Source organism: Lampris incognitus, chromosome 14 (genome assembly GCF_029633865.1).
Source record: "Lampris incognitus isolate fLamInc1 chromosome 14, fLamInc1.hap2, whole genome shotgun sequence".
Classification (NCBI taxonomy): domain Eukaryota; kingdom Metazoa; phylum Chordata; class Actinopteri; order Lampriformes; family Lampridae; genus Lampris; species Lampris incognitus.
Genome location: NC_079224.1, coordinates 4,671,650 through 4,743,738, shown reverse-complemented (window position 1 = coordinate 4,743,738; position 72,089 = coordinate 4,671,650). Strand labels below are relative to the sequence as shown.

General features: G+C 44.3%; 1 protein-coding gene and 1 long non-coding RNA gene across 4 annotated transcripts; both read left to right on the top strand.

Moving 5' to 3' along the window:
• Positions 1–14,736: 14,736 nt before the first annotated feature.
• cnpy1 (canopy FGF signaling regulator 1) lies at positions 14,737–56,608 on the top strand. Of its 3 annotated transcripts, none has more exons than XM_056293096.1 (8): positions 14,737–14,949; positions 17,770–17,833; positions 18,029–18,082; positions 38,297–38,405; positions 39,544–39,659; positions 52,094–52,306; positions 55,293–55,389; positions 56,463–56,608. In XM_056293096.1, the coding sequence occupies exons 3-8, from the start codon at positions 18,080–18,082 to the stop codon at positions 56,501–56,503; spliced, it is 579 nt and encodes a 192-aa protein (XP_056149071.1). In that variant the 5' UTR covers positions 14,737–14,949; positions 17,770–17,833; positions 18,029–18,079; the 3' UTR covers positions 56,504–56,608. The 3 variants fall into 3 exon arrangements, with proteins under 3 accessions (XP_056149071.1, XP_056149070.1, XP_056149072.1); XM_056293095.1 differs by having other exon boundaries at positions 17,770–17,923; XM_056293097.1 differs by lacking the exons at positions 17,770–17,833; positions 18,029–18,082 and having other exon boundaries at positions 14,738–14,949.
• LOC130123803 (uncharacterized) lies at positions 24,169–29,173 on the top strand. Its single transcript, XR_008811347.1, has 5 exons — positions 24,169–24,232; positions 25,265–25,455; positions 27,793–27,943; positions 28,591–28,799; positions 28,924–29,173. It is a non-coding gene; the product is annotated as an uncharacterized LOC130123803 (long non-coding RNA).
• Positions 56,609–72,089: the final 15,481 nt, after the last annotated feature.

The following is a 72,089-nucleotide window of genomic DNA, read 5'->3' as shown; positions in this document are numbered from 1 at the left end:
TTATTGTTGCTACTTACATGTAGTTAGTTGTACTAGCTCTGAAGACCACCCAGTAAATCTGCTAAACAGTGTGACTTCTTGAAATGTTCCCAGAATGGAGAACTATTTGCATATTACACCAAGGATGAACCAACCATTGGTCTTCTTGCTGTGCTGATAATGGCGATTCCATATAGATTAGTTTTTTGGTATATTGTAGTTATTTGTTTTAGTATATTGAAGGTCTTTTGGGACATTTTAATTTTTTGGTATATTGTAGGGTTTTTTTCGTATATTTTACGGTTTTCTTTTAGTATATTGTAGGTTTTTGGTATACTGTAGTGTTTTTTAGTATACTGTAGGTTTTTCTTAGTATATTGTAGGTTTTTTTTTTTAGTATATTGTTGGGATTTTGTATATTGTAGTTTGTTTTATTATAGTGTAGGTTTGTCTTATTATATTGTAGGTTTGTTTTAATATATTTTAGGTTTGTTTTTTAGTATATTGTGGGGTTTTTGTACAGTGGGGAGAACAAGTATTTGATACACTGCCGATTTTGCAGGTCGTCCCACTTACAAAGCATGTAGAGGTCTGTAATTTTTGTCATACGTGCACTTCAACTGTGAGAGACGGAATCTAAAACAAAAATCCAGAAAATCACATTGTATGATTTTTAAGTAATCAATTTGCATTTTATTGCATGAAATAAGTATTTGATCACCTACCAACCAGTAAGAATTCCGGCTCTCACAGACCTGTTAGTTTTTCTTTGAGAAGCCCTCCTGTTCTCCACTCATTACCTGTATAAAAGACACCTGTCCAAACACTCAATCAATCAGACTCCAACCTCTCCACAATGGCCAAGTCCAGAGAGCTGTCTAAGGACATCAGGGACAAAATTGTAGACCTGCACAAGGCTGGGATGGGCTACAGGACAATAGGCAAGCAGCTTGGTGAGAAGGCAACAACTGTTGGCACAATTATTAGAAAATGGAAGAAGTTCAAGATGACGGTCAATCTCCCTCGGTCTGGGGCTCCATGCAAGATCTCACCTTGTGGGGCATCAATGATCATGAGAAAGGTGAGGGATCAGCCCAGAACTACACGGCAGGACCTGGTCAATGACCTGAAGAGAGCTGGGACCACAGTCTCAAAGAAAACCATTAGTAACACATGACGCCATCATGGATTAAAATCCTGCAGCGCATGCAAGGTCCCCTGCTCAAGCCAGCGCATGTCCAGGCCCGTCTGAAGTTTGCCATTGACCATCTGGATGATCCAGAGGAGGAATGGGAGAAGGTCATGTGGTCTGATGAGACCAAAATAGAGCTTTTTGGTATAAACTCCACTCGCCGTGTTTGGAGGAAGAAGAAGGATGAGTACAACCCCAAGAACACCATCCCGACCGTGAAGCATGGAGGTGGAAACATCATTCTTTGGGGATGCTTTTCTGCAAAGGGGACCGGGCGACTGCACCATATTGAGGGGAGGATGGATGGGGCCATGTATCGCGAGATCTTGGCCAACAACCTCCTTCCCTCAATAAGAGCATTGAAGATGGGTCGTAGCAGGGTCTTCCAGCATGACAACGACCCGAAACACACAGCCAGGGCAACTAAGGAGTGGCTCCGTAAGAAGCATCTCAAGATCCTGGAGTGGCCTAGCCAGTCTCCAGACCTGAACCCAATAGAAAATCTTTGGAGGGAGATGAAAGTCCGTGTTGCCCAGCATCAGTCCCGAAATCTGAAGGATCTGGAGAAGATCTGTGTGGAGGAGTGGGCCAAAATCCCTGCTGCAGTGTGTGCAAACCTGGTCAAGAACTACATGAAACGTCTGATCTCTGTAATTGCAAACAAAGGTTTCTTTACCAATTATTAAGTTGTTTTTCTGATGTATCAGATACTTATGTCATGCAATAAAAAGCAAATTAATTACTTAAAAATCATACAATGTGATTTTCTGGATTTTTGTTTTAGATTCCGTCTCTCACAGTTGAAGTGTACGTATGATAAAAATTACAGACCTCTACATGCTTTGTAAGTGGGAAAACCTGCAAAATCGGCAGTGTATCAAGTACTTGTTTTCCCCACTGTATATTGTAGTTTTTTAGTATATTGTATGTTTTTTTTAGTATATTGACGGTTTTTTGTATATAGTAGTTTGTTTAGTATAGTGTAGGTTTTTGGTATATTGTAGTTTGTTTAGTATAGTGTAGGTTTTTGGTATATTGTAGTTTGTTTAGTATAGTGTAGGTTTTTGGTATATTGTAGTTTGTTTAGAATAGTGTAGGTTTTTCTTAATATATTTTAGGTTTGTTTTAGTATATTTTAAGTTTTTTTATGTACATTATAGGTTTTTCTGGAGTGTACAGTCATTGATATGCATTACATGACAACATGGTATTTTGGGATCCTTTTCTTTTTTTAAACAGTCACGTAATCCCTGCTGCAGATACATCACACTATGTGTTCACCTTGATCTTACAGTGCAACCTTTACCTCCACATATACTACACTTACCATGCACACACCCACAAGCACACACAGTTAGATACACCTCACACTTCAAGCACTGCTGACACCTTGTGAAGAGGTGGGAAAGTTCAGCTAACCTCTTAGTTTGGACCTGGACTTTCAGCTAAAGGTCAGCATTGAGCTTTTTATCTGACATATTTGCTGTCCACGGCTGAATGGTCCACACTAGCTTACTGACTAGATCCTGAATGTTTCCTTCATCTGTTGGTAGCGAATAGTTGGATGCCCTGCAGCATCCAGAAGTGAAAAAATATCAATACTAAATAACAACTTCATCACACCATGAACACAACCCCCATGTTATTGTTGCTACTTACATGTAGTTAGTTGTACTAGCTCTGAAGACCACCCAGTAAATCTGCTAAACAGTGTGACTTCTTGAAATGTTCCCAGAATGGAGAACTATTTGCATATTACACCAAGGATGAACCAACCATTGGTCTTCTTGCTGTGCCGATATTGTCGATTCCATATACTAGATGAGTACCCAGACAGCGTGGTGTGGGCCACTTCAGGCAATGATGCGGCGCTGATGGTTTTCTTCTGGCCCTGACAAAATGGATGTGAGCCTGAAGTGGCCCGCATGTATAATAGCAAATATGGCCCAAATATGCCAAATCAAATGTGGGCCATTTCTGGCAAAGACGTGGCGCTCTGGGCAACATGTGATCTGGATGTGACCCTGAAGTGGCCCGTGTGGTAAATGGTGAATATGGCCCAAATATCACAAATCAAATATGGGCCACCTTTGGCAAATATGTGGCACATGCGGCATTGCTATGGCTTAGTTCTGGCCCAGATCTGGCAAACAGGAGCAGACCACCCAAGTGCCATCATTCCACGTGGTGTGTGGGCCGGATGAAAGTGTTGGTGTGAGACGGGTCCGGGCCACAGCAGTTTTGCTATCGGGGTAGTATGCAGCAGACTTTCAGGATTGTGCTTATTTGACACTGCTGACACGAGGATTCGTTGCACAATAGTTTCACACGGTGATCACCTTTAAGTTAGGCCAAGAACTGCCACACACGAGTCACGCTGTGAACCCGGTTATCTTCATGGGCACCGAAGGCCTTGATGTTATAGATGACATTCAAAACGTAGCGGAGGGAAAGCAGGTCAGATCTCCTGTGAAGGAACCATCTGCCAGTGGCTGGTGTGCACAATTACGCTGCGCACCAACACAGTCTGTGCACGGCAAGCATTGAAATGAACTGGCTGTGTTGCTTGTTGTACACTCATTTTCAAGACCCATAGCTCGACTCAAGGGGACACATTTACCCCGTGTGTAGTCCACATATTGTGTATACTGCCCTGGTCTTAAGGGTCATTAATGAGCACCTTCATTAAACCTCTAAATTAAGGCAACTTAATTTAATTTTAAACCCCAAATCTGTTTTGTACGAAGAAACAAGCTGTCATTCATCACAAACTGTGTGACTGTCTGGGTGCTGCCTTTTCACGGTGCAGAAAGACTGCATTTAACCACTGGACACCCCTCGTTCTTATAGGGTCACACATGACCCTGAGACCATCTTAGTACCCTAGTGGTGTACAGCTTCCATGGAAATATGAACACAAACACTGTTTCACTTGTTGTACGAAAAGTCACCACATTTCAGGTTGAAAAAAAATCATGTAGAGTCTTTCCTGTTATGCTCACGCACCAGAACCCGACCCGTGTGGCGAACCCAAGGCAGACAGACACAGGATGATAGTTCAAAATCCAAAAGGCGGTTTTATTGGAGGAGGGTGATAACAAATTAAGGGAGATAACAAATACTGACACTAAATAATAAATGGAATAGAGTGGGGGAAATGTATGGTGCAAAAACGTTCTGTTAGTGGGATGTGTGAATAAACTATGTGTGGTGTCCAGTGGTTTGCGTATATAGCCATGTGTGAGTGTCTTTAGCCTATGTGTGGTGCGGTATGTAAATGACCAGGAGGTGTTGAATAATGTGCGTGCACCTGGCAAGCAAGTCCAGTCCGTGATCCAAAAGGTGTTGTCCGAGGAAGTCCGGGTCCGAGATCCAGGAAGTTAAGTCCGAAAGGAGGGGTCCAGGTAGAGAGACATGGGGGGAGATCGCTGGAGAGGTCTGGGGGAAAGCGTGAAGGTCGCTGGGGACGAGGGAGATGCGGAAGTTGCGGAGGGAGAGTCTTGGGAGGAAAAAGAGAGATACGAATATAAGACACTGGGGAATAAATGATTTTGCAAGAGGGCAAGGACCGCTGGAGGGCTTGTCAGAGATTTACCGCAGGGTTCAGTACGTCGAAGCACGGAGTGGTGTTCTGGGGGACTTCTTGTAGAGGGCTGTCTGATTGCCGCAGGTGTGCCTGATGGATGATGGCAAACACCTGGTGCAGTGCAGCGCTCGGATGTTTCCGGCACGTCCGAGCTGGGGGAGTGGCTTGAACGTGCCGGGGAGGCAGCTCGGGGCGGTGTAACCACAACAGGACCCCCCCCCCTTCTACGGGAGACACCGGGCGACCGTCCGATGGCGTTGGGGTGGGCCTGATAGAACTCCTCCAGGAGTGCGGGGTCGGCCAGGTAGGACCGGGGAACCCAGCTGCGGTCCTCGGGCCCATAGCCATCCCAGTCCACCAGGTATTGGTACCCACGCCCCCGGCGGCGTACGGCGAGCAGCCGGTCGACATCCAAGACCATGTCACCACCGCCGAGGGCCCTGGGGGGTGGAGGAGCTTGGACAGGGGGAGACGGGGCTGGAGGCTACCAGTTTGAGGTGAGAGACATGTAAAACGGGATGGATCTTGAGTGAGGTAGAAAGATGGAGACGCACCGCCGAAGGGTTGACGATCCGGTCGATGGTGTAGGGACCGACATAGCGTGGAGCCAGCTTCCGGTTGAGGGTAGGGAGGGGCAGGTCCCGGGCCAGGAGCCATACCCTCTGGCCAGGTCGATAGGCTGGGGCTGGCACTCTCCGCTGGTTGGCGCTGCGCCGGGCCCACTCTGTAGCTCGCAACATAACGGCCCGGGCGGTCTTGCAAACGCGCCGACATCGGCGGAGATGGGCCCTCGTGGACGGGACCGCGACCTCCAACTCCTGACGGGGGAACAGAGGGGGTTGATAACCAAGAGAACACTCGAAGGGGGACAAACCGGTAGCCGAACTCCCCATGGAGTTGAGCGAGTACTCCACCCAGGACAGGTGCTTGCTCCAGGAGGCGGGGCTGGTGGTGGTAACGCAAAGCAAAGCCACCTCCAGGGCTTGATTGGCCCGCTCTGCCTGCCTATTGGTCTGGGGGTGATACCCGGAGGAGAGGCTGACCGTGGCCCCAATCCCCTTACAGAAGGCTGCCACACCTTAGAAGTGAACTGGGGACCACGGTCAGAGACAATGTCCAGGGGAATCCCATGGGGTCGGACGACATGGGAGACGAGAAGGTCCGCCGTCTCGGCTGCAGAGGGGAGTTTGGTGAGGGCAACAAAGTGGACGGCTTTGGAAAATTGGTCGACAATGGTCAGAATGGTGTCATTGCCTTGGGACACGGGGAGGCCAGTTACAAAGTCCAAGGCAATGTGGGACCAAGGTCGGCCGGGGGCAGGAAGCGGGCGCAGGAGACCTGCTGGAGGGCGATGGAGAGCCTTGCTGCGGGCGCAGGTGGTGCAGGCAGCCACGAACTCTCTGGTGTCTGCCTCCATGGTGGGCCACCAGAAACCCCTGCGGATGAAAGCCGCCGTTAGGTTGACACCGGGGTGGCAGGCAAAACGGCTGGAGTGGCCCCACTCCAGCACCTGGGGCCGGACAGAGGGAGGCACAAATAGCCGGTTCCGGGGTCCATTGCCTGGGCGCGCTGGGCCCTTCTCACCACTGATTCGATGGCCCAGGTAACGACACCCACCACCCGGGCCGGGGGAAGGATGGTGTCTGGGGCGTCAGGGGACCCCTTGGGAAACAGACGGGAGAGGGTGTCTGCCCTGACGTTCTTGGTGCCTGGGCGGTAGGTGAGGGTGAAGTCGAACCGGCTGAAGAAGAGAGCCCAGCGCGCCTGCCTGGGGTTGAGCCTCTTAACCGTCCGCACGTAGGTCAGGTTCTTGTGATCGGATCATACGATGAACGGCTGCCCTGCTCCCTCCAGCCAGTGTCTCCACTCCTCTAGGGCGGCGTGGACACCCAGCAACTCCCTGTTGCCAATGTTGTAGTTCTTCTCCGTAGGATTGACACGCTGGGAGAAGAAGGCGCACGGGTGGATCTTCTGGTCCTCGTCCGCCGCTGGGAGAGGACGGCTCCGATGCCCGCGTCCAGTGTGTCCACCTCCACGATGAACTGCCTGGACGGGTCCGGGTGGGCGAGCACCGGAGCCGTTTTGAACAGCCTCTTCAGGGCCGAGAAGGCGGCCTCCACCTCCGAGATCCAGGAGAAGGGGTGGAGGTGAGTGTAGTGAGGGGGGCAGCCACACGGCTGAACCCCCTGATGAAGCACTGGTAGAAATTTGCAAACCCCAGGAAGTGCTGGAGTTGTGTCCTGTTGGTGGGCTGTGCCCACTCCTCCACCACTCGGGTCTTCCTGGGGTCGGTGCGGACGAGCCCCTTCTCCACGATGTGGCCAAGGAACTCCACGGAGGCGGAGGGGAACACGCACTTCTCGGCCTTCACGAAGTGCCTGTTCTCCAGCAGCCGTTGAAGGACCAGGCGGACATGCTGGTGGTGTTCCTCCTCAGTCCTGGAGAACACGAGGATGTCATCCAGGTACACCACTGCGAACGTGTTCAGGATGTCCCGGAGCACGTCGTTGATCAACGTCTGGAAGATGGCCGGGGCATTGGTGAGGCCGAAGGGCATAACGAGATATTCGAAATGCCCTAGGTGGGTGTTGAAGGCCGTCTTCCATTCATCCCCTTCCCGGATGCGCACCAGGTGGTACGCGCTGCGCAGGTCCAGCTTGGTGAACACCGTGGCGTGAGTGAGTGGCTCGAACGTGGAACTCATAAGGGGGAGTGGATATTTATTTTTAACCATGATGTCATTTAACAGTCGATAATCTATGCAAGTCCTCAGGCTGCCCTCCTTCTTTGCCACAAAAAAGAAGCCCGCTGCCACCGGGGAAGACGAGGGCCTTATGATTCCTGAGGCCAGGGACTCTGTGATATAATTGCGCATAGACTCCTTCTCCGGGACGGAGAGGTTATACAACCGACCAGTGGGAAGGGCGGCCCCGGGAAGGAGATCTACGGTGCAATCATAGGGACGGTGAGGGGGAAGGGAAAGTGCACTGTCCTTACTAAATACAGGGGCTAAATCGTGATAAATGGGAGGAACACCAGTGAGATCCGTGGGAGGAGGCACGGGTCTGAGGCCGCTGGACGGGGAGTGGGCAGAGTGAAGGCAGTTGGTATGACACGCAACGCTCCAACCCAAAATCCGCCCAGTAGACCAAGAGATGTGGAGATCGTGCCGTTCCACCCACGGCCTCCCTAACACCAGGGGCGCTGTGGGGGCGTGCAAAACCAAAAAACGCATAGTTTCCACGTGATTACCCGAAAGAGTGAGGGTGAGGGAAGCAGTGCTGTGTGTGATCTTACCAAGTGAACGACCATCTAGGGCTTGGGCTGTGAGGGGTGTGTCTAGGGGGACGAGTGGAACGCCGGCCTGCCGGGCCAACGAGATGTCCATCAAACACCCGTCCGCCCCCGAATCCAGGAGTGCACCAATAGAGAGTGAGTCGTTACCCCAGGTGAGAGTGACAGGAAACAGCTGGTTGTGCTCCTTCTTGAGCTGGGACTGTGGCGGGGTCGTCAGGCTCACTAGGACACCCCTTGCTAGTGAGCCGGGTCTTGGGCGAGTCGGGCAGGCGCTGATGTAGTGGCCTTCTCCTCCCACAGTAGAGGCAGAGGCGGTCACGCATCCTCTGCTCCCTAACCTCCAGCGGGAGCCGTAACCGACCCAACTGCATGGGCTCCTCCTCCGGCCTGGATCCAGAAGCCACCCAGGGTTGCGAGGGGGAGTGTGAGGGTGGAGAGAGCCCGCGGGACGCTGATCCAGGGAAGGCACTGGTAGAACGGACGGGGGTTGGTCTATGGGAGGGGCCAGTGCGCGGGGCGCGTTCCCGGCGCCGCTCCCGCAGCCGTTCGTCCATCAGGAGGGCGAGGGTGACGAGCTCGTTGAAGGAGGCAGGGCGGTCCCGAACGATGAGGTCTTTGATGGACTCGCTCAGCCCCCTCCTGTACACGCTCTTGAGCGCAGAGTCCTCCCACCCACTGTCTGCCGCGAGTATCCTCACCTCCAAGGTATAATCTGCCACCGACCTGGCTCCCTGCTGGATGGAATGGAGGCGGCTGGCAGCGTCCTGCCCGTCAGCTGGGTGGTCGAACACTAGACGGAACTTGCGGTGGAAGGCACCATAGTCCGAGGCGAGCCGCTAGGTATGGCCAACCGCCGCTATGGCCCAGCTGAGGGCTTTGCCGGTGAGGAGGGACATAACAAGGGCCACCTTAGTCTCTCCTGTCCTATAGATGGCTGGCGTTTGAATAGGAGCTCACACTGACCAAGGAAACCCCTGCACAGCTCGAACTCCCCACCGAAGGCCTTGGGGCAGGGAAGGTTAGGCTCGAACTGGGGGTCCAGTGGGGGTTGACTCGGAGGAGGAGGAAGGTCGGGACCAGGAACGGGGAATCCTGAGGCCGAGCTGGGGGCAGGGACCGGGGCCAGAGCAGGGTCGTCGCTCATCCTGGAGACCGCTGTTGTGAGTGCAGCGATCTGCGCGGAGAGGGCGTCTAACGCGCTCGTCGCGGCCTGGGAGCCGGACTGAAGATCGCTGATCTCTCCGGTGACCTGGGTGAAGGCAGTACTAAGCTCTGAGTGGAGAGAGGCAAGTTGGCTGCTGTGACTTCTTACTACTGCTTCTAGGGGGACGGGGCTCTGGGGCTTAGGGGTCGGGGGTGTCACAGGGACCGTCTTCCCCTTGGGTTTGCCTGGGTCCATAATGGCTCCTACGTTCTGTTATGCTAACGCACCAGATCCCGACCCGTGTGGCGAAACCCAAGGCAGACAGACACAGGATGACAGTTCAAAATCCAAAAGGCGGTTTTATTGGGGGAGGGGAATAACAAGGAAGGGAGATAACAAATACTGACACTAAATAATAAATGGAATAGAGTGGGGGGAATGTACGGTGCAGAAACGTCCTGTTCGTGGGATGTGTGAATAAACTATGTGTGGTGTCCAGTGGTTTGCGTGTATAACTATGTGTGAGTGTTTTTAGCCTATGTGTGGTGCGGTATGTAAATGACAAGGAGGTGTTGAATAATGAGCGTGCACCTGGCAAGCAAGTCCAGTCCGTGATCCATAAGGGGTTGTCCGAGGAAGTCCGAGTCCGAGATCCAGGAAGTCAAGTCCGAAAGGAGGGGTCCAGGTAGAGAGACACGGGGGGAGATCGCTGGAGAGGTCCGGGGAAAAGCGTGAAGGTCGCTGGGGACGAGGGAGACGCGGGGAGCCGTGGACGTCGCGGAGGGAGAGTCTTGGGAGGAAACAGAGAGACACGAATATAAGACACTGGGGAATAAACGGAATAGCAAGAGGGCAAGGACCGCTGGAGGGCTTGTCAGAACTTTACCGCAGGGTTCAGTACGTCGAAGCACGGAGTGGTGTTCTGGGGGACTTCTTGTAGAGGGCTGCCTGATTGCCACAGGTGTGCCTGATGGATGATGGCAAATACCTGGTGCAGTGCAGCGCTCGTCTCCTCAGAGCGCGAGCCGAGCGCTCGGAGGTTTCCGGCACGTCCGAGCTGGGGGAGTGGCTTGAACGTGCCGGGGAGCGAATTTACGAATCCTACTATGGCCATGCCAAGACCCAGAAAAGACACGCCCGCCTCTATTTCTGATTGGTTCGTCACAACACGTCACCCCTATCTTTGATTCGACTGTCGCGCTTTTGAAATGTGTGTGATGGACTATCGCTTCGCTTGGAGGAGCTACGCGAAACAGGACATCTCTCAAGAGACTTGTACAAATTACACTGATGTAAGTTCGTAATGTTGTGATAATAAAGGAGTTAAAATGTACCTCGATGTCTGTTTTTTCTGTTATTCTATTAAGTCAGTAGGCTAGCTTGCAGGCTTGATATTAGCTGCTAATTTAGCTAGTAGCACTATAGCATTCGTTAAGACAACCAGCCTATGCTTTATGTTTTCCCCAGCCTAACCCTAATTTCTTGCCCCAGATACAGATTAGATCAAACGTCATTCACTTAGTATATTGTAGCGAATTCGGGGGGCAGTCCGAGATACCGTCGCCACAGCCGGGACGCGAACCCGTATCTCCTGCACCGCAAGCGACAACGTTAACCAGTTGACTAAAGGGTCCGACCTGTTAGTCAAGGACCAACGTGTCTGCTTATCCATGCACGTTACACTATGTCTGTGATCATGTAGCCTAACCATTTTCTTCTCGGTAGCTCACTCCTTTGGTATTGCTACTAGGCTTAGTGGGCTACATATTTTGTAAATGAACACCTTTTTGTGCCACTATTACACATGATAACTCAAACACCGCTCTGGTAAACATTACTAATTGCATTTACTTTGAATGTCTGAGAGTGAGAAACTAGGCTGTGTCATATTGTATGCAAACCAACTATTTCCCAGCAGGTCAGCGTCCAGTTTGATTCCCTCTCCCTGACTTCGTCTACAACTGCAGGGAATCTGGGTGTGATGACTGGTGATGGACTGACTTTTACTGAGCATATTGCTGCAGCTACCAAATCTCGATAGTTTAGAGTCTTTCAATAGGAGACTGAAGACACATCAGTTCACCTTATATTTACCTAGCTAAATGTCCTGCTCGTCATATGTGGTGAGATTTGTTGGTATTGTTGGTATCTTTAAGTATTGTTGGGAGCTTATCATTCCGTTGGGTTTTCCTTTGTTCTCTTGCTGATGGATCATGGCGGCAGGCCACAGCAGTGAAGAGGACCAACCAAAGATCTGGTTTGTATGAGTGATGTTTGTTGCAAAATAGATTTTAAAACCTACAACATCAAGGAGGGTTACCAGTGTTAGCACCTGTTCCTCTTCCCTGGGATTGTTGAGCTTTTTTCTTGTCTTATAATTCACATAATAATTTAGATTACAATTTGATTTAATTTGATGTTAATTTAGATTGTTGTATTTTTGTATGTCGCTTTGGACAAAAGCGTCTGCTAAATGCCTAAACATAAACATAAACATAAAACCACTCATGAAGAATGTGGTCAAAAGGGTAGCCTATAGGCTGCATAACCTTACAGTTATAAAAAAAACAACAGCAAGGCCATGAACAAATAATTCGGCAACTTCCATGGCCAGATATACCTAAATGAATGGTTCATTGCGTCCTGTCAACGTGGAAGCAAAAACGTGTCTTTAGCAGCCAAACGAAACGTCTCCACAAAGTCAAATACAGCGCTGAAGCAGCGTGGAAGCTCTTCTGTGACGCTCTCGAACGCTCACAGCGAGGCTACGGTAGAGCTCTAAAGCGTCCAGTTGAGTTGCATGCAACCCAGCCAATCACAGACAGAGTAGGGCGGGTCTTGGCGTGGCCATAGTAGGATAGTAAATTCGCTGCCGGGGAGGCAGCTGCAGTTCGGGGCGGTGTAACCACAGCATCCTCTGCTGTTCAACCCTGTTTTGACCCGTAAGACAACAGTTAATATGTCTTATAATCAAAGTCATGATTCATATTGCGAGGATGAGTTGGTCAAACATACATGTTACTCTAACCTGAGCTTGTTTTCCAAATGGCGGACCTACTCGTCACGTTCTCCTCCTATCCGTTCTGGCTGGTGTTGAGGCGCACCGTGGAGCCTGCGGGCTGTCCGGCTGGCTGCCCGAGATGGGCTGTGCTGCCCCCGAGCTCGTGCGCTCCAGTGAGGTTCCTCTCTATACCAACATGTGTGTTACACCAACATGTGTGTTACACCAACACGTGTGTTACACCAACATGTGTTACGCCAACATGTGTGTTACATCAACATATGTGTGTTACACCAACATGTGTGTTACACCAACATGTGTCACACCAACATATGTGTTACATCAACATATGTGTGTTACACCAACATGTGTGTTACACCAACATGTGTGTGTTACACAACATGTGTGTTACACAACATGTGTGTTACACCAACGTGTGTTACACCAACATGTGTGTTACACCAACATGTATGTTACACCAACATGTATGTTACACCACCATGTGTGTTACACAACATGTGTGTTGCGCCAACATGTGTTACACCAACATGTGTTACACCAACACGTGTTACACCAACATGTGTGTTACATCAACATATATGTGTTACATCAACATATGTGTGTTACACCAACATGTGTGTTACACCAACATGTGTGTGTTACACCAACATGTGTGTTACACCAACATGTGTGTTACACCAACACGTGTTACACCAACACGTGTTACACCAACATGTGTGTTACATCAACATATATGTGTTACATCAACATATGTGTGTTACACCAACATGTGTGTTACACCAACATGTGTGTGTTACACAACATGTGTGTTACACCAACATGTGTGTTAAACCAACGTGTGTTACACCAACATGCGTGTTACACCAACATGTATGTTTCACAACATGTGTGTTGCGCCAACATGTGTTACACCAAAGTGTGTGTTACACCAACATGTGTTATACCAAAGTGTGTGTTATACCAACATGTGTGTTACACCAACGTGTGTGTTACACCAACATGTGTGTTACACCAACGTGTGTGTTACACCAACGTGTGTGTTACAGCAACATGTGTGAGCTGATGATTAAGCGTGCCTTCCACGACGTAGGTGTGGTTTGGGTGCAGCACCTGCCGCTCCTCGCTGTCCCCGGGCCTTAAACATGGGTCCAATAAGAGTAGCCTACACAGCTCTCTGTCTAACCGCAGTGTTGTGGACATTAGAAAGCTCTCGCCTGCCTCTAATCAAGCTCTTATCAGTGATTATCCGGTTCGGGGCGTCTTTCCTACCCTGTCAGCGGTCCACACGGAACGAGGAGGTGGGGACTACAGGCCGCTCATGTTGATGCTCGGTTCTCCATGTCAGCACGGTGGTCTACCTGTCCTGTGGCGTCACAAATCCGAGTTCTTACTCGCCTTGACAACTTCATTCTGCAGCAGGGACGATCACATGACGTCACATGGCGTCATCAACAAGGTCCAGACCCTCCGGGTAGAGGAGCCGGGCCGGGCCGGGCCGGGCCGGGCCAGGACAGGCGCGCTCATTTGGTCCCTTTCACACTTGAAAGTCCAAACCAAGGTCTGAACCAGAGTCTGGTTCTGGTGCTTTCACATATGTTATTTTATCGTCATTAGGTTCGGGACTTCTGCTTTCAGCACCAGCGGACCTTGACTTGAACTTTTGGATCGTTGTTGCCGCCAGGTGCGCTCGCTGTTGCCAGGTGCGCTCGCTGTTGCCAGGTGCGCTCGTTGTTGCCGGGCGCGCTCGCTGTTGCCAGGCACGCTCGCTGTTGCTAGGTGTTACTGTTTGTGTTGTGTTATCACTTCCTATGATTGATCCGAAAGTCCGAGCCTTTGATTTCACATTAGACGTTCACGAACCTTGGTCTGAACCGAGACTACCTCCTGAGCTTGGACCAGAGTCTTTGGTCCGTGTACCTGGTCCAGGAGGTTTCACACCTGGCAATCTGGTTCGGACTTTTCTGGAAAGTCTGAAAGTCCCGACTAAACAACATAAGTGTGAAAGGCTTTAACAACACGAAGTGACGTTTTTTCAACAAAACTTTGTTTAAATCCAATTCCAGACATTACAAAGAGAAATCACACACACACACACACGCACACAGACACGCACACACACACGCACACACACACAACACGAAGTGACTTTTTTTCAACAAAACTTTGTTTAAATCCAATTCCAGACATTACAAAGAGAAATCACACGCACACGCACACACACACACGCACACACACAACACGAAGTGACTTTTTTTCAACAAAACTTTGTTTAAATCCAATTCCAGACATTACAAAGAGAAATCACACACACACACACACACACACACACACACACACACACACACTCACACACACACACGCCCAACACGAAGTGACGCGCGTGTTGAAACAGCCTGGGTGACGTCGGGCAGCGGCTTCAGCCATTGGTGGATGTGCTGGGTCAGCCCCCCTCGAGTCTGGATGGTGATTGGCAGATGGGGCTACCGCTCGTCCTAACGTGGCGACGCCACAGCCGGGCACGTCAAAGTGCCCCATTCGCCGGTCCGAGGCGAGCCGTGGGCGAGCGGCCGACGCGGATCCGCAGACCTTCCGAGCGCGCTGGCAGAAGTGCTCGTGTGTGAGAGCTGCTGCGTGTTCTGTGAGGCCGTTCACACGCCATCGTCCGCCGAGTCTACACGAAACCACTCGGACTGGGTTCTTTGCTAAGCGCTGCTTGATATCCTCACCAGGTAAGAAGCAGCCTGCTAGCTGGTGTAGCTCTCCTCCACCCTGCTGCTGGGCAGGTGTGTAGATTCAGCTGGCGTAGCTCTCCTCCACCCTGCTGCCGGGCAGGTGTGTAGATTCAGCTGGCGTAGCTCTCCTCCACCCTGCTGCCGGACAGGTGTGTAGAGTCAGCTGGCGTAGCTCTCCTCCACCCTGCTGCCGGACAGGTGTGTAGATTCAGCTGGCGTAGCTCTCCTCCACCCTGCTGCCGGACAGGTGTGTAGGTTCAGCTGGCGTAGCTCTCCTCCACCCTGCTGCCGGACAGGTGTGTAGAGTCAGCTGGCGTAGCTCTCCTCCACCCTGCTGCCGGACAGGTGTGTAGAGTCAGCTGGCGTAGCTCTCCTCCACCCTGCTGCCGGGCAGGTGTGTAGATTCAGCTGGCGTAGCTCTCCTCCACCCTGCTTCTGGACAGGTGTGTAGATTCAGCTGGCGTAGCTCTCCTCCACCCTGCTGCTTGACAGGTGTGTAGATTCAGCTGCTGTAGCTCTCCTCCACCCTGCTGCCGGGCAGGTGTGTAGATTCAGCTGGTGTAGCTCTCCTCCACCCTGTTGCCGGGCAGGTGTGTAGATTCAGCTGGTGTAGCTCTCCTCCACCCTGCTGCTGGACAGGTGTGTTGATTCAACTGGCGTAGCTCTCCTCCACCCTGCTGCTGGACAGGTGTGTAGATTCAGCTGGTGTAGCTCTCCTCCACCCTGCTGCTGGACAGGTGTGTTGATTCAGCTGGCGTAGCTCTCCTCCACCCTGCTGCTGGACAGGTGTGTAGATTCAGCTTGCCAGACTACTTTGCTTCTGTTTAGCAAACGTGTGTGTGTGCCATGGTGTTGTGGCATGGCCATGGGCTTGACAGATGGTTCGACGTGACTAAAGTAAAGTAAAGTAAAGTGAGGCAGGAGTGTGCGATAAGATGGAGAACAGAGGGTCTCTAAGGAAGGCAGACGACAAATAACCTCCAATCCAGGCTACTCTGCAGCGCCAGCTAGATGTGTTTGGCAAGACAAGTCAACGTGGAGTAGTTACCATGAGATGAGTTTCAGATACAGTGGCTTGCAAAGGTATTCATGCCCCTTGAACTTTTCCACATTTTGTCACGTTTCGACCACAAACATAAATATATTTTATTGGAATTTTATGTGAAAGACCAACACAAAGTGGCACACAATTGTGAAGTACAAAGAAAATCATAAATGATTTAAAAAAAAAATTTTACAAATAAAAAACTGAAAAGTGCGGTGTGCAAAAGCATTCAGCCCCCCTGAGTCAATACTCTGTGGAACCGCCTTTTGCCGCAACTACAGCTGCAAGTCTTTTGGGGTATGTCTCTACCAGCTCTGCACATCTAGAGACTGAAATGTTTTGCCCATTCTTCTTTGCAAAACAGCTCAAGCTCAGTCAGATTAGATGGAGAGCGTTTGTGAACGGCAGTTTTCCGATCTTGCCACAGATTCTCAATTGGATTTAGGTCTGGATTTTGACTGGGCCATTCTAACACATGACTATGTTTTGTTTTAAACCAGTCCATTGTAGCCCAGGCTTTACGTTTAGGGTCGTTGTCCTGCTGGAAGGTGAACCTCCGCCCCAGTCTCAAGTCTTTCGCAGACTCCAACAGGTTTTCTTCCAAGATTGCCCTGTATTTGGCTCCATCCATCTTCCCATCAACTCTGACCATCTTCCCTGTCCCTGCTGAAGAGAAGCACCCCCAGAGCACGATGCTGCCACCACCATGTTGGACAGTGGGGATGATGGTGTGTTCAGAGTGATGTGCAGTGTTAGTTTCCCGCCACACGTAGCGTTTTACATTTAGGCCAGAAAGTTGAATTTTGGTCTCATCTGACCAGAGCACCTTCTTCCACATGTTTGCTGTGTCCCCCACATGGCTTCTGGCAAACTGCAAACGGGACTTCTTATGGTTTTCTTTTAACAATGCCTTTCTTCTTGCCACTCTTCCATAAAGGCCAGATTTGTGCAGTGCACGACCAATAGTTGTGCTGTGGACAGATTCCCCCACCTGAGCTGTGGATCTCTGCAGTTCATCCAGAGTCACCATGGGCCTCTTGGCTGCATGTCTGATCAGTGCTCTCCTTGTTCGGCCTGTAAGTTTAGGTGGACGGCCGTGTCTTGGTAGGTTTAGAGTTGTGCTATACTCTTTCCATTTCTGGATGATGGATTGAACAGTGCTCCGTGAGATGTTCAAAGCTTGGGAAATCTTTTTATAGCCTAACCCTGCTTTAAACCTCTCCACAACTTTATCCCTGACCTGTCTGGTGTGTTCCTTGGACTTCATGACGCTGTTTGCTCCCCAATATTCTCTTATCAAACCTCTGAGGCCGTCACAGAACAGCTGTATTTGTCCTGAGATTAGATTACACACAGGTTGACTCTATTTAGTCATTAGGTCAACATTCGATCATTCAGCAATCATCAGGCAACTTCTGAAGGCAATGGGTTGCACTCAGAGAAAAGGGGGCTGAATACTTTTGCACACTGCACTTTTCAGTTTTTTATTTGTAAAAAAAAATTAAAATCATGTATAATTTTCTTTGTACTTCACAATTATGTGCCACTTTGTGTTGGTCTTTCACATAAAATTCCAATAAAGTATATTTATGTTGGTGGTCGTAACGTGACAAAATGTGGAAAAGTTCAAGGGGTATGAATACTTTTGCAAGCCACTGTAGATCGTGTTGGAACTAGCAGTCCTTAATTGCTGCCGTCCCCCCTCTCTCCTGTCTGTCTGTCTGTCTGTCTGTCTGTCTGTCTGTCTGTCTCTCTGGGATTGGACGGTAAAGGAGCTGGAGCCTTGATCATGCGCCATTTTTCCTGACAGAACTACACGAACTAACCAAGCTACAGGTCAAAGAAAGCCTTGAAGACAGCTTTACTGGACAGTCTTACCAACTGCTTGATCCCATCGCTGCAGAGTCTACTAAATATTCCCAATGTGTAAACCATAAACAAAATCAATACTTATTCTTAAATAATGAGAACATTGTGAGAACATTCACAGACATATTCTTAAATAACAATTTCACTTAATCCCCGTTACAGAACCCTGTCAACTTGAGCTGCTCTCGTGGGGCTCCTGCAGACTCTGGAGATATGGTCAGTTAGACAACAAACGGTTGAGTCTGATGGCCTCTTTTCATACAAATCTAAGTACTTTGGTAAAACACAGTTCTCATGCTTTTTCATGCTTGCTTTAGCATGATTCAATGGACATTACACTTTCCTTTGTTGTTAATGTTGAGTCATGTTTTGGACAGCGGGGCCCTTAATGAGTAATCTTTACCTGGTTGAACAGATTTGGTTTTCTTTGTAAATATGTACATAACTCACCACTAGCTAGAAGACTGCACTTCTCCACCAGGAGTACCGCCCCTTGTCCAGTGCTTGGACTTGGCGACAAACTACCCCTTTTTTTCCCTACTGGGAGAAGGGAAAATACGGAGGCACCTCCTGCGTATCTGCCCTTCTCCAGTGCTCAGAATTAGGTGGAACACCAGCTTAGGAGTTGGCACTCAGTTGCAGTATGAAACAGGTTTCAAATGTTTGGAATCACCACAACCACAAGAGGTCCTCGACTACAATCCTAACTGTGCACCCATAACATTAGGTTGATGGGCCCAGTTGTGGCAGCACGGTGGCACAGTGGTTAGTGTGGTCGCCTCACAGTAAGAGGGAACTGGGTTCGAGCCCCGGGGTAGTCCAACCTTGGGGGTCGTCCTCTGTGTGGAGTTTGCATGTTCTCCCCGTGTCTGCATGAGTTTCCTCCGGGGGCTCCGGTTTCCTCCCACATGTAGGTCAGGTGAATTGGCCATATTAAATTGTCCATGCGTGTGTGTGTGTGTGTGTGTGTGTGTGTGTGTGTGTGTGTGTGTGTGTGTGTGTGTGTGTGTGTGTGTGTGTGTGTGTGTGTGTGGGCCCTGTGATGGCCTAGTGGCCTGTCCAGGGTGTCTCCCCGCCTGCCGCCCAATGACTGCTGGGATAGGCTCTGAGCATCCCCGCGACCCTGAGAGCAGGGTAAGCGGTTCAGATAATGGATGGACGGATGGACTCGGTTGTATGTGAGATTAGCCGTGGACAGACACATGCATGACCTCGTCCAGGCTGCCGCCTGGAGGAAATAATGATCAACACACTATTGGCTGATATTGGGCCTAAATGAGTAAAGTCGTTTTCAGGCGGTTTGGACATAGAGTTGGTAGTCCTCTGTTGGCAGAATAAACTACGGGTGAGAGCAACTGCTTCCAGAGTTTTCTTTAGCCCATTTGGGAATGCCTTTCACTTAGAGGATATGTTTTTAGAGGTAGACCTTATTGAAATATTGCCGGTATAGAGAAACTTACTTTGCTGAATCCTTTTTTTTTTTTTCCAAAGATTTTTTTTTTCTCTTGGCATTTCCACTTATTTGACAGTGATAGTACAAATACACAGGACAGACGGGGAGAGAGAGAGGGAATGACGTGCAACAATGGTTGCGGGCTGCATTCGAACCTGTGACGTTGTGAACATGTAAATGTGACCATGCGCTGTAACCATTTGGCTATGGAGGCACACCTTTACTGAATCTTCTTTGTGGGTTTCAGCATAGTCCATTGGGGCAATTGTGTAAGCCTTCAAAAAACATGATCTACTTTTCCAAAATGGGATGCTCAAATCCATGTATCATTCCATCATTTCATATCCGATTTAGAATCCAAAATCAGGTGCTTCTGGGTGGTGTAGCGGTCTATTCAGTGGCCTACCTACACGGGGATCACCAGTTCGAATCCCTGTGTTGCCTCCAGCTTGGTCGGGCATCCCAACAGACACAATCGGCCCTATCCATAACTATAGTCCACGGACTTCTGTAGCGGTCATACCAGTTTCCTGTTTGTTGGCGTGTGCTATTGACAATGGCAGATTTTTCGCGATGCCTGCAAGATTTACCATGGATAAATGTCAACCACATGCACACAACTGTCCACAAACTTTCACCTGCACCTACCAGCACACGGGTGAAAAGTTTCAAGTTGTACATATCAAGTTACATTCAGTTATAAGGAGGGAATTGTGGACATAACTTGATATGTACAACTTGAAACGTTTGCTGCTGATATGTTATGTTACTTTCTCAAGGGGGGTGGAGGGAGAAAATGTTATATCTGGTTAGGTGGTGTTATGCCCGAGTCTGACTTGTATGGTTAAGCACTAGCAGTTACTGTGCCTTTAAGAAGAGCAGGGGGCAGTGTGAATTACGGCAAGGTGGAAAGTGTCGTGAGTTGATGTCGGTTAAGTAAAAGTTAGAAATGTGGCTCCCGGTGTGGCCATTGACTGAACAGATCCACCTTGGTGGGCCAGCCATCCTGGACGTAGGCACGAAGGGTTGTGAGTGTCTCATCCTCAGCTGAGGCCTGCTGCAGCTCGGCCGGGGTGATTACTGTGCTGAGGGAACCATGGAGCATGTAGACATAGTCGACATCATCGTCATCCTCTGGCGTCGTCCCTCTTACCTCTTTGGTCAGAGAGATGGCTCAGGACAGGAGGTCGGCCACCATATTAGTACGCCCCGGCATAAACTCGAGTCGGAAGTTGTACTGATTCATCCTATCTACCCATCTCAGTAGGCCCATGGGCTTGTGCCCCGAACCTCGGGTCGCCAGCAGAGCCGTCAGCACCTGATGATCTGTGTGGCTAGTGAAAGCCCTGCCGTACAGGTAGACATGCCAGCGTTCGCATGCCCACAGGCAGGCAAGAGCTTCCCTCTCCCCCACTGAGTACTTCTGCTCCGCCGGAGTGAGTGCCCACGAGGCGAAGGCCACTGGACGCTTTACCCCCGTATGGACCTGGGAGAGCACTGCACCAAGTGTCACCCCGGACGCATCACAGGTGACCATGGTGGGCGCAGTCAGGCTGAAATGAGCCAAAGTGGGCGGGGATGTGCTGTTTGATGATGCCCACAGCCTCCCGGCATGCTGGGGTCCAGTCCCATACAGCATCCTTCCATAGCAGCTGGCGCAGGGGGGCCGTTGAGTCGGAGTAGTGTGGCCGCTTCTTGGCTATCACCAGATTGGAAATCCAGGGTGAGGCATTGACTGGTTTGATGATGTCGTCCTTCACCAGGCGGTGTATCTCCACCCCATCCCAGAGGGCCAGGGGAATGCATCGTAGTGGCTGAATTACCGGACGGACCGATGAGTCCACAGTAGGCTGGTGCACAAACCCAGACATGCGGCCCAGTCCTCCGAACAGTTCTGGGTAACGTTCGGGCCAGGAGGTGGAGACCTGCAAGACATGCAGGCCCACCGCGTCAGTCAGTGTAAAGCCCAGGGCATGGAACAATTCTAGCCCCATGATGTTAGCCCCTTTCTGTGTGATGTAGAACCTGGTTTCAAGGATGTACTAGTGATTATACTCCACGGGAAGGCAGACTACTCCCAAAGTGGCGATGGGGGCGTGGCCGTAGCCTGACAGGGAGTTGGCTGCCGCTTCCAGGGGCACGTGACGGAAGAGCCGGTCATATGTGGGTTTGTTCAGGAGTAACACCTTTTCCCCCGTGTGAACAAGGAGGCTCCATCCACAAGGCATGTGCAGTGGCTGAATGAGGTCTGATGGCTTTGAACAGTGTTGATAGGAACTGCAGCAGCCTGTGGGTCTGCAGGGGGGGAGTGGCACCAGCGTGCAAAGTGATTCATCTTGTTGCAGTTATGACAGCACTTGCCCAGGGCAGGACATGATTTGTCCCGAGATACATGCTTTGTGGAGCAACAGTTAGTACAACGCTTGGGCCCACTCTCCCTAGACCCCATGTCTGCCACTCTTTGCACATCAAACTTGTCACTGTCCATGTCAGCCGCCCCTGCCGTCTCCTGGGCAACAGTAGGTACTTTAAGTGGAGCTGCGTTTAAGCGGTGAACTGCCGGTAGCAGTGATGTCACGGGCTCCTGCACAGCGTGAGAGAACTTGTGCGCTTCCAGCAGAACCGCTTCCAACTGCTTCCCAATCACTATAGTGTCAGATAATGTCATGGAGTCTGGTTCGAGTAGCAGTCTTTCCCTCAGCCGAGCACAAGACGTTTTCTCTATTAGCTGATCAACTATAAGTCCATCCTCCAAAGCCCCGAAGTCACAATGCTTTGCGAGCGGACGTGGCCCACTGACTCACCAGCCTTCTGGGCTCTCTGACTAAACTCAAACCGGTGCATGTGTCGGCTTCGTCCTGAGCTGAAATGGGATTGTAGTGCGTTGGTAGGCGCAGCGTAGGTGTCATCCACCACCGAGAGTGTAGCGAAAATACGTTGCCCCTCTTGACCGAGGCAATGCCACAAGAGTGCACACTTTCTAGCTGCTGCTAAATCCGAATGGCCCAGAGCCAGTAAATAGTCATCAAACGACGATATCCATCGGTCCCAGGCAACAGCTGGTTCCCTGGGAACAGGTAGGAGAGGTGGTGGTGGTGGCGATAGAATGAAGCCAGCTGTCCTCGTTCGCCAAATATTATGTTCAGTCAATGGCCACACCGGGAGCCACGTTTATAACTTTTACTTAACCAACATCAACTCACGACACTTTTCACCTTTCCATAATTCACACTGCTCTCTGCTCTTCTTAAAGGCACAGTAACTGCTAGTGCTGAACCATACAAGTCAGACTCGGCATAACACTACCTAACCAGATATAACAGGTCTGTTTTTCAATCTGTGTATCAGTCTTTCTTTTCATATTCAGTTGAGAATCCAAAATCAGAAAATGGGGGAAAAAAACGATTCATTATTTCAATATTCATTCGTGAATCTGATACCAAAAAACAAATTACAATATGTCTTTCCAACTTGCGATCTTATGCTCAGATCAAAAATAGGAAATTGAAAAATGGGGCCCATAGGTCGATCTTGATTTTGTTTAATTTTTTCGAATTGTGTGACCCAGAAATGACTGACTTCTTCGTATGTTAATTTGGTATCAACATCATGGACTATGCACTTATGGACCACTGGAACAATATGTTCATTTAATTAAAGATTAATTTGAATCTGGCAAAGTCCAGCAAGTTCCGGTAGAGAACCATTGCCTCAGACTTGGAGGTGCTGACTCTCATCCTAGCGATTTCACACTCAGCTGCAAACCGCCCCAGTGCGTGCTGGAGGTCGCGTTCTGATGAAGCCAATAAAATCGCATCATCTGCGAAGAGCAGAGATGCAACCATGGCCATGACTCAATGGCCATTGATCTCTACGGGAAGATTGTGGATCGCTCCCTCTGGGTTGGGGATGAGTTGTTGCCTCAAGTGAAGGAGTTCAAGTATCTCGGGGTCTTGTTCACGAGTGAGGGTAGGCTGGAGCGGGAGATTGGCAGGCGGATTAGTGCAGCATCAGCAGTAATGTGAAAATTGTACCAGACCGTTGTGGTGAAGAAGGAGCTGAGCCGGAAGGTAAAGCTCTCAATTTACCAGTCAATCTTCGTTCCAACCCTCACCTATGGTCATGAGCTTTGGGTAGTTACCGAAAGGGTGAGATCGTGGATACAGGCAGCTGAAATGAGTTTCCTCCGTAGGGTGTCTGCACTCAGTCTTAGAGTGAAGAGCTCGGACATCTAGAGGGAGCTCAGAGTAGAGCCACGGCTCTTTCGCGTCGAAAGGAGCCAGTTGAGGTGGTTTGGGCATCTGATTCGATGTCTCCTGGGTGCCTTCCTTTGGAGATTTTCTGGGCACGTCCAACTGGAAGGAGACCCTAGGGTAAACTCAGAACTCGCTGGAGGAGACTACATGTCCAATCTGGCCTGGGAACATCCTTTGGATCCCTCAGGACGAGCTGGGGAGAGGGACATCTGGAGGGTCCTACTTATTTGCTGCCATGGTGACCCGACCTGGGAGAAGCAGCTGAAGATGATTGAATGAATTAAACTGGCAAGACGCATGCAGAGATTTCTGCCACACTGCAGCAGATGGGCATACAGAGATGCTCTCAAATGAGTAGCAGAAGATTGTGTTCAGCACGACCTTAAGTGAAAAAGACTTGTATTGGACACAGAACTGGAGAGGGCTGTGATTTGATCAATATATGAGGTAAGTTTTCGTTTAGGTTTTCACATTTTATATATCCTGCCTATCTTTCAAACGTCGTTAGCAGATGGCTATATTTTTCTTAGCAGACAGGCTCATCAGGCCGCAGGTTCATGACTGGCTATTTGTCTTCAACAGAAGTATGTGCAGGAGAATGTGGAGTTGGAAAAATCCCAAGAGATTCATCAACCATGCCATGAATTCCGACATCAGGTAAGTATTGTGCCAGCAATTCGGTGAAACAACAAATATGTTGTTATGTAAGATAATAATAACAACCATGTTGATGTACATCACCTTTATTATTACTACTCCTACTACTTTCGGCTGCTCCATTAGGGGTCACCACAGCGGATCCTCCGTTTCCATTTCTTCCTGTCCTCTGCATCTTCCTCTGTCACACCAGCCACCTGCATGTCCTCCTCACCACATCCATAAACCTCCTCTTTGGCCTTCCTCTTCTCCTCTTCCCTGGCAGCTCCATATTCAGCATCCTTCTCCCAATATATCTAGCATCTCTCCTCCACACATGTCCAAACCATCTCAATCTTGTCTCTCTTGCTTTGTCTCCAAACCGTCCAACCTGAGCTGTCCCTCTAATATACTCGTTCCTAATCCTGTCCTTCTTCATCACTCCCAGTGAAAATCTAATCATCTTCAACTCTGCCACCTCCAGCTCTACCTCCTGTCGTTTCATCAGTGCCACTGTCTCCAGACCATACAACATAGCTGGTCTCACAACCATCTTGTAAACCTTCCCTTTAACTCTTGCTGGTACCCTTCTGTCACAAATCACTCCTGACACTCTTCTCCACCCACTCCACCCTGCCTGCACTCTCTTCTTCACCTGTCCTCTGCACTCCCCGTTACTTTGGACAGTTGACCCCAAGTATTTAAACTCATACGCCTTCGTCACCTCTAATACTTGCATCCTCACCATTCCACTGTCTTCCTTCTCATTTTCGCATATAGATTCCATCTTACTCCTACTGCCTTTCATTCCTCTTCTCTCCAGTGCATACCTCCACCTCTCAAGGCTCTCCTCCACCTGCACCCTACAGACCACAATGTCATCTGCAAACATCATAGCTTGAATATATTTAGGAGTTGAACTTAAAACAACTAGAATATTATAACCAGGCCATGCATATAATAAGTTCCTTGTTGTAAAAACGTTTTGTGAATATTGTTGGCTAATGTGACAAAGATGGGAGCCTGCATTAATCATATTTCCATGTTCTTCAGCGTGCTCGTAACCCAAATCCAGTCCCTTGTCGTGCTGAATATATGGGCCGTAAACTTTATCTTGATGAAAATGAGAGGCTTGGATGTTTGAAGCGACACACATTGTGGCAGTTGATGGCTAAGCAGCAAATTGTTGCCAAAGACACCATGCCAGCGAAGAACAACCTTGTGGTTTATGAGGAAGTTTACAGGTGAATACATTCAGGGTCATTGTCATAATATTTTCTGTGCTATGTTTAATGTGTTTCTTCTTATTGGATCAGTTGAGTTCCGTGCAGCTATGTGCACATGTACTTAAGCAATAGCTCACCACAAGCTGTGGTTTATTGTGATTATATCACAGCTAAGGAGTGTTGTTTGGCCCAACGCGAAGCAAATTATTGCTTTTACAAAAGGGTCACAAAATATGGCAATAAAGTTATCGACACATTCAAACCATTTTATTACTATTTTAAGAGCGCTAAATAATTTATACAAAGAAATGGGTCCTCCTGGCTTCCTGCACATATTGCAAGGCGGTCAATGTGACATGTACACTGATGAAGAGGAACCAGGTTGCAAATCCTTTTTGACCTACTATATTCAATTGAATACACTACAAAGACAAGATATTTAATGTTCAAACTGATAAACTTTATTGTTTTTTGCAAATATTCACTCGTTTTGAATTTGATGCCTGCAACACGTTCCAAAGAAGCTGGGACAGGGGCAACAAAAGACTGGGAAAGTTGAGGAATGCTCAAAAAACACCTGTTTGGAACATTCCACAGGTGAACAGGTTAACTGGAAACAGGTGAGTGTCATGATTGGGTATAAAAGGAGCATCCCTGAAAGGCTCAGTCGTTCACAAGCAAGGATGGAGCGAGGTTCACCACTTTGTGAACAACTGCGTGAGCAAATAGTCCAACAGTTTAAGAACAACGTTTCTCAACGTACAGTTGCAAGGAATTTAGGGATTTCATCATCTGCAGTCCATAATATCATCAAAAGATTCAGAGAATCCAGAGAAATCTCTGCACGTAAGCGGCAAGGCCAAAAACCAACATTGAATGCCCGTGACGTTTGACCCCCCCACTGCATTAAAAACCGACATCATTCTGTAAAGGATATGACCACGTGGGCTCAGGAGCACTTGGGAAAACCATTGTCAGTTAACACAGTTGGTCGCTACATCTACAAGTGCAAGTTAAAACTCTACCATGCAAAGCCAAAGCCAGATATCAACACCACCCAGAAACGCCGCCGGCTTCTCTGGACCCGAGCTCATCTGAGATGGACTGACGCAAAGTGGACAAGTGTGCTGTTGTCTGACTGACGAGTCCACATTTCAAATTGTTTTTGGAAATCGTGGACGTCGTGTCCTCCGGGCTAAAGAGGAAAAGGACCATCCAGATTGTTATCAGCGCAAAGTTCAAAAGCCAGCATCTGTGATGGTATGGGGGGGTGTTAGTGCCCCATGGCATCATGGGTAACTTGCACATCTGTGAAGGCACCATTAATGCTGGAAGGTACATACAGGTTTTGGAGCAACATATGCTGCCATCCAAGCAACGTCTTTTTCAGGGACGTCCCTGCTTATTTCAGCAAGACAATGCCAAGCCACATTCTGCACATGTTACACCAGCGGGGCTTCGTAGTAAGAGTGCGGGTACTGGACTGGCCTGCCTGCAGTCCAGACCGGTCTCCCATTGAAAATGTGTGGTGCGTTATGAAGCGCAACATACGACAATGGAGACCCCGGACTGTTGAGCAACTGAAGTCGTACATCAAGCAAGAATGGGAAAGAATTCCACCTACAATTAGTGTCCTCAGTTCCCAAACGCTTATTGAGTGTTGTTAAAAGGAAAGGTGGTGTAACACAGTGGTGAACATGCCCCTGTCCCAGCTTCTTTGGAACGTGTTGCAGGCATCAAATTCAAAATGAGTGAATATTTGCAAAAAACAAAAAAGTTTATCAGTTTGAACATTAAATATCTTGTCTTCGTAGTGTATTCAATTGAATACAGGTCGAAAAGGATTTGCAAATCATTGTATTCTGTTTTTATTAATGTTTTACACAACGTCCCAACTTCATTGGAATTGGGGTTTGTAGCAAAACTAGAATGAAGGATTAAGGTCTGCTTACTAATAATCTCCCAAAAGCTATTTTATTCAGCAATGTTTCAGTTAGATCTTCCTCAGGGGCACAGAACATGAACTCATCAATTTTCAACAACTTCTTCATGAAAACGACCATCTTTGTTTCACTGAGTTATGACTGCTCTTAAGATTAATTTTCTCGATATTATGTAAATAATCCAGTGAGTCAAGTAAATTATTTTTGCCTGTACAGTACAAGCCTGTTTCATGCCATAAGCAATCGTCACTGGATATTTTGCTCCTTATTTGTTGAGCACTTTCCCTACCATTGAGTGTTTCTTTTAATGAAGTTATATATATAATTTTTTCGATCTTATCATAAAATGGCTATGAACCAATCAGATTGCTTGATTTGAGCTACCCGTTTTGTAAACCTTATTTTGTTCCAGAGCTGCAGTGGTCAACCATGGGACGTGGGACCAACGTAGGGTCGACCCTGGCAGGGAATTTTACATGTGCCTGTACATGAGAGAGGCTGTCAAGGCACAGACATAACCTCACCTGGCCACCGTACCTCCAAACAACATCAACAAGGCTGAGGTTTTTCTAATACTGACAAACAGTACAACTAATATAATCAAACATAAGAAAGAGAGACTGACCGATTTTTTTTTTCTTCTTAAAAATAAGGACAGAAAACATTTTTTTTCTTCCCAATTGTATCCGGCCAATTACCCCACTCTTCCAAGCCGTCCCCATCGCTGCTCCACCCCCTCTGCCGATCCTGGGAGGGCTGCAGACTACCACTTGCCTCCTCCCATACATGTGGAGTCATCAGCCGCTTCTTTTCACCTGACAGTGAGGAGTTTCACCAGGGGGATGTAGCATGTGGGAGGATCACGCTACTCCCCCTGTTCCCCCTCCCCCCTGAACAGGTGCCCCAACTGACCCGAGGAGGCACTAGTGCAGCGACCAGGACACATACCCATACCCGGCTTCCCATCCACAGACACGGCCAATTGTGTCTGTAGGGACGCCCGACCAAGCCGGAGGTAACACGGGGATTCGATCCGGCGACCCCCGTGTTGGCAGGCACCAGAATAGACCGCTACGCCAACTGACATTTGGACTGAAAACATTTTAAATTGGGAATTCATTTGCCTTGCTTAAGAAACTGCTCTATAATAACTATTACATTTCTGTAGTTCTGTTGTCATACCATCTGAAACATGTTTTGTGGTCAACAGACTCTTTGAGTGGAAAGGATTTGGGCCAAGGTAAACAATCGAGTGAACTACCCATTGAAACAGGCCCCTGTTACCCCTGCTGGATTAAGAAGTCGTTCATCAACATGGAGGACAATATAACTAAATTCTGCATCTCAAACCTGACACGTCAGTTAAGCCAAATTGGTCTTGGCGGAGTAATGCAACCATGGATGCACACAGGATCCCAGGTATGCTAAACTGAATATGGACACCTTAGAAGCAATGTTCTTTTTTTTTTTTGACACTCCAGCCACATGCAACATAAAAGACATTGCTTTGTTAGTTATTCATGACTATGTTTTCTTGTTTTAGGCTGTGGGATACCCACTGAACTCGCAGCAGGAGGCTGTCCAGCTAACATTTCTGAGGAGCTGCTGTCCAGTGTCTCTGTTGCGGTGAACATGTATGAGCAAGAGGTGGGATCCTCGCTGACTTGGGTGTCAGTTTTTGGAACTGACCCCTTTTCATCTGAGGGGTATACAGTGCCTTGCAAAAGTATTCAATCCCCTTGACAGTCATCACACTAATTTCTGGATTATTAAAGATACTCACACGTCTGTTCCTGAACAATATTATCTTTGTGGACCCATAAGCTCCAACACATGTTCCCAAAGCGAAACTAAGTTATGTTTCACTGGCCTTTTATTATTAATTAAAAACTAAAATATAGTGCTTGCATACGTATTCAGCCCCTTGTGCTCTGAAAGCTCCAAGTTCACACAAAAACACAATTGGACATAATTAGTGTGCACCTGTAAGATATTAAAGTACCAGTCTGGTTTATGGGTACAAAAGCTCTCTGTATAAAGTTCATTAGCCAGGCATGAACTCCATCAGAACATGAAGACAAAGGAGCAGAATACTGAAGTAAGAGACAAAGTGATTAAAATGCAGATGGTGGGAAAGGGACAGAAAACCATATCCAAGTGTTTGGATGTCCCACGGAACACTGTTGGATCCATTGTTAGAAAGTGGAAGCTGTGTCACACCACCCAGATGCTTTGTAGGACAGGCCGTCCCTCAAAGCTCAGTGTCCGAGCAAGACGTGGGCTGGTGAGGAAGGCCACACATGATCTTGCAGTCACTCTGAAGGAGCTCCAGAGGTCAGTGGCTGAAACTGGAGTAAATGTACATGAGTCAACCATATCACGGCTCTGCATAAATCTGGCCTGTATGGGTGGGGGGGGGGGCAAGAAAGAAGCTGTTGCTCAAAACTATCCATACAAAAGCACGCTTGGAATTTGCTACCAAGCATGAGAGAGACCCAGTTAGGATGTGGGTAAAGGTTTTGTGGTCAGATGAGACAGAAGTTGAGCTTTTTGGCCAAAACTCAGTGTTATGTGTGGTGCAAACCTAACACTGCTCATGCCCTAAAAAACACCCTCCATACAGTGAAACATGGTGGCAGCAGCATAATGCTATGGGGTTGCTTTTCATCTGCAGGTACTGGGAACCTTGTTCACATTGAGGGAAGAATGGATAGAGCTAAATACAGGAAATACTGGAAGAAGACCTGTTGCGGTCTGCCATAAAACTGAAGCTTGGGCGAAGGTTCACCTGCCAGCAGGACAATGATCCTAAGCACAAGGCTAAAGCAACAACGGCATGGCTCAGCAACAAAAAGGTGAACGCTTTGGAGCAGTCAAGTCAAAGTCCAGACCTCAACCACATTGAAACTCTGTGGCACAGACTGAAAATCGCAGTCCAAAGGTGCCATCCCACCAACCTGCAAGACCTGTATAAATTCTGCCAAGAAGAATAGGCAAAAATTACTCCGGAACAATTCAAAGCTTGTACATGCTTACCCCAAGAGAATCATGGCTGTTATTGCAGTAAAAGGGTACTCTGCAAAGTATTATTTATATTTGGGTGGCACGGTGGCACAGTGGTTAGCACTGTCACCTCAAAGCAAGAAGGTCTTGGGTTCGAACCCCAGGGTTGTCCAACCTTGGGGTTCATCTCAGGTCGTCCTCTGTGTGGAGTTTGCATGTTCTCCCCATGTCTGCAGTGGGTTTTCTCCGGGTGCTCTGGTTTCCCCCACCATCAAAAAAGACACGCATTTTAGGGTTAATACTCCTGTTTGTGCCCCTGAACAAGGCATGGCAAGACGAATTGGAGTTGGTCCCCGGGTGCTGCATGGTTAGTGCCCACTGCTCCTAGCTACACAGCTAGGATGGGTTAAATGCAGAGCGTAATTTCCCTATGGGGATCAATAGAGTCTATCAAAATCCAAATCAAAAAATTAGTTTGTGGGGGTTGAATACTTATGCAAGCACTATATTTTAGTTTTTAATTTATTAATAAAAAGTCAGCGAAATAACTTATTTTGGCTGTTGGAACATGCCGTTAGATCTTACGGGTTCACAAAAATAATATTGTTCAGGAACTGAAGTGTGAGTATCTTTTATAATCCAGAAATCGGTGATGGCTGTCAAGGGGGTTTAATACTTTTGCAAGGCACTGTAAATGTCATGCAGGACAGGACTTAGCAGAGAACTACCCGGACAGCTCTTCCTTTTAGTCATGTGGTAAACAATGACTATACTCCTTTCCAAGATGCCTTGTTATACCTCGTGAATGTACCTCTGAGATATTTCTGAAAAAAGTAACTGATTTTTTTCCCCATCTGCGGTGTTGCCGAGTAGCAAGGTAAACAAACTATGTGCTCTGCTATGTGTCGCTTTTAAAAAACCTGGGCATAAAGATTGATTTAAAAATCTTATGTGGCTTCCACTGTCTCTGAATTGTTAGTTGAATAATTTGGAAAATAAACTTTCATTTCTTTCAACTGTTGTTTTTAACTTTGAGATTTGAGGTGAAATATAATTTGTATACAGAGACACAAAAAAGTATTGCACCAGTATTACAAGAAAGGGAGACGTTTATGTTAACTTTAAATTCTAAAAAAATATACAGCATACAACTGCACAAATTTAAGGTTGTAAGTTATATTTCACAGCATTGAATTATCAGTAAAAAAATAAATATCCTAATAAAACTGAATGTTAAAGTGTGCGTTTTAACTGTTGACTTGAAGCATTATTCAAAGAGAACAACACAAACAGCTGCTAAATTATGCAATGTTGCATACATAGTGTCCAAGTGCAAACAATTAAGTACAACACCAAATAAACGACACGGTGGTGCAGTGGTTAGCATGGTCGCCTCACAGCAAGAAGGTCCTGGGTTTGAGCCCCGGGGAAGTCCAACCATGGGGGTCGTCCCGGGTCATCCTCTGTGTGGAGTTTGCATGTTCTCCCCGTGTCTGTGTGGGTTTCCTCTGGGGGTTCCGGTTTCCCCCCACAGTCCAAAGACCTGTAGGTCAGGTGAATCAGCCGTACTAAATTGTCCCCAGGTGTGTGTGTGTGTGTGTGTGGGGGGGGGGGGGGCTGTGATAGTCTGGCGGCCTGTCCAGGGTGTCTCCCCACCTGCCGCCCAATGACTGCTGGGATAGGCTCCAGCATTCCTGCGACCCTGAGAGCAGGATGAGCGGTTCGGATAATGGATGGATGGACAACATAAAATAATGCAAATCTGAGCTTGTACTTCAGCTTTTACAGCATTGAAACATGAGTAAAAATGAATTAAAAGAAAAACCTAATACATGTATGCATGTCAAAGAGTGTGCTTTAACTGCAGACTCAAAATGTTATTCAAGGAAAAAAAACACAGCAATTAAGAACAATGAAATGATGTGGTTGTACATGCCTGCATACTGTGCAGTGTTAGTGCTGGAGATGTTTCCCAGTGTACCAGAGAGTCCAGTGAGTGTTGGTATGTTGTCACCAGATTCATCAGCTCAACATTTTGGGCAAAAGACAGAATTTTTCTGCCATTCCCCAATGCAGCTCCTGCAGCCATGAGGCTTTGGCAGCATGATGGGCTCAACCACTGGACCTACACGTTTGATTTTAAAACAGTTTTAAAAACTACAGTATTTGATCATTGTTTTAATGACATTTTTTATGATGTGGAAGTCCATTTTCTTCATGGAAAGAGGTAAAATAGTAGCACTGGTATCTGCATTAAAAAGACGAAACCTTGTCTACGGTACCATCAGTTTATTTACTTCATGTATATCTTGTTGGGGTGGACTATATCTCATGGAGAAGGTGTGAGCTGAAAGAGATTGGAGACTGGAAGGCGGTGATGGGAGAGAGCGTAGCTAGGCAACATCAGATGATGGTCTGTAGGATGACTTTGGAGACCAAGAAGAGGAAGAGAGTGAAGGCTGAGCCAAGGATCAAATGGTGGAAGTTGAAGAAGGAAGACTGTTGTGTGGCGTTCAGGCAGGAGTTGAGACAGGCACTGGGTGGTAGTGAAGAGTTGCCGGATGGCTGGGCAACCACTGCAGAAATAGTAAGGGAGACATCTGGGAAGGTACTTGGTGTGTCATCAGGACAGAGGAAGGAAGACAAGGAGCCTTGGTGGTGGAATGAGGAAGTACAGCAAAGTATACAGAGGAAGAGGTTGGCAAAAAAGAAGTGGGATAGTAAGAGAGATGAAGAAAGTAGACAGGAGTACAAGGAGATGCAGCGTAACATGAAGAGAGAGGTGGCAAAGGCAAAGGCGTATGGTGCATTGTATGAGAGGTTGGACACTAAGGAAGGAGAAAAGTACTTGTACTGATTGGCTAGACAGAGGAACCGAGCTGGGAAGGATGTGCAGCAGGTTAGGAAGAGATGGAAATGGATGACCGGCTAGAGTGACCCCTAACGGGAGCAGACGAAAGTAGTGGTAATAGTAGATGTATATCTGTGGTTGTTTAGAACACCTGACCTGGGATTTTCCGTCCTTGTGAAAATTATCAGCAGTTCAACATTGCAAAGTTTATGTATTTTGAACAGCTTTTGAGTTATCTGTAATGCAGTTTAAATTTTTTTTTATCCAGAATTATTTTTGATTAACACATTAATCAAAATCAAAGTCCATAAATAAATGTAATCTTAGCAACCCCAACTCTCATGCAACGCATGCCCGTGCAATGGACAACATCCCAGACACCAGACAGAAATTCATGGCGTAACACCTACACCAAAACAAAGGCTGTGAATCAATCAAGTCAATGTTGTGTATGAGGTTCTCTATAATGCTTCACCTGGAACAAAATGTGGGTGTTTTTACTGGGGACTATATTGGCAAAACATCTTACAGATAAAAGTTACTCCATATTGTGCAAAAAAATTCAAATCCAGTTTAAGTACCTTTTGGCTCCTCTTTTAACTTGCTTGAACCTGCAGGATGACTACTTCCTTCACAGCATTTACTTTACTTGCATTTTGCTTCCAAAATGCTGATCCTGTATCGAAAACAGTAAATAAATTGTGCAACTAGAGTGACATGTCTCAGGAGATGAGGTGCTGTTCTTAAAACCAGCAGGTTTGAAGGGGTTCATGGATGATGTAATGTTGAACCCTGAAGGTTTCAAGAAACCAGTAGGCAATTACTCCTAATACAAATGAGTTAAATTGAAGCGTACACAAAAGTATGCTGAATTTACATGAAAGTATGCTAGATTTATATGCAGTATACCTGAGGCTATAATATAAATGAGGATGAGTGACTCCTCTTGTTCAAGGGCATCGTTAACTTTACTTATGGTGCCTGTAACGGAAGCCTCAAATTCAGAAAGATGCACTGTGATAGCATTTTGCTTGTCTCCAACTTGCCATCCACAAGTTCATCGATGATGTCCCTGAATATTTATATGAAAATTGACTTTTTTTCTTTCATATTGTTTAGATCTTATTCCTATAAAACAGCCAGTGGATCCAGGTAAATTATGCAGATATTTTGTGACTGGGCGACATAATGTAGTCATTACATTGAAAGCAAATTATTCCGCAGTTGTGTTGTCCAATATGCTTTAGTCACATTTGTGAATAAATGTTGTGTAGCTTACTGTTTGTAATTTTGGCTAGAATAACAAGATAGTGGTTCATATTGCCTTGAACACAAGGGTAATCGTGATTACCCTTGTGTTCTAAGGTGAAGAACATCAGGACCCAAATCTAGCCTGGCCCTTGCATTCTTTCTATTCCCCACGTTAATTCTGCCTCTTTTACCCAGTTTCAACCCATTACAATTTCAGTGTTATAGAGCAGGGGTTTCAAAGTGTAGGAAAGTGAGCCTTCCCTCAGAGAACATAAAAACAGCTGCGCCCCCCCCCAATTATTATTGCTATTATTACTATTATTGTTATTGCTATAATGTATGTTCCACTTAGGTATAAAATCGGGTTTCAACAATAAATGATATATCTTTGAAGATGATCTTTCATTTTTTTAAACATCTTTTTCAAACATTTTTAAACATTTTTATCTTTATTTTTTAAACATCTTTTTAAAAATTTTTAAACGTTTTAAACATCTTTTTCAGACATTTTTAAACATCTTTATCTTTATGTTTTAAAGTGGGGTTTACCTGCCTTAGCTATGCGCAGCGCCACTCGGTATGATGCTGCGGTTGCCATGGTATTTATGGTGCTAAATGTGTCACTGGCTTTCTTCTGTCACTGCAGTTCCTTTAGCTTCCTATCCAACAACTCCTGCTGTGGCTTGGTCACCAGACTTGGGTGTTTTGTATCAATATGACGCCGGAGTTTACATGGTCTCATACTGTCGTTAGCCTGCACCTCTTTGCAGATAACACACTGCGGCAGTGGGGCGTCATCAGGACCAATCCATGAAAATCCAAACTTTAAATAATCATGGTTATACTTCCTCCGTGTTCTGCTTGCCCCAGACGCTGTCTCCTTTCTCACTGTAGGTAATGTTACTAAAAACCCATCCATTTTGCTCCAAGCATCGCTGAAGTTAACTAAATTTAGCTAGATGTTTACGGTTACTTTTTCTTCACGTTTTTTTTCTCACGCTGCACCTCCCCTAAAGCTCTCTGGCAACCCCCAGGGGAGGCGCACCTCACACTTTGAAAACCCCTGTTATAGAGTATAGTTGCCAATATGAACTCCTCCTCCTCCTGTATCTTAGACATCATTCCCACTAAGCTGCTCAAGGAGGTATTTTCAACTGTTAGTCCTGTTATTCTACGAATCCTTAATAATTCTCTGGCCTCTGGTTCTTTTCCAGACAGTTTTAAGTATGCCATTGTTTACCCTTTGCTGAAGAAAACCAATTTACATCCCCTGTCCTTAAATAACTACAGAGCAATCTCCAAAATGTAATTATCTAAGGTTCTGGAGAGAGTAATTTAATCTTTCTTGATTTATTTTATGAACACTAATAGTAGTTTTAACAGTTTCCAGTCTGCTTTTAGAGCACTTCATAGTACTGAGACAGCTCTAGTTAAGGTCACTAATGACTTAGTGCTGACTGTGGACAGAGGTGACTGCTCGATTTTAGTTCTTTTAGACTTAAGTGTTGCCTTTGACACAGTCGATCACCGCACCCTATTACATTGCTTAGAATCTTGGGTAGGCATCAAAGGCTCAGTTCTTAGTTTATTATGCTCTTATCTCTCCAGTACAGCTTTTTCTGTTCTTGGTAACTTGACTTCCTCGATATGATGGCTCGGTTGAGTTGTGGTATCCCTCAAGGCTAAGTTCTTGGCACCCTTCTGTTTTCTATATACATGCTGCCCCTTGCCCAGGTCATTCAAAATCATGATGTGGTTTATCATTTTTATGCTGACAACACTGTTATACATGCCACTAAAACCCACAGATCCTAGCACCCTAGCAAATCTTACAACTTGCCTCTGACATTAAATCCTGGATGTCTGAAAATGTTCTTAAATTTAATGATAAGACTGAGGTCATTCTTTTCGGTCCCCCAAATTCCATCAGCCCTTTCGGCACTAAACTTGGTGGTCTGTCAGGTAGTCTCAAGCAGGCTGCTAGGAAACTTGGGGTAATATTCGACGCTAACCTCGGTTTTGATGATCAAATCAAGCATGTCATGCTTTTTCCAACTCAAGGTAATCTCTAAAATTAGGTCTTTGTTATCCATTGCTGATCTACTAAAAGTTGTAAAAGCCTTTATCTATTCCCTGCTGCAATGCTGTCTGCAGTTGGTACAAAACGCCATTGCTTGGCTCATTACCGGGACAAAAAGGCATGACCATATCACTCCCGTGCCTCCCTGCCTACACTTGCTCCCTGTTATATTTTGTATTGATTTTAAAAAAAAAATTTTATTGCTTACTTTTAAGGCCTTAAACAGTCTTCTTCCTACTTACATATCCAATTTATTGACCTGGTATATGCCCTCTCGACCATTATGATCTGCAGATGGAGCCCTGCGGGTTATTCCCAGATCTCGTTTTGTCACAAAGGGGGATCGGGCTTTTGCTGTTAGAGCCCCCACACTATGGACCGCTCTTCCTGTCGAACTAAGACTAACCAAGCCTCTGCCTTCTTTTACATGTTGTCTTAAAACTTTTCTATTTATGAAAGCTTTTACACATGTTTGATATTTGTTTTTATTTATTTACACTGTTTTTATTTTTATTCTATTTTTGTAATTGTTTTGATTAAAAAAATTCCCTTTTGCTCCTATTTCATGCTTTTATTTGTTATTGCTTTTTGTTTTAGTCTCTATTGCTTTTTGTTTTATTCTCTTACAATGCTTTTTTGCATACGTGTCATTTTTAACGATTTTATCCTGTTTCGTGAAGCACTTTGTAATCTCGTTCAGAAAAATGTTACATAAAGTTTATTATTAGTTACATTAAGTTTATTATTGTTACAATTATCAGTGTCCATCTCTTCCAGTAAGGTTTCAACACAAACTTAAAACAAATACAGCCATACTATGTTGTCCGAGCACAGTCAAAAACTGTTTGCCTCTTTCCAGTTAGCAACTCCTGTGATTACTGGCATGAAGTTAAATGTTCTGTGGCCAGCCTCGACCTTTACCATACACCACATAGTGCTCGCAGGACTAATACAACACAAATCAAATACATGACTCCTACACCCATATCAGCCCAATATCCGTTGCCAGTATTAGTATCAGTGCGTCCCTTGTTTCAATATAGTCTTCCCCCCTTTTTCTCCTCAATTATACTTGGCCAATTACCCCACTCTTCTGAGCTGACCTGGTCGCTGCTCCACCCCCACTGCCGATCCGGGCAGGGCTGCAGACTACCACATGCCTCCTCCGATACATGTGGAGTCACCAGCTGCTTCTTTTCACCTGACAGTGAGGAGTTTCACCAGGGGGATGTAGCGTGTTACCCCTCCCCCCGAACAGGCGCCCCGACTGACCAGAGGAGGCGCTAGTGCAGCGACCAGGACACATACCCACATCCGGCTTCCCACCTGCAGACACCTCCAATTGTGTCTGTAGAGACGCCCGACCAAGCCGGAGGTAACACGGGGATTCGAACCGAAGATCCCTGTGTTGGTAGGCAACGGAATAGACCGCTACACTACCCAGACACCTTAGTATGGTCTTTTTAATGACGTGCCTAAACGTAGCTCATTTCTTTAAAAACAAGGTGTCAGCTTCTTCTAGTCTTGTACTGGAAACACTGATGAGATATACAACCGTTTTGTTTCACTACTGGGTAAACTGTATGTGCAGTGTTTATTTTGTAAGGCCACGCAAAGTCACTCATTCCTCTGACATACCTGTGATTAGTGCAGCAGGAGTGTGACAACAATGTGACAGTTATGGGCTTTAATTGATTGTTCTGTACTTAACCTTAAGTCCATGTGTTTCAGCCATTAGATATCGATATGACTTCATGGATTATCCACGTCACCATGTTGGTGCTGTCCGTCTTCATCGGTAGTACTGAGGGGAAACGGGACAGGATGCTGTATTGTTCTGGTAAGATTTCCTCTGGGAAAGTTTTCCTCCAAGGTTTTGCAGGGGCCATAGACCTTTTTCACAGTCATGGCCGATGTACTCCCTCCTTGTCATAGAAGGGTAAAACTTGGTTTTCCCCATTGTCCACAGTGTTAAAAAGCCAGCTTTCTGTTGATTTCGATTCTGTCTATTATCACGTATTTAGCATTTCAACACAGCATATAACACAACACAGGTGTTACCGCACGGCCATGTTCGTGAAAAAGGTCTCTTGGGGCCACAGTTAGACAAGAGTACTTGTTTGCTTTTCTCAGAACAGTACATTTTATAGGAACAGTCTTATTAGTCCTTACCCTTCATTATTATTATTATTATTATTATTATTACCATATCCTCTTGGCTCATCAGTAGGAGGTGCTTTTGGTAGCATCTCATCCTTCATTGAACCATGGCCAGAAGCTGAGGTAATGGCACACAAGTGACATTACGATGGCCCCAGTAGAGATAAATGTTGAAATATTCAAGGTTTCACAGCAGCTCCTCTTGACATTTCAAAAAATTTGGTTTCATTTCTGTTGAAAATAAGTCTGCCATCTAACAACCCAGTTACAGTTTAGTGAACCTCTTCAAGGTCAGCCCCTCTTCAGCCAAGACTCTCTCGGTTTGTGTACTATGACATGACTTAGAGCCCACACACATGAAACTGACCAGTGGCAGCGAAGCCCGACTGTTGCGTCGCTTCACTTCGCCTGCCGTCTGGGCCAAAAAGCAGCACTTAAACATGCCACAAAGACTACACGCCCTGATTCACTAGCGTAGCACTGATTCACTAAGCTGAACAGCCAATCAGAGGGATCTCTCTCACCGACAGGCTCTGCCAAGTCAACATCCTGAATCGGCCGAAAAGCTGCCGACAGGGGTCCGACTAGTGCCGACGGTGCGGGACACACCGCAAAAACTAGGGTCACGGACACTCGCCGACGGCCCGACATTGGCCGACAGCCTGGTGTGTCAGGGCCTTAATGATGGGATTAGTTCTCACACAGTGAGCCAGTTAGCTAAGCTAAAATAAAAGCACTGAACTCAAGTTAAAGTTACTATGACATGTTTACTGAGGTTGAACTACATTTTTGTCTCAGTCTTTGCCACTGTCTTCCAGCATGCAGGGCGATTGTGGATGAGCTGAACTACTCCATCGGTCAGGTAGACCCAAAGCAAACCATCAACGTTGGCAGTTTCAGACTCAACCCAGATGGAACCATGAAGGACAAAAAGGTACTGTGTTTTCCCTCATGATTTTATAACTGGTATCCGGGTAGCGGGGTGGTCTATTCCGTTGCCTACCAACATGGGGATTGGCTGTTCAAATCCCCGTGTTACCTCCTGCTTGGTCGGGCGTCCCTACAGACACAATTGGTCGTGTCTGTGGGTGGGAAACTGGATGTGGGTGTGTGTCCTGGTCGCTGCACTAGCGCCTCCTCTGGTCGGTCGAGGCGCCTGTTCGGTGAGGAGGGAGAACTAGGGGGAATAGCGTGATCCTCCCACGCGCTACGTCCCACTGGCGAAACTCCTCACTGTCAGGTGAAAAGAAGCAGCTGGTGACTCCACATGATGGGAGGAGGCATGTGGTAGTCTGCAGCCCTCCCCGCATCAGCAGAGGGGGTGGAGCAGAGACCGGGACGGCTCGGAAGAGTGGGGTAATTGGCGAAGTGGGGAGAAAAACAATAATTGGGGAGAAAAAGGGGGAAAAAGCCAAAAAAAAAATATATATGTGAGAAGCGCTCGCAGTTCCCTTAATCTTTTTGCAGCCTAATATTATTTTAATGATTTCATCTCATCCTACGTGTGCTGAAAGGTGTTGCTTAAGTCATATGGTCGAATATGTCCTTGTTTTCGCGTGTCCTTTAACCAGAATGCTGTTGCAAATGTCAAAGATGGCGCCATCAGAGAAAATACTTAAATGGTCATTCAAATGGACAGTTCAGCCTAGCTGCTAGTCATCAACGTCGCTAGTGGTACAGCAGACGGCTGCAGCAGCACCGAGACAAACCATGCCCCGGCAAGATGTCCGGATCCCCTTTCTTGTATATTCTCATCCAAACCAAAACATTAGACTGTTGGTAAACCAAAGCTACATGTGTGGTTTGTGTTTTTGTTATCTTATCATCTGTCACATACTTTGCTGTCAGCGGACTGTGAAACGGTAATGAGTGACGGCTCCACCATGCTGCCTGACGCTACAGTAGAGTCTGCCTGATGCTACAGTAGAGTCTGCCTGACGCTACAGTACAGTCTGCCTAACGTTACAGTAGAATCTGCCTGACATTACAGTAGAGTCTGCCTGACACTACAGTAGAGTGCCTGATGCTACAGTAGAGTCTGCCTAACGCTACAGTACAGTCTGCCTGACATTACAGTAGAGTCAGCCTGACGTTACAGTATTCTGTTTGACGTTACAATAGAGTCTGCCTGACGCTACAGTAGAGTCTGCCTGATGCTACAGTAGAGTCTGCCTGACGCTACAGTACAGTCTGCCTAACGTTACAGTAGAATCTGCCTGACATTACAGTAGAGTCTGTCTGACACTACAGTAGAGTGCCTGATGCTACAGTAGAGTCTGCCTAACGCTACAGTAGAATCTGCCTGACATTACAGTAGAGTCTGCCTGACGCTACAGTAGAGTCTGCCTGACATTACAGTAGAGTCAGCCTGACGTTACAGTATTCTGTTTGACGTTACAATAGAGTCTGTCTGACGCTACAGTAGAGTCTGCCTGACGTCACAGTAGAGTCTGCCTAATGTTACAGTAGAGTCTGCTTGACATTACAGTAGCATCTGCCTGACACTACAGTAGAGTCTGTCTGACGTTACAGTAGAGTCTGGTGGTGTTACAGTAGAGTCTGCCTGATGTTACAGTAGAGTGTCTGGTGTTACAGTAGAGTGTCTGATTTTACAGCAGAGTCTGCTTGACATTACAGTAGCATCTGCCTGACGCTACAGTAGAGTCTGTCTGATGTTACAGTAGAGTCTGGTGACGCTACAGTAGAGTCTGTCTGATGTTACAGTAGAGTCTGGTGACGCTACAGTAGAGTCTGTCTGATGTTACAGTAGAGTGTGGTGACGCTACAGTAGAGTCTGTCTGATGTTACAGTAGAGTGTGGTGACGCTACAGTAGAGTCTGTCTGACGTTACAGTAGAGTCTGCCTGACACTACAGTAGAGTCTGCTGGCAGTGTTCTCCAGGATGCTCACTGTTACTGCTGTGCTGGTTTCTTTTGGAAACCTGTGCAGGTGCAAATTCCATTTGTTGTTGCGGCTTAATGAGGTCAAGTCCCAGCAGGGCCTGAACAACCTCCATCCATCTCGGGACCAGGTTGTCATGAGGTGTCCAGCTCTGTCATTGATTTTCAGGGCTTCATCCCTATTTAGACGGCTCCTAATAGCCTGTTTAGACGGCTCCCGATAGCCTGTTTAGACGGCTCCTGATAGCCTGTTTAGACGGCTCCCGGTAGCCTGTTTAGACGGTTCCCGATAGCCTGTTTAGATGATTACTGATAGCCTGTTTAGATGGTTACTGATAGCCTGTTTAGATGGTTCCTGATAGCCTGTTTAGATGGTTCCTGATAACCTGTTTAGATGATTACTGATAGCCTGTTTAGATGGTTCCTGATAGCCTGTTTAGATGGTTCCTGATAACCTGTTTAGATGATTACTGATAGCCTGTTTAGACGGTTCCCGATAGCCTGTTTAAAGGGTTCCTGATAGCCTGTTTAGACTGTTCCTGATAACCTGTTTAGATGATTACTGATAGCCTGTTTAGATGGTTCCTGATAGCCTGTTTAGACGGCTCCCGATAGCTGTGAACAGATTGTTATCAGCCAAGGAGAAAACTGCCTGGTTCAAAACATGTTATCAGTTGTGTTACTGCTTTGCACTTCGGACAATGTGGAGCAGGTGCATTGTCATTATGTTTGCTTAAAACTCCCGCATACCATGTGTAAAATGTACCATGTGTAGAAAAGTACCATGTGCAGAACAGTACCATGTATAGAACAGTACCATGTGCAGAGCAGTACCGTGTGTAGAACAGTACCATGTGTAGAACAGTACCATGTGTAGAACAGTACCATCTGTAGAACAGTACCATGTGTAGAAGAGTACCATGTGTAGAAGAGTACCATGTGTAGAAAAGACAGCAGAGTTCAGACTCTGAATCAGGTCTGTTGTGTGGGTGTCCTTGTGTGGATGTTGGCGTCCACAGAGGCGAGCAGCAGTCTGCACAATCCTGTATGGGTCATGTAGAACAGTACCATGTGTAGGACAGTACTATGTGTAGCACAGTACCATGTGTAGAAGAGTACCATGTGTAGGACAGTACCATGTGCAGGACAGTACCATGTGTATGGGAGTACCATGTATAGAACAGTACTATGTGTGGAACAGTACCATGTGTAGAAAAGACGGGAAGGAGTTCAGAGTCTGAATCATGTCTGTTGTATGGGTGTCCTTGTGTGGAAGTGGGCATCCACAGAGGTGAGCAGCAGTCTGCATGGTCCTGTCTGTGTCATGTAGAAGAGTACCATGTGTAGAATAGTACCATGTGTAGGACAGTACCATGTATAGAAGAGTACCATGTGTAGGGGAGTGCCATGTCTAGAAGAGTACCATGTGTAGAACAGTACCATGTGTAGGACAGTACCATGTATAGAAGAGTACCATGTGTAGGGGAGTGCCATGTATAGAAGAGTACCATGTGTGGAACAGTACCATGTGTAGGACAGTAACATGTATAGAAGAGTACCATGTGTAGGGGAGTGCCATGTATAGAAGAGTACCATGTCTAGGACAGTACCATGTGTAAGGGAGTACCATGTGTAGAAGAGTACCATGTGTGGAAGAGTACTATGTGTGGAACAGTACCATCTGTGGAACAGTATCATCTGTAGAACAGTACCATGTGTAGAAAAGACGGGAAGGAGTTGACAGTCTGAATCATGTCTGTTGTGTGGGTGTCCTTGTGTGGAAGTGGGCATCCACAGAGGCGAGCAGCAGTGTGCATGGGTCTGTGTCATGTAGAACAGTACCATGTGTAGGACAGTAACATTTGTAGAACAGTACCATGTGTAGGACAGTACCATGTGTAGAACAGTACCATGTGTAGGAAAGATGGGAAAGAGTTCAGAGTCTGAATCAGGTCTGTTGTGTGGGTGTCCTTGTGGATGTTGGCATCCACAGAGGCGAGCAGCAGACTGCACAATCCTGTATGGGTCATGTAGAACAGTACCATGTGTAGAACAGTGCCATGTGTAGAAGAGTACCATGTGTAGGGGAGTGCCATCTGTAGAACAGTACCATGTGTAGAAAAGACGGGAAGGAGTTCACAGTCTGAATCAGGTCTGTTGTGTGGGTGTCCTTGTGTGGAAGTGGGCATCCACAGAGGCGAGCAGCAGTCTGCATGGTCCTGTCTGTGTCATGTAGAACAGTACCATGTGTAGAACAGTACCATGTGTAGCATGGTACCATGTATAGAAGAGTACCATGTGTAGGGGAGTACCATGTGTAGGGGGTACCATGTGTAGAAGAGTACTATGTGTGGAACAGTACCATCTGTAGAACAGTACCATGTGTAGAACAGTGCCATCTGAAGAACAGTGCCATCTGTAGAACAGTGCCATCTGTAGAACAGTACCATGTGTAGAAAAGACGGGAAGGAGTTCACAGTCTGAATCATGTCTGTTGTGTGGGTGTCCTTGTGTGGAAGATGGCGTCCACAGAGGTGAGCAGCAGTCTGCATAGGTCTGTGTGTGTCATGTAGAACAGTACCATGTGTAGGACAGTACCATGTGTAGAAGAGTACTATGTGTGGAACAGTACCATGTGTGGAACAGTACCATGTGTTGAACAGTACCGTCTGTAGAACAGTACCATGTGTAGAACAGTACCATGTGTGGAACAGTACCGTCTGTAGAACATTACCATGTGTAGGACAGTACCATGTGTGGAACAGTACCTTCTGTAGAACAGTACCATGTGTGGAACAATACCGTCTGTAGAACAGTACCATGTTTAGGACAGTACCATGTGTGGAACAGTACAATCTGTAGAACGGTACCATGTGTAGAACAGTACCGTCTGTAGAACAGTACCATGTGTAGGGCAGTACCATGTGTGGAACAGTACCGTCTGTAGAACAGTACCATGTGTAGAACAGTACCATGTGTGGAACAGTACCATGTGTAGGACAGTACCATGTGTAGCATAGTACCATGTATAGAAGAGTACCATGTGTAGGACAGTACCATGTGTAGGGGAGTACCATGTGTAGAAGAGTACCATGTGTAGAACAGTACCATGTGTGGAACAGTACCATCTGTAGAACAGTACCGTGTGTGGAACAGTACCGTCTGTAGAACAGTACCACATGTAGGACAGTACAATGTGTAGGGGAGTACCATGCGTAGGACAGTACCATGTGTAGGGGAGTACCATGTGTAGAACAGTACCGTCTGTAGAACAGTACCATGTGTAGAAAAGACGGGAAGGAGTTCACAGTCTGAATCATGTCTGTTGTGTGGGTGTCCTTGTGTGGAAGATGGCGTCCACAGAGGTGAGCAGCAGTCTGCATGGGTCTGTGTGTGTCATGTAGAACAGTACCATGTGTAGGACAGTACCATGTGTAGAAGAGTACCATGTGTGGAACAGTACCGTCTGTAGAACAGTACCATGTGTAGAACAGTACCATGTGTGGAACAGTACTGTCTGTAGAACAGTACCATGTGTAGGACAGTACCATGTGTGGAACAGTACCGTCTGTAGAACAGTACCATGTGTATAACAGTACCATGTGTAGAACAGTACCGTCTCTAGAACAGTACCATGTGTAGGACAGTACCATGTGTGGAACAGTACAATCTGTAGAACAGTACCATGTGTAGAACAGTACCATGTGTAGAACAGTACCGTCTCTAGAACAGTACCATGTGTAGGACAGTACCATGTGTGGAACAGTACAATCTGTAGAACAGTACCATGTGTAGAACAGTACCATGTGTAGAACAGTACCGTCTGTAGAACAGTACCATGTGTAGAACAGTACCATGTGTAGGACAGTACCATGTGTAGGACAGTACTATGTGTGGAACAGTACCATGTGTGGAACAGTACCATGTGTAGGGGGTACCATGTTTAGAAGAGTACCATGTGCAGAACAGTACCATGTGTAGGGGGGTACCATGTGTAGAACAGTACCATGTGTGGAACATGTGTGGAACAGTACCGTCTGTAGAACAGTACCATGTGTAGGACAGTGCCATGTGTAGAAGAGTACCATGTGTAGAACAGTACCATGTGTGGAACAGTACCGTCTGTAGAACAGTACCATGTGTGGAACAGTACCGTCTGTAGAACAGTACCATGTGTAGGACAGTACCATGTGTAGGACATTACCATGTGTAGAACAGTACCATGTGTGGAACAGTACCGTCTGTAGAACAGTACCTTGTGTGGAACAGTACCGTCTGTAGAACAGTACCACATGTAGGACAGTACCATGTGTAGGGGGGTACCATGTGTAGGGGGGTGCCATGTGTAGAAGAGTACCATGTGTAGGACAGTACCGTGTGTGGAACAGTACCGTCTGTAGAACAGTACCACATGTAGGACAGTACCATGTGTAGGGGAGTACCATGTGTAGGGGGGTACCATGTGTAGAAGAGTACCATGTGTAGAACAGTACCATGTGTGGGACAGTACCATGTGTAGGACAGTACCATGTTTAGAAGAGTACTATGTGTGGAACAGTACCATGAGTGGAACAGTACCATCTGTAGAACAGTACCATGTGTGGAACAGTACCGTCTGTAGAACAGTACCATGTGTAGAACAGTACCATATGTGGAACAGTACCATCTGTAGAACAGTACCATGTGTAGGACAGTACCATGTGTAGCATAGTACCATGTGTAGAAGAGTACCATGTGTAGGACAGTACCATCTGTAGGGGAGTACCATGTGTAGAACAGTACCATGTGTGGAACATGTGTGGAACAGTACCGTCTGTAGAACAGTACCATTTGTAGGACAGTACCATGTGTAGAAGAGTACCATGTGTAGAAGAGTACAATGTGTGGAACAGTACCATGTGTAGGACAGTACCATGTGTAGAACAGTACCATGTTTGGAACAGTACCGTCTGTAGAACAGTACCATGTGTGGAACAGTACCACATGTAGGACAGTACCATGTGTAGGGGAGCACCATGTGTAGGGGGGTACCATGTGTAGAAGAGTACCATGTGTAGAAGAGTACCATGTGTAGGACAGTACCATGTGTAGGGGAGCACCATGTGTAGGGGGGTACCATGTGTAGAAGAGTACCATGTGTAGAAGAGTACCATGTGTAGGACAGTACCATGTGTAGAAGAGTACCATGTGTAGGACAGTACCATGTGTAGAAGAGTACCATGTGTAGGACAGTACAGTCTGTAGAACAGTACCATGTGTGGAACAGTACCGTCTGTAGAACAGTACCATGTGTAGGACAGTACCATGTGTAGGACAGTACCATGTGTAGAAGAGTACCATGTGTAGGACAGTACCATGTGTAGGACAGTACCATGTGTAGAAGAGTACCATGTTTAGGACAGTACCATGTGTAGAATAGTACCATGTGTAGGACAGTACCATGTGTAGGACAGTACCATGTGTAGGACAGTACCATGTGTAGAAGAGTACCATGTTTAGGACAGTACCATGTGTAGAATAGTACCATGTGTAGGACAGTACCGTCTGTAGAACAGTACCATGTGTGGAACAGTACCGTCTGTAGAACAGTACCACATGTAGGACAGTACCATGTGTAGGGGAGTACCATGTGTAGGGGGGTACCATGTGTAGAAGAGTACCATGTGTAGAAGAGTACCATGTGTAGGACAGTAACATGTGTAGAACAGTACCGTCTGTAGAACAGTACCGTCTGTAGAACAGTACCATGTGTAGAACAGTACCATATGTGGAACAGTACCGTCTGTAGAATAGTACCACATGTAGGACAGTACCACGTGTAGGGGAGTACCATGTGTAGGGGGGTACCATGTGTAGAAGAGTACCATGTGTAGGACAGTACCATGTGTAGAAGAGTACCATGTGTAGGACAGTGCCATGTGTAGGACAGTGCCATGTGTAGGACAGTACCATGTGTAGAAGAGTACCATGTGTAGGACAGTGCCATGTGTAGAACAGTACCATGTGTAGGACAGTACCATGTGTAGAAGAGTACCATGTGTAGGACAGTGCCATGTGTAGGACAGTGCCATGTGTAGGACAGTACCATGTGTAGGACAGTACCATGTGTAGGACAGTGCCATGTGTAGAACAGTACCATGTGTAGGACAGTGCCATGTGTAGGACAGTGCCATGTGTAGAACAGTACCATGTGTAGGACAGTACCATGTGTAGAACAGTACCATGTGTAGGACAGTACCATGTGTAGAACAGTACCGTCTGTAGAACAGTACCATGTGTAGGACAGTACCATGTGTAGAACAGTACCATGTGTAGGACAGTACCATGTGTAGAACAGTACCATGTGTAGAACAGTGCCATGTGTAGGACAGTACCATGTGTAGGACAGTACCATGTGTAGGACAGTACCATGTGTAGAACAGTGCCATGTGTAGGACAGTACCATGTGTAGAACAGTACCATGTGTAGGACAGTACCATGTGTAGGACAGTGCCATGTGTAGGACAGTACCATGTGTAGGACAGTGCCATGTGTAGGACAGTACCATGTGTAGGACAGTACCATGTGTAGGACAGTGCCATGTGTAGAACAGTACCATGTGTAGGACAGTGCCATGTGTAGGACAGTGCCATGTGTAGAACAGTACCATGTGTAGGACAGTACCATGTGTAGAACAGTACCATGTGTAGGACAGTACCATGTGTAGAACAGTACCGTCTGTAGAACAGTACCATGTGTAGGACAGTACCGTCTGTAGAACAGTACCATGTGTAGGACAGTACCATGTGTAGAACAGTACCATGTGTAGAACAGTGCCATGTGTAGGACAGTACCATGTGTAGGACAGTACCATGTGTAGAACAGTACCATGTGTAGGACAGTACCATGTGTAGGACAGTACCATGTGTAGGACAGTGCCATGTGTAGGACAGTACCATGTGTAGGACAGTGCCATGTGTAGGACAGTACCATGTGTAGGACAGTACCATGTGTAGAACAGTACCATGTGTAGAACAGTACCATGTGTAGGACAGTACCATGTGTAGAGCAGTACCATGTGTAGGATAGACGGGAAAGAGTTCAGAGTCTGAAACAGGTCTGTTGTGCGGGTGTCCTTGTGTGGACGTGGGCGTCCACAGAGGCGAGCAGCAGTCTGCACGGTCCTGGCTTTGTCATGTGCTCATCAGGCCATTGTCTCAAAGTAGATTGATTTAGATATGATGCTAACGAGCCTTTTTCTGTCCCCTGTGGGTCCTACTTAGGTCCCATTTAGTTTGCCTACAAGCTGTACGTGTTTGTGTGCACGTGTGTGCGTGCATGTGTGCACCAGTGCATGCATGTGGTGTGTGTGTGCATGGCCAAGCACGTGAGTGTGTCTCCCAGAAGGAAGGAAAGGTGGGTTTGCAGTGGGCAGCTGGGCAGATGTGACGCCAAGTCTGACTTGCTGTGGTCACATAGATTCATGATAAACTGGCTGATATGTTTACTGCAGTAATGAATAACCACCACATCCCAGCCCGCAGCGGTCTGGGTGACCTGGCTGGGGCGCTGCTTGGCCAGTATATTTGAGCCTGTGTTAGAAAAAACCTGCCTCCGGCCTCCTCTGACAAGCCTTAACCTGTTGTATTGTGTGCTCAGTTTAACGTTCCTCGACCAAAGAAGGGGCTCGGCCCCGAGTCTTCGCCTCCCGTCCTGCTCCCTCCTTTTCAGCAGCTTTTGACCCGGCATGAATTGGACAGGGTGGGATGTCACAGCTCAGAGGCCATCATGGAGGAGGATTTGCTGGTTTTAAGTCTTTGCTCTTTGCTCTCCTCACAGTAGGACTTCCTGGAGCATGGGTCTGTTGCATGCCACTGACATGAAATACCTGCCACCACCGTGGAGCCTCTCGGCGCTCCAGAGACATTGACCTTATTAGAAACCGCTCATGTACCTCGTGGACATCACTTGGAAGACGTGCGTTGGAAATTAAGCCCTACACAACGGCCTGCTGGCGTGGCTGGGGGCGCCGCAGCCCGAAGGGAGCGATAATTGATCGGTGTGTCTGTTGTTCCTGCTGGTTTAGGGGCCGTTTGCAGGCGTGGTGGTAGCCGGTGCTGTGGCGAGGCTCAGTCTTTCTGTTACACACCAGCTTTTCTCTGGTATAGAGTGGCGCTCAGAAGGGTGGTGTCGTCTACGTACAGTGGGTAGCTGTCATGGTCGGATACCACCTTGTTAACATGGCGTCGTGTTTCATTGTCAAACCCTCGCCGTGTGTGCTTTTCTCCCCATCTGGTCTGAACCGCACAACAAAACACAATGTCAACATAGTATATCTCAGCTGTACGTTGTGCCGGCCAGGCACCAGGAGGACCGTTTGTGACGACCTGTCTGTTTATGGGTCTTCGCTGGCCCGCATCGCCCTGACAATAAAACTGAAAAGCCCCTGTCCACCGCAGTGCAATAATGGCCGTCTGTCCAACGGGAATTGAATGGAGGATGGCATCCCTGAGAAGCCTATTCTCTGGCCCAGCCGTCCTGCTCCCCCGGCCCCCCCTAGCCCCGACCCCCATTCTTCAAACAGCACTTTGATTGACAGCTCCCTTTCAGAAGCCCCTGACTGGCAAGGAAGGCGTTTAATTCCATACCGTTTTGCAGCATGGCATGATAACGACGCAGACCCGAGCCCGAGGTTTTGGATCGATTGCCATGTTTTTTGCGGTGGGGATGAAAAGGTTTTCATTTAACGGGGTGAGAGTAGAGTAGTTGTGGTTTACATTTCGGACACAATCGGTTCAGATGATTAGATAATATTGTGCGGTGTGGACTGGACCAAAACAGGGTTCTGTGCTGGCGGGTACATTTGCTTGCAGCCACGGTCCTTCCCGTAGACAGTCAGTGTCCAGCCTCTAACTGACCCGCGGATAATGTGCCGCTGTGTGTTGAAATCATCAGAAAGATGTTTTGATTGATGGGTGAACTTCATCATCTTTAGCTGACGTGACCTACATCCCTCCATGTTTGCCCTTTCACCTTTTGCCCCATGCTGTATCACGTTCTGTTACTGGCAGACTAACTTCCTGCAGGACACAGCCAGACGGGGGGTTTCTCCTGGCGCAGTAAAGAAAAGCAGAGGCTCGTTGTGGCAAAGCGGAGGCGAAAGAGGAGTTGGAATGAATCGGTTGAACCGGGGATGGGTTGAGGAGGCAGTTGTTAATAAGATGGAGAGGATAAAGGGTTAAAAGTGGAGGTGGAATCGGCCTCCCCTCCACCCCACCCTGTCAGACCTGGAGAGCAGATGGCAGGGAGAGACACGGTAGGCCCTTTGTCTATTGGTCACATCTGAAAACAAACCGGTGTATGGTTTAATGCAGTCGGTAGGGCCGGCCGGAAGGGTCCACACAGCCATTCTGAGGGGGACAATGGGGTCAGGGGATATAGCTACATTGTAACAAAATCCAGTTCATCTGCAAGATGCCCTCCATCCATCCCTCCTTTCTTTCTTGGCGCTCCCACCCCAGCACCTTTTGACCAAAAAAGACAAGGAAGACTTCCTCCTTTGATCGCTGGAGGATGACGAGGGGGTGAAGAGGCTAAAAAGCAGCATGGGGGGGTTGGAAGGCGTTAGGGGCGAAAGGATGAGACTAGGCAGTTTATCCTGCACTTGGCTTCTGTTGAGTCCTTGCCCCCCTCCCCCAGCCCTGCCCGTCCCCCTAAACCACTGTCTTTTTTTTCAACGCTCTGTGTCCTCTCTGCCCCCCCCCCGGGGGGGGGGGGGAGAAAAACTTTCCTATGCCTTTCAAAGCCCCTGAGAGATGGAAAGAACTCCCCCTCCCCTCCCCTCCAAGCCCCCAGCCAGGCCCCTTTCACTCCATTCCTTCGGTACCCCTCTCTCGCCCCCGGTGTCACCCCTCTTCCTCCGTCCTCCTTCCGGGGAGGGCACCCAGGGGCGGGAGCAGGGCGCTGCACCTGTCTTGACCTGTCTAGACACTGCAGCTCGCTGTTTTGTCCTCGCTCCGAGGGGATCGGAAGACAGAGCGGGGGAGCCGCGGTTTGGTGTTAGGGGTCTTCTACAAGTAGAACTGAAGGCAGGTTAAGTGTCATCGTAGGGTGAGATCTGGAAGTGTGCATGCAGGAAACACAGTGGGGAGAAGGGGTCCCATGCTGACCCAGGGGTCTGTCACGTGGGGTGTTGGAAGTGGACGCGTTGACTGAGTCCGGAGGCACCGTGCAGGCTAAGGAGGGTCTTCAACAGCCCAGCGCCTGGTTTCCTGACACTTTCATTTTTATTTTTTAACCCATCATTGGCTACTGCCACACACACACACACACACACACACACACACACACACACACACACACACACAAAGGTTGCACTGCTGGTCACCTACCACACTTCTGAGACCTTTTTCCTTTTACCTTTTTATTTATTTGTTTGTTTGTTTGTTTGTTTGTTTGTTTGTTTTTGGTGCTTTGGTTGTTCGGTCAGATCCCCTTTGCTCGCTCGGAGACTCACCTGAGCGAGCTGCTGGACGGCGTGTGCGGCAGCATGAGTGACTACGCCCTGCACGTGGACCCCGACACCAAGCAGAAACGGTACATGAGGTTCGCTCCCCGGAGCAGCGGGGAAGTCGGAGACTTCCCCGACTTCAAGAACTTCCAGTTTGATGGACCCGAGGCAGCCAACGCCTTGAAGTTTGCAGTGAGTACAGAGCAAGTCGTTCATCATGCAGTTCTAGAACTTGCCAAGTATTTTTTTTTTTGGAAATGTCATGCAGATGGATCTTGACTGCTTTTATCTGAATATCCTGTAACACACTTTGACAGTCAACACCTCCATTAGCACATATTTTTGCACGATGGCATCCACCATAGCAGAGTACACATATTTACCAACGACATGACACACAATATGATGTACAGCGATGTACATTTAGAGTATAGTGTTAGAATGTAGTGTTAGAATATAGTGTTAGAGTATAGTGTTAGAATGTAGTGTTAGAATGTAGTGTTAGAGTATAGTGTTAGAATATAGTGTTAGAATATAGTGTTAGAATGTAGTGTTAGAGTATAGTGTTAGAGTATAGTGTTAGAATGTAGTGTTAGAATGTAGTGTTAGAATATAGTGTTAGAGTATAGTGTTAGAATGTAGTGTTAGAATATAGTGTTAGAGTATAGTGTTAGAATGTAGTGTTAGAATGTAGTGTTAGAGTATAGTGTTAGAATGTAGTGTTAGAATATAGTGTTAGAGTATAGTGTTAGAATGTAGTGTTAGAGTATAGTGTTAGAATGTAGTGTTAGAATGTAGTGTTAGAATATAGTGTTAGAATGTAGTGTTAGAATATAGTGTGAGTATAGTGTTAGAATGTAGTGTTGGAATATAGTGTTAGAGTATAGTGTTAGAATGCAGTGTTAGAATATAGTGTTAGAATGTAGAGTTAGAATATAGTGTTAGAGTATAGTGTTAGAGTATAGTGTTAGAATGTAGTGTTAGAGTATAGTGTTAGAATATAGTGTTAGAGTATAGTGTTTGAATGTAGTGTTGGAATATAGTGTTAGAGTATAGTGTTAGAATGTAGTGTTGGAATATAGTGTTAGAGTATAGTGTTAGAATGCAGTGTTAGAATATAGTGTTAGAATGTAGAGTTAGAATATAGTGTTAGAGTATAGTGTTAGAGTATAGTGTTAGAATGTAGTGTTAGAGTATAGTGTTAGAATATAGTGTTAGAGTATAGTGTTTGAATGTAGTGTTGGAATATAGTGTTAGAGTATAGTGTTAGAATGTAGTGTTGGAATATAGTGTTAGAGTATAGTGTTAGAATGCAGTGTTAGAATATAGTGTTAGAATGTAGAGTTAGAATATAGTGTTAGAGTATAGTGTTAGAGTATAGTGTTAGAATGTAGTGTTAGAGTATAGTGTTAGAATATAGTGTTAGAGTATAGTGTTTGAATGTAGTGTTAGAATATAGTGTTAGAGTATAGTGTTAGAATGTAGTGTTAGAATATAGTGTTAGAATGTAGTGTTAGAATATAGTGTTAGAATGTAGAGTTAGAATATAGTTTTAGAGTATAGTGTTAGAATATATTGTTAGAGTATAGTGTTAGAGTATAGTGTTAGAATGTAGTGTTAGCGTATAGTGTTAGAATATAGTGTTAGAGTATAGTGTTAGAGTATAGTGTTAGAATGTAGTGTTAGAGTATAGTGTTGGAATATAGTGTTAGAGTATAGTGTTAGAGTATAGTGTTAGAGTATAGTGTTAGACTGTAGTGTTAGAGTATAGTGTTGGAATATAGTGTTAGAAAATAGTGTTAGAATATAGTGTTAGAATGTAGTGTTAGAGTATAGTGTTAGAATGTAGTGTTAGAGTATAGTGTTGGAATATATTGTTAGAGTATAGTGTTAGAGTATAGTGTTAGAATATAGTGTTAGAGTATAGTGTTGGAATATAGTGTTAGAATATAGTGTTAGAATATAGTGTTAGAGTATAGTGTTAGACTGTAGTGTTAGAGTATAGTGTTGGAATATAGTGTTAGAAAATAGTGTTAGACTGTAGTGTTAGAGTATAGTGTTGGAATATAGTGTTAGAGTATAGTGTTGGAATATAGTGTTAGAAAATAGTGTTAGAATATAGTGTTAGAGTATAGTGTTAGACTGTAGTGTTAGAGTATAGTGTTGGAATATAGTGTTAGAAAATAGTGTTAGAATATAGTGTTAGCTTCCCTGGAGCAAGTCACATTCAGCAGAGCAGAGGTGCTGCAGTCACGGTCTGTCTCACCTCACCCGTCTGTAACAGCCATCGTTTGTTGTTGTATTTCATTTCTTAATTATGAAGTTGGGATCTATTCTGTCCTGTTATTGGCTCTTTAAATTGATTCTCGCCAAGGTGCCGGGTGGTCTGCCTTGGTGCCGTGTAAGGAGGGTTGAGTTGTGCTGGCTCACATCTTGGTGCTCACCCCTGATGTGCAGACAGAACCAGGCAGAGCAGCCTCCTTTAACATGAATGACTTTCATTTTCATGACCAGCGCGGGCTCCAGTGGCACCTCGCTGCAGGATGCTGCAAGGTGGTTTTGGTGGTTTACACTGGTCACGAAGGCTCTTGAGCTCAAAGTTGCCTTGGCCTTTGTTTCCTTTTACAAATACCTCTTGAATGTCCCGCTGCCTCGCTGGAAGACTCGTACTTTTCTCAGTTATGCAGCTTTGCACAGAGAGGAGAACTTCGCATGGAGGGTATTTTGAATTTTGTCTGTTTTTAATGCAGCTTCTATGCTGGTGATGGTGCTGTCCTGGCCTGGCGTCTCAGGGGTTATAATGCTTAACGTGACAGTTGAAATAAAAGGGGAATTTAGAATGAGTTGAAACAAGGGGGTCTGTCAGGGGTTCGAGCCAAGAGGTTTTTAAGCGATCCTAAACAGTAACAATACAGTAGTATTTCTAGTAGTATTGTGGAGCCAGGGTTGTGGTGCAGCATGTTGGCCAGAGACAGACAAGATGGCTGAACGGCAGACGGAGGAGAAACATGGCCGTCCCCCTCACACTGCTGGTCTGCTGCTGTGTGGAACAACATGGTGCAGGCCACTGCTTCTCTCTTACTGTCACTGGTGTACCTTCCTTCTCTCCTCCGGAGTCTTCTCCCCTCATAACCTGCTGCTTCTGTGTTGATGGTGGTGTTTTATTTTCCTACGTCAGTGCGAGAGCCTTGTGGAGGAGCTGGAGGATGACATCATCTCTCTCTTCAGCCAGACCGCAGTGAACGTGGTGGACAAGTTATGCAGCAGCGTCTCAGGTACTGTTGCTCGGCTTTTAGCTAATGTCTGTAGTTCCTCCCATGGATGTGAGTCAGTAGCTCCATCTGCTTTCTGAATAAACAAATAAATATCATAATAAATAGATATCTAGGAAGGCGTCATCATGCCCCTCCTAGATATCTTCATCACTGCTTGCATCAACACACAAGTTGAAGTAGAATCTATTAGCAAATGTGCTTTACTTTGCTTTCAACTTTGAGCAACCAGAAAAATGATGAATTAGAAGGATATGCAGTGTTTCTTGGTACTTCTGGGACATTTCTTAGTTTGATATTTCCTCAAAGTACAACAAGCATGCTGCTCTGTCTGGGTCCTGCTGCCTTCTGCTCTGTAAAGTCAGTCTGTAGATGTGCTGCAGCATTTCTGTGTGTGTGCATCAGTACTTCCAGCCCAGTTGTCACATCTTTATACCCCTCCACTGAGCGTTTGAATTGTTTTCATGACAAGCAAGGCTGTGGTCCAACTAAGCATTTATTTCACAACACACAGACACAGCCTGGAAGTGATTTGGCCTCCACATACATCCTTATTTATATATATATATATATATATATATATATATATATATATATATATATATATATATATTTATTTTTTGTAAATTTATATTAGTTGGTATGTCGGCCGTTATGTTCCCCCAGCAGCACATAATGTAGACTGGCCGATGTCTCAAAGACGCCACATGTGATGGACCCTCGCTGTCATGTGCGCTCCAGTACCACTGGAACGTTCAAACTGAAGCAAACCCTAGAAGTTAAGAATGCTTTTACAAAATAAAGCAGCAAATATTTTCAACTGAGACTAATATTCCTGGAACTCAAGTTTTTTGTGCCAAATATGTGCAAAAAAATAGTCCTGCACAACCGACTAGTGGCAAAAGAGTTGTAAAACATTTCAGGATATTTTCTATTATTATTATTATTATTATTATTGTTATTATTATCATTCACACCTGATAATTTGATTTATTTTTTTGGAGTGTTTTATTGACCAGTAGAGAGCCTAGACAAAGTTGCTAATTTTCATTATTTTTTTCTGTTCTCAATTTCAGATTACTGTGCAGATGCCAAACTGCAGAATGATGAGTTGTAGTTGAATCACTGTGGTACCAGTTTGTGTTTCGGTGAGACTGTAGCACCAAGACAATTTACATGTTTTAAAAGAGGCCTTACATGTCTGATATTCTGACAAATAAATACAAACTCTTTTTACTAAAGAAATGCTCATTCATTTTTAAATGAACTGTCGATCGAAGACACAAAGGTTTTTGTTTTTGTGTGATTTTAAGGATTTGCCCATAATGCAGACTCGGGTATGTGAAGCTGTGGTATTAAGTCATGTCTTGTGTGGTTAGAAACTGAGGTCTTGGGAGGTTGTTTTCTGTCACTGTTCACTGCACTTTAGGCTCTACACGGATTATAAGTGTTGTTAAACTGGGCATGTTTTGTTGCACAGCTCGAGTGCGCTCACACTTTTACATTGTGTGCACTGAAGCTGAGAGAAAAGGCAGGAAAATAAAGGCACAGCACAAGCTGCCCATAAACACACAAATAAACACACAAATAAACGCACAGCACAAGCTTCCCATAAACACACAAATAAACACAAATAAACACACAAATAAACACACAAATAAACGCACAGCACAAGCTTCCCATAAACACACAAATAAACACAAATAAATACACAAATAAACACAAATAAATACACAAATAAACATACAAATAAATACACAAATAAACACAAATAAATACACAAATAAACATACAAATAAACACACAAATAAGCACACAGCACAAGCGTCCCCGGCACAGCGCTCAGTTCCAGTGGGACGGCCGAGGTTCACGTTATATTTTTCATTTTCTGTTGAGGTGAATTTACTTTGTTTGTTTGTTTGTTTGTTTGTTTGTTTGTTTGTTTGTGTGCTGGGGCCTGCAGGGGCGGCAGTGTCCGCCCTACACGTGTCCTGTCTGTTTGCAGAGAAGCAGCGGGAAAAGAGGGTTGCAGGTGAGACAAGCTGGTGATGACACATGGAACATGTGATCAGGTAGAGTCAGTGAAAATACAGACGGCTGTGAAGCAGCAGAGTTGTGCTGTGGAGCAGCATTATTTGTGTGGCCACGATGCGGTGCGACGCGGGTCTGAATAGACCGGATAACGTATTCGCTCTGGGACGAGCGGGGACAGATTCAGCACGGGTCGGACTGACGTCGGGCCAGCAGAGATGGAGCGCGCCGCGAGAGAGCTGCTCTTCTTCCTGCTGAGGGTTTCATCGTTGGGTTTCTTCTTGTCTGTCATGTGGGAAGTGGTAGCAGACACATGTGAGGGTTTGCTGCCCCCGCTTCACAGCCTCCACAGCTTTCTGATACCCACTGACTTGTCGGCACCCCTTGCGTTTCGTATCGCGTGAATGAAGTAAAAAAAAAAGAAAAAAAAGAAAGTATTTCTGTACTTCTACTCGTAGCAGGGTACTTGAAGGAATGTTCCAGAACACTAGTTAGCACTGTCGTGACTCCACTGCTGGGACTGTCCTCTGTTATATCTGCTCCCCTTTTTGTTCTTCTGTCCCACAGAAGGTGCGGGACCACTTGGTTTGGGGGGACGCTCCCGTGTGAGCGCTGGGTTTCCTCGCTGGCGGGGGAATGTGGCGGCCGTGGCTCTGCGGCAGCTTGGCCCATTGTGTCGCATGGCTGTCTGAACGTGTCAGGCCGCCCAGCTTAAACCCCTGACAGATCAAGGGTTACCAAGGTGCTGGATGGCTGGCGGCTGACAGACAACACTCACCACCGCTAGATGCTCATTTCCTGCGCCACATGGAGCGCGGCCTGCAGTGTGCATGTGCACATGTTCACAACACCAGCGCTTCGTCTGTGAGCTCAAAATGTGCCACAGCTCAAGTTAGCCAAACAGCTCCATTCCTACATTTCCTGACTAACCTTTCACCTCTAGGTGAGGTTCTTGTTTTTGTTTTGGAGCTTTCTACCCCGTCCCTGCTGTCTGAAGGTAAGAGGGGGCGTGACAGGGTAGACGGCTGTTCAGAGGCGGTTTCTAAAGGCCTGAGTGTGGTTAGTGCAGACAGTTTGGGGACTAGAGAAACGTGGTGTGTGATTTTTGCATCTTGTAACTCATACTCTGATAAAGTTTGGTGGCTGAGCTGTGGCATTAACTTGTATTCTAACAAGATTAAAATATATTTGTCCTGCAGATTAGCATACTTAAGTCTGGCCTCTCCTGCCTTTCGGGCCGCTGCAGCGGGCTTTGATCAGCGTGGCTGCTGGGGCCCCGGCTTGGCCCCGGCCGTCCCAGGCCCGCTGTGAAATTGGTCTGATGTCATCCCCCATTCTCCACCTTCCCAGCTTTCAGCTGCCATAATTATATTTCCGCCACAAAGCCCCCGTCCCCTTCATTCCATATTCCGCGTTTGACTAGGAAGCAGTTTGGAGCACTGTGGCTAAATGACTCAGCGGGGGGGAGGGGCACAGGGAGGGGCACAGCCCCTCCGTCATTCCAGACACGGGCACGCCACACCGATCCGGGCCTTTCCTCCCTCTGCTCAGCTGCCCTTTGCCTTCGTCTGCTGGGGGGTTACAGTTAAGACAAAGGGCGTGTGGGTTTATTGGAAATAAAGTGGGGTTTTTCTCATTGTGTCTTTAAAAGGGCAGAAAGGAAATAGTCTGCAACTCAACGACCTGGATGTCCCAGAAAATGTCCTTGCTGCTCAAACCAGATTAAAAGACTTGACAAGAAAATGTAGAATGTGTTTCCACGCGCGGGTTGGTGTGGATTCATGCGTCAGCCGTCATGTCTGAGGGGACGTGGCTCTGGGCGCCGCAGCAGGTCGTGAGGGGAGGGGAGGCGTTCATTCAGAAAATTCACAATATACGAAGACATTAAAAAAAAATCTATGAGACACAATGTCCACTCTGGAGGTGGGAGTCCTAATGACATTAATCCTGTAGTCCTGATATGAAGGAATATTAATGACAATCTTGTAGTCCTGGTATGAAGGAATATTAATGACGTTGATCCTGTAGTGCTGGTATGAAGGAAAATTAATGACATTAATCTTGTAGTCCTGTTATGAAGGAATATTAATGACATTAATCCTGTAGTGCTGGTATGAAGGAATATTAATGACATTAATCCTGTAGTGCTGGTATGAAGGAATATTAATGACAATCATGTAGTCCTGGTATGAAGGAATATTAATGACATTAATCTTGTAGTCCTGGTATGAAGGAATATTAATGACATTAATCCTGTAGTGCTGGTATGAAGGAATATTAATGACATTAATCCTGTAGTGCTGGTATGAAGGAATATTAATGACATTAATCCTGTAGTGCTGGTATGAAGGAATATTAATGACATTAATCCTGTAGTCCCGGTATGAAGAATATTAATGACATTAATCCTGTAGTCATGTATGAAGGAATATTAATGACATTAATCCTGTAGTGCTCGTTTGAAGAAATATTAATGACGTTAATCCTATAGTCCCGGTTTGAAGGAATATGAATGACTATAATCCTGTAGTCCTGGTGTAAAGGAATATTAATGACATTAATCCTGTAGTCCTGGTATGAAAGAATATTAATGACGTTAATCCTGTAATCCTGGTATGAAAGAATATTAATGACATTAATCCTCTAGTGCTTTTATGAAGGAATATATTATTGACGTTGATCCTGTAGTCCCGGTATGAAGGAATATTAATGACATTATTCCTGTAGTGCTCGTTTGAAGAAATATTAATGACATTAATCCTATAGTCCCGGTTTGGAGGAATATTAATGACATTAATCCTGTAGTCCTGCTATCAAGGAATATTAATGACATTAATCCTGTAGTCATGGTGTAAAGGAATATTAATGACATTAATCCTGTAGTCCTGGTATGAAGAATATTAATGACATTAATCTTGTAGTCCTGGTATGAAGCAATATTAATGACATTAATCCTGTAGTCCTGCTATGAAGGAATATTAATGACATTAATCCTGTAGTCCTGGTATGAAGGAATATTAATGGCATTAATCCTGTAGTCCTGGTATGAAAGAATATTAATGACGTTAATCCTATAATCCTGGTATGAAAGAATATTAATTACATTAATCCTGTAGTCCTGGTATGAGGGAATATTAATGACATTAATCCTGTAGTGCTGGTATGAAGGAATATTAATGATATTAATGTTGTAGTCCTGGTATGAACGAATATTAATGACATTAATCCTGTAGTCCTGGTATGAAAGAATATTAATGACGTTAATCCTGTAATCCTGGTATGAAAGAATATTAATGACATTAATCCTCTAGTGCTTGTATGAAGGAATATATTATTGACGTTGATCCTGTAGTCCCGGTATGAAGGAATATTAATGACATTAATCCTGTAGTGCTCGTTTGAAGAAATATTAATGACATTAATCCTATAGTCCCGGTTTGGAGGAATATTAATGACGTTAATCCTATAATCCTGGTATGAAAGAATATTAATGACATTGATCCTGTAGTCCTGGTATGAAGGAATATTAATGACATTAATCCTGTAGTCCTGCTATGAAGGAATATTAATGACATTAATCCTGTAGTCCTGGTATGAAGGAATAGTAATGACGTTAATCCTGTAATCCTGGTATGAAAGATTATTGATGACATTAATCCTGTAGTCCTGGTATGAAGGAATATTAATGATGTTAATCCTATAGTCCTGGTATGAAGGAATATTAATGATGTTAATCCTGTAGTCCTGGCATGAAGGAATATTAATGACATTAATCCTGTAGTCCTGGTATGAAGGATTATTAATGACATTAATCCTGTAGTGCTCGTTTGAAGAAATATTAATGACATTAATCCTATAGTCCCGGTTTGAAGGATGATTAATGACATTAATCCTGTAGTCCCAGTATGAAGAATATTAATGACATTAATCCTGTAGTCCTGGTTTGAAGGAATATTAATGACATTAATCCTGTAGTCCTGGTGTAAAGGAATATTAATGACATTAATCCTGTAGTCCTGGTATGAAGAATATTAATGACATTAACCCTGTAGTCTTGGTATGAAGGAATATTAATGACATTAATCCTGTAGTCCTGCTATGAAGGAATATTAATGACATTAATCCTGTAGTCCTGGTATGAAGGAATATTAATGGCGTTAATCCTGTAGTGCTGGTATGAAAGAATATTAATGACGTTAATCCTGTAAACCTGGTATGAAAGAATATTAATTACATTAATCCTGTAGTGCTTGTATGAAGGAATATATTAATGACGTTGATCCTGTAGTCCTGGTATGAAGAATATTAATGACATTAATCCTGTAGTCCTGGTATAAAGGAATATTAATGACGTTAATCCTGTAGTCCTGGCATGAAGGAATATTAATGACATTAATCCTGTAGTCCTGTTATAAAGGAATATTAATGATGTTAATCCTGTAGTCCTGGCATGAAGGAATATTAATGACATTAATCTTGTAGTCCTGGTATGAAGGATTATTATTGACATTAATCCTGTAGTGCTTGTGTGAAGAAATATTAATGACGTTAATCCTGTAGACCCGGTTTGACGGAATATTAATGACATTAATCCTGTAGTCCTGGTATGAAGGAATATTAATGACATTAATCCTGTAGTGCTGGTATGAAGGAATATTAATGACATTAATCCTGTAGTCCTGTTATGAAGGAATATTAATGACATTAATCCTGTAGTCCTGGTATGAAGGAATATTAATTGCGTTAATCCTGTAGTCCTGGTATGAAAGAAAATTAATGACATTAATCCTGTAGTGCTCGTTTGAAGAAATATTAATGACGTTAATCCTATAGTCCCGGTTTAAAGGATTATTAATGACATTAATCCTGTAGTGCTTGTGTGAAGAATTATTAATGACGTTAATCCTGTAGACCCGGTTTGACGGAATATTAATGACATTATTCCTGTAGTCCTGGTATGAAGGAATATTAATGACATTAATCCTGTAGTGCTGGTATGAAGGAATATTAATGACATTAATCCTGTAGTCCTTTTATGAAGGAATATTAATGACATTAATCCTGTAGTCCTGGTATGAAGGAATATTAATTGCGTTAATCCTGTAGTCCTGGTATGAAAGAAAATTTATGACATTAATCCTGTAGTGCTCGTTTGAAGAAATATTAATGACGTTAATCCTATAGTTCCGGTTTAAAGGAATATTAATTATATTAATCCTGTAGTCCCGGTATGAAGAATATTAATGACATTAATCCTGTAGTCCTGCTATGAAGGAATATTAATGACATTAATCCTGTAGTCCTGGTGTAAAGGAATATTAATGACATTAATCCTGTAGTCCTAGTATGAAGAATATTAATGACAATCTTGTAGTCCTGGTATGAAGGAATATTAATGACATTAATCCTGTAGTCCTGCTGTGAAGGAATATTAATGACATTAATCCTGTAGTGCTGGTTTGAAGAAATATTAATGATGTTGATCCTGTAGTGCTGGTATGAAGGAATATCAATGACATTAATCCTGTAGTCCTGCTATGAAGGAATATTAATGACATTAATCCTGTCGTCCTGGTATGAAGGATTATTAATGACATTAATCCTGTAGTGCTCGTTTGAAGAAATATTAATGACATTAATCCTATAGTCCCGGTTTAAAGGACTATTAATAACATTAATCCTGTAGTCCTGGTTTGAAGGAATATTAATTACATTAATCCTGTAGTCCTGGTGTAAAGGAATATTAATGACATTAATCCTGTAGTCCTGGTATGAAGAATATTAATGACATTAATCCTGTAGTCTTGGTATGAAGGAATATTAATGACATTAATCCTGTAGTCCTGCTATGAAGGAATATTAATGACATTAATCCTGTAGTCCTGGTATGAAGGAATATTAATGGCGTTAATCCTGTAGTGCTGGTATGAAAGAATATTAATGACGTTAATCCTGTAAACCTGGTATGAAAGAATATTAATTACATTAATCCTGTAGTGCTTGTATGAAGGAATATATTAATGACGTTGATCCTGTAGTCCTGGTATGAAGAATATTAATGACATTAATCCTGTAGTCCTGGTATGAAGGAATATTAATGGCATTAATCCTGTAGTCCTGGTATGAAAGAATATTAATGACGTTAATCCTATAATCCTGGTATGAAAGAATATTAATTACATTAATCCTGTAGTCCTGGTATGAGGGAATATTAATGACATTAATCCTGTAGTGCTGGTATGAAGGAATATTAATGACATTAATGTTGTAGTCCTGGTATGAACGAATATTAATGACATTAATCCTGTAGTCCTGGTATGAAAGAATATTAATGACGTTAATCCTGTAATCCTGGTATGAAAGAATATTAATGACATTAATCCTCTAGTGCTTGTATGAAGGAATATATTATTGACGTTGATCCTGTAGTCCCGGTATGAAGGAATATTAATGAAATTAATCCTGTAGTGCTCGTTTGAAGAAATATTAATGACATTAATCCTATAGTCCCGGTTTGGAGGAATATTAATGACGTTAATCCTATAATCCTGGTATGAAAGAATATTAATGACATTAATCCTGTAGTCCTGGTATGAAGGAATATTAATGACATTAATCCTGTAGTCCTGCTATGAAGGAATATTAATGACATTAATCCTGTAGTCCTGGTATGAAGGAATAGTAATGACGTTAATCCTGTAATCCTGGTATGAAAGATTATTGATGACATTAATCCTGTAGTCCTGGTATGAAGGAATATTAATGATGTTAATCCTATAGTCCTGGTATGAAGGAATATTAATGATGTTAATCCTGTAGTCCTGGCATGAAGGAATATTAATGACATTAATCCTGTAGTCCTGGTATGAAGGATTATTAATGACATTAATCCTGTAGTGCTCGTTTGAAGAAATATTAATGACATTAATCATATAGTCCCGGTTTGAAGGATGATTAATGACATTAATCCTGTAGTCCCAGTATGAAGAATATTAATGACATTAATCCTGTAGTCCTGGTTTGAAGGAATATTAATGACATTAATCCTGTAGTCCTGGTGTAAAGGAATATTAATGACATTAATCCTGTAGTCCTGGTATGAAGAATATTAATGACATTAATCCTGTAGTCTTGGTATGAAGGAATATTAATGACATTAATCCTGTAGTCCTGCTATGAAGGAATATTAATGACATTAATCCTGTAGTCCTGGTATGAAGGAATATTAATGGCGTTAATCCTGTAGTGCTGGTATGAAAGAATATTAATGACGTTAATCCTGTAAACCTGGTATGACAGAATATTAATTACATTAATGCTGTAGTGCTTTTATGAAGGAATATATTAATGACGTTGATCCTGTAGTCCTGGTATGAAGAATATTAATGACATTAATCCTGTAGTCCTGGTATAAAGGAATATTAATGACGTTAATCCTGTAGTCCTGGCATGAAGGAATATTAATGACATTAATCCTGTAGTCCTGTTATAAAGGAATATTAATGATGTTAATCCTGTAGTCCTGGCATGAAGGAATATTAATGACATTAATCTTGTAGTCCTGGTATGAAGGATTATTATTGACATTAATCCTGTAGTGCTTGTGTGAAGAAATATTAATGACGTTAATCCTGTAGACCCGGTTTGACGGAATATTAATGACATTAATCCTGTAGTCCTGGTATGAAGGAATATTAATGACATTAATCCTGTAGTGCTGGTATGAAGGAATATTAATGACATTAATCCTGTAGTCCTGGTATGAAGGAATATTAATGACATTAATCCTGTAGTCCTGTTATGAAGGAATATTAATGACATTAATCCTGTAGTCCTGGTATGAAGGAATATTAATTGCGTTAATCCTGTAGTCCTGGTATGAAAGAAAATTAATGACATTAATCCTGTAGTGCTCGTTTGAAGAAATATTAATGACGTTAATCCTATAGTCCCGGTTTAAAGGAATATTAATGACATTAATCCTGTAGCCCTGGTATGAAGAATATTAATGACATTAATCCTGTAGTCCTGGTATAAAGGAATATTAATGACGTTAATCCTGTAGTCCTGGCATGAAGGAATATTAATGACATTAATCCTGTAGTCCTGGTATGAAGGATTATTAATTACATTAATCCTGTAGTGCCTGTGTGAAGAATTATTAATGACGTTAATCCTGTAGACCCGGTTTGACGGAATATTAATGACATTAATCATGTAGTCCTGGTATGAAGGAATATTAATGACATTAATCCTGTAGTGCTGGTATGAAGGAATATTAATGACATTAATCCTGTAGTCCTGTTATGAAGGAATATTAATGACATTAATCCTGTAGTCCTGGTATGAAGGACTATTAATTGCGTTAATCCTGTAGTCCTGGTATGAAAGAAAATTAATGACATTAATCCTGTAGTGCTCGTTTCAAGAAATATTAATGACGTTAATCCTATAGTTCCGGTTTAAAGGAATATTAATTATATTAATCCTGTAGTCCCGGTATGAAGAATATTAATGACATTAATCCTGTAGTCCTGCTGTGAAGGAATATTAATGACATTAATCCTGTAGTCCTGGTGTAAAGGAATATTAATGACATTAATCCTGTAGTCCTGGTATGAAGAATATTAATGACAATCTTGTAGTCCTGGTATGAAGGAATATTAATGACATTAATCCTGTAGTCCTGCTGTGAAGGAATATTAATGACATTAATCCTGTAGTGCTGGTTTGAAGAAATATTAATGATGTTGATCCTGTAGTGCTGGTATGAAGGAATATCAATGACATTAATCCTGTAGTCCTGCTATGAAGGAATATTAATGACATTAATCCTGTAGTCCTGGTATGAAGGATTATTAATGACATTAATCCTGTAGTGCTCGTTTGAAGAAATATTAATGACATTAATCCTATAGTCCCGGTTTGAAGGACTATTAATGACATTAATCCTGTAGTCCTGGTGTAAAGGAATATTAATGACATTAATCCTGTAGTCCTGGTATGAAGAATATTAATGACATTAATCCTGTAGTCTTGGTATGAAGGAATATTAATGACATTAATCCTGTAGTCCTGCTATGAAGGAATATTAATGACATTAATCCTGTAGTCCTGGTATGAAGGAATATTAATGGCGTTAATCCTGTAGTGCTGGTATGAAAGAATATTAATGACGTTAATTCTGTAAACCTGGTATGAAAGAATATTAATTACATTAATCCTGTAGTGCTTGTATGAAGGAATATATTAATGACGTTGATCCTGTAGTTCTGGTATGAAGAATATTAATGACATTAATCCTGTAGTCCTGGTATAAAGGAATATTAATGACGTTAATCCTGTAGTCCTGGCATGAAGGAATATTAATGACATTAATCCTGTAGTCCTGTTATAAAGGAATATTAATGATGTTAATCCTGTAGTCCTGGCATGAAGGAATATTAATGACATTAATCTTGTAGTCCTGGTATGAAGGATTATTATTGACATTAATCCTGTAGTGCTTGTGTGAAGAAATATTAATGACGTTAATCCTGTAGACCCGGTTTGACGGAATATTAATGACATTAATCCTGTAGTCCTGGTATGAAGGAATATTAATGACATTAATCCTGTAGTGCTGGTATGAAGGAATATTAATGACATTAATCCTGTAGTTCTGGTATGAAGGAATATTAATTGCGTTAATCCTGTAGTCCTGGTATGAAAGAAAATTAATGACATTAATCCTGTAGTGCTCGTTTGAAGAAATATTAATGACGTTAATCCTATAGTCCCGGTTTAAAGGAATATTAATGACATTAATCCTGTAGCCCTGGTATGAAGAATATTAATGACATTAATCCTGTAGTCATGGTATAAAGGAATATTAATGACGTTAATCCTGTAGTCCTGGCATGAAGGAATATTAATGACATTAATCCTGTAGTCCTGTTATGAAGGAATATTAATGATGTTAATCCTGTAGTCCTGGTGTAAAGGAATATTAATGACATTAATCCTGTAGTCCTGGTATGAAGAATATCAATGACAATCTTGTAGTCCTGGTATGAAAGAATATTAATGACGTTAATCCTGTAATCCTGGTATGAAAGAATATTAATTACATTAATCCTGTAGTGCTTGTATGAAGGAATATATTAATGACGTTGATCCTGTAGTCCCGGTATGAAGGAATATTAATGACATTAATCATGTAGTCCTGTTATGAAGAAATATTAATGATGTTAATCCTGTAGTCCTGGCATGAAGGAATATTAATGACATTAATCCTGTTGTCCTGGTATGAAGGATTATTAATGACATTAATCCTGTAGTGCTTGTGTGAAGAAATATTAATGACGTTAATCCTGTAGACCCGGTTTGACGGAATATTAATGACATTAATCCTGTAGTCCTGGTATGAAGGAATATTAATGACATTAATCCTGTAGTGCTGGTATGAAGGAATATTAATGACATTAATCCTGTAGTCCTGTTATGAAGGAATATTAATGACATTAATCCTGTAGTCCTGGTATGAAGGAATATTAATTGCGTTAATCCTGTAGTCCTGGTATGAAAGAATATTAATGACATTAATCATGTTGTGCTCGTTTGAAGAAATATTAATGATGTTAATCCTGTAGTCCCGGTTTGAAGGAATATTAATGACATTAATCCTTTAGTCCCGGTATGAAGGAATATTAAAGACATTAAAGCTCTAGTCCCGGTATGAAGGAATATTAATGATGTTAATCCTGTAGTCCTGGTATGAAGGAATATTAATGACATTAATCCTGTAGTCCTGGTATGAAGGGATATTAATGACATTAATCCTGTAGTCCTGGCATGAAGGAATATTAATGACAATAATCCTGTAGTCCTGTTATGAAGGAATATTAATGATGTTAATCCTGTAGTCCTGGCATGAAGGAATATTAATGACATAAATCCTGTAGTCCTGGTATGAAGGATTATTAATGACGTTAATCCTGTAGTGCTGGTGTGAAGAAAAATTAATGACGTTAATCCTGTAGTGCTTGTATGAAGGAATATTAATGACGTTTTTCTTGTAGTCCTGGTATGAAGGAATATTAATGACATTAATCCTGTAGTGCTGGTATGAAGGAATATTAATGACATTAATCCTGTAGTGCTGGTATGAAGGAATATTAATGACATTAATCCTGTAGTCCTGGTATGAAGGAATATTAATGGCGTTAATCCGGTAGTCCTGGTATGAAAGAATATTAATGACATTAATCCTGTAGTGCTTGTATGAAGGAATATATTATTGACATTGATCCTGTAGTCCCGGTATGAAGGACTATTAATGACATTAATCCTGTAGTGCTCGTTTGAAGAAATATTAATGACATTAATCCTATCGTCCCGGTTTGAAGGAATATTAATGACATTAATCCTGTAGTCCCTGTATGAAGAATATTAATGACATTAATCCTGTAGTCCTTGTTTGAAGGAATATTAATGACATTAATCCTGTAGTCCCTGTATGAAGAATATTAATGACATTAATCCTGTAGTCCTTGTTTGAAGGAATATTAATGACATTAATCCTGTAGTCCTGGTATGAAGGAATATTAATGGCATTAATCCTGTAGTCCTGGTATGAAAGAATATTAATGACGTTAATCCTGTAATCCTGGTATGAAAGAATATTAACTACATTAATCCTGTAGTGCTTGTATGAAGGAATATATTAATGACGTTGATCCTGTAGTCCCGGTATGAAGGAATATTAATGACATTAATCATGTAGTCCTGGTATGAAGAATATTAATGACATTAATCCTGTGGTCCTGGTATGAAGGTATATTAATGACATTAATCCTGTACTCCTGCTATGAAGGAATATTAATGACATTAATCCTGTAGTCCTGGTATGAAGGAATAGTAATGACGTTAATCCTGTAGTCCTGGCATGAAGGAATATTAATGACATTAATCCTGTAGTCCTGGTATGAATGAATATTAATGACATTAATCCTGTAGTGCTGGTATGAAGGAATATTAATGACATTAATCCTGTAGTCCTGTTATGAAGGAATATTAATGACATTAATCCTGTAGCCCTGGTATGCAGGAATATTAATTGCGTTAACCCTGTAGTCCTGGTATGAAAGAATATTGATGACGTTAATCCTGTAATCCTGGTATGAAAGAATATTAATGACATTTATCCTGTTGTGCTCGTTTGAAGAAATATTAATGACGTTAATCCTGTAGTCCCGGTTTGAAGGAATATTAATGACATTAATCCTGTAGTACTTGTGTGAAGAAATATTAATGACGTTAATCCTGTAGACCCGGTTTAAAGGAATTTAGATGATATTAATCCTGTAGTCCCAGTATGAAGAATATTAATGACATTAATCCTGTAGTCCTGGTATGAAGGAATAGTAATGACGTTAATCCTGTAATCCTGGTATGAAAGATTATTGATGACATTAATCCTGTAGTGCTGGTATGAAGGAATATTAATGACGTTAATCCTGTAGTCCTGGCATGAAGGAATATTAATGACATTAATCCTGTAGTCCTGTTATGAAGGAATATTAATGATGTTAATCCTGTAGTCCTGGCATGAAGGAATATTAATGCCATTAATCCTGTTGTCCTGGTATGAAGGATTATTAATGATATTAATCCTGTAGTGCTTGTGTGAAGAAATATTAATGACGTTAATCCTGTAGACCCGGTTTGACGGAATATTAATGACATTAATCCTGTAGTCCTGGTATGAAGGAATATTAATGACATTAATCCTGTAGTGCCGGTATGAAGGAATATTAATGACATTAATCCTGTAGTCCTGTTATGAAGGAATATTAATGACATTAATCCTGTAGCCCTGGTATGCAGGAATATTAATTGCGTTAACCCTGTAGTCCTGGTATGAAAGAATATTAATGACGTTAATCCTGTAATCCTGGTATGAAAGAATATTAATGACATTAATCCTGTTGTGCTCGTTTGAAGAAATATTAATGACGTTAATCCTGTAGTCCCGGTTTGAAGGAATATTAATGACATTAATCCTGTAGTACTTGTGTGAAGAAATATTAATGACGTTAATCCTGTAGACCCGGTTTAAAGGAATATTAATGATATTAATCCTGTAGTCCCGGTATGAAGAATATTAATGACATTAATCCTGTAGTCCTGCTATGAAGGAATATTAATGACATTAATCCTGTAGTCCTGGTGTAAAGGAATATTAATGACATTAATCCTGTTGTCCTGGTATGAAGAATATTAATGACAATCTTGTAGTCCTGGTATGAAGGAATATTAATGACATTAATCCTGTAGTGCTGGGTTTGAAGAAATATTAATGATGTTGATCCTGTAGTGCTGGTATGAAGGAATATCAATGACATTAATCCTGTAGTGCTGGTATGAAGGAATATTAATGACATTAATCCTTTAGTGCCAGTATGAAGGAATATTAATGACATTAATATTGTAGTCCTGGTATGAAGGATTATGAATGACAATAATCCTGTAGTCCTGGTATGAAGGAATATTAATGACATTAATCCTGTAGTCCTGGTATAAAGCAATATTAATGACATTAATCCTGTAGTCCTAGTATGAAGAATATTAATGACATTAATCCTGTAGTGCTTGTGTGAAGAAATATTAATGACGTTGATCCTGTAGTCCCGGTATGAAGGAATATTAATGACATTAATCATGTAGTCCTGGTATGAAGAATATTAATGACATTAATCCTGTAGTCCTGGTATGAAGGAATATTAATGACATTAATCCTGTACTCCTGCTATGAAGGAATATTAATGACATTAATCCTGTAGTCCTGGTATGAAGGAATAGTAATGACGTTAATCCTGTAATCCTGGTATGAAAGATTATAGATGACATTAATCCTGTAGTGCTGGTATGAAGGAATATTAATGACGTTAATCCTGTTGTCCTGGCATGAAGGAATATTAATGACATTAATCCTGTAGTCCTGTTATGAAGGAATATTAATGATGTTAATCCTGTAGTCCTGGCATGAAGGAATATTAATGACATTAATCCTGTTGTCCTGGTATGAAGGATTATTAATGACATTAATCCTGTAGTGCTTGTGTGAAGAAATATTAATGACGTTGATCCTGTAGACCCGGTTTGACGGAATATTAATGACAGTAATCCTGTAGTCCTGGTATGAAGGAATATTAATGACATTAATCCTGTAGTGCTGGTATGAAGGAATATTAATGACATTAATCCTGTAGTCCTGTTATGAAGGAATATTAATGACATTAATCCTGTAGCCCTGGTATGCAGGGATATTAATTGCGTTAACCCTGTAGTCCTGGTATGAAAGAATATTAATGACGTTAATCCTGTAATCCTGGTATGAAAGAATATTAATGACATTAATCCTGTAGTGCTTGTGTGAAGAAATATTAATGACGTTAATCCTGTAGACCCGGTTTGACGGAATATTAATGACATTAATCCTGTAGTCCTGGTATGAAGGAATATTAATGACAATAATCCTGTAGTGCTGGTATGAAGGAATATTAATGACATTAATCCTGTAGTCCTGTTATGAAGGAATATTAATGACATTAATCCTGTAGCCCTGGTATGCAGGAATATTAATTGCGTTAACCCTGTAGTCCTGGTATGAAAGAATATTAATGACGTTA

Bases quoted from the DNA above. Each gene is read 5' to 3' on its own strand.
- cnpy1 (XM_056293096.1), top strand. The intron at 39,660-52,093 runs GTACTGTGTTTT...TTGTTCGGTCAG, and splicing joins GAACCATGAAGGACAAAAAG to ATCCCCTTTGCTCGCTCGGA. The intron at 52,307-55,292 runs GTGAGTACAGAG...TTCCTACGTCAG, and splicing joins CCAACGCCTTGAAGTTTGCA to TGCGAGAGCCTTGTGGAGGA.